The sequence below is a fragment of the Artibeus jamaicensis genome, unplaced genomic scaffold (assembly GCF_021234435.1).
Source record: "Artibeus jamaicensis isolate MK-2021 breed Jamaican fruit bat unplaced genomic scaffold, CSHL_Jam_final contig_387, whole genome shotgun sequence".
In the NCBI taxonomy this organism is placed as follows: Eukaryota; Metazoa; Chordata; class Mammalia; order Chiroptera; family Phyllostomidae; genus Artibeus; species Artibeus jamaicensis.
In genome coordinates, this window is record NW_026521812.1 from 40,853,236 (window position 1) to 40,925,324 (window position 72,089).

Here is a 72,089-nt window from a genome sequence, read left to right on the forward strand (position 1 = left end):
AGACATAAAATTTAAAAATCTCTAGCTCATTTAATAAAATGAGACTTAGAGAATTTCATAATTTAAGTTCCTCATTTGGAAATTCATTCACACTCACACATGAAGAATAAGACCAACACAATTAATAACTTCTGTTAGATTTCTTTAAAGTTGTTTAGATGGTATTTTAAGAGTCTCATAGTGTGTGAGTGTGTGTGTCATAGATCCTCAGTGAAAAACCTTTGAAAGCAAGAACCACATCTGCTACTTTTTATACCCTAAAAAGTTCTAAAATTCTGTGCTCACCAAGGGTGTTAAATAAATGTTACTGAATAATTGGCCCTAAGGATCTCTGGAAGTTTTGAATAGTTGACTTTAACAGCTTCATTAACTTTCTGTATCCACAGAGAGTTGACATCAGCTTAAAATAATACATAAATCCTTCTGTTCTACAAGACCAATAAAAGTATTGAAATTACAGTGATGGGGTCTTAAATGTGAGTCATAGAGAAAATTATTTCTGCCCTAGGTGAGTATATCTGAATGTTTCTTCTTTCTTTTCAATCGAATAAAATATTTGTTAATAGGCCAATGGCATGAATTGAAATTTCCTGGGCCCCAAACAAATTTTGCTTAAAGTGACCCAATCCTATTTTCTTGAAATTCTAGAGAACTTTGAACCTGAACAAGGTTCTCTTGGACCTGAGCAAGCATATATGCCTTGTTATCAAGCTTTATAATAACTAAACTTCTGAGTAATAACCAGAATATAGCATTTTAACCACAAAGACACAGATGTACAAGTGTATGTATATGTTTTAGGTGAAATTTTTGCTTGGTGACTCTTAAAGAACTACACAAATTTTCAGCCGAATTGAAACAGTGACTTTCCCCTATTATTGCAGAAAATAGTAAGCTTCTTCACCTGTCATCAGAAAGACATCTCACTTACCTTTCATCAAAATATCACAACCAATGAATAACATGAGTTTTAGTTCTTCAACAAGGAAAGAGTTCTCCCACATAAAAGTTTTATATAATATTAAATTTATTTTTTGATGTGCCACATTGGGAAAGGGCTCCCTGCCAAAAGCATTCAGCTTAAAAGTCACAACGTTACCTCACTATTTTTTAAGTTCTACCCAGAGGCAAATAACAACAGGAAAAAGAAATGAAACATAATATATCACAGCACAAATTACAACCCCACACAGGAAGCCACCTGTGGAAGCATCGTTATATGGACTCTTCACCATTTGTAACATGCCCCATTCTGAGTGCGTTCTACACACCAGGTCATAAACTCCTCCAAGCCAGAGCTTTATCCATATTTTATAATTTTGTGTCCTTACATTACCCTCTTCTCTGGTAATTGTTACAGAGACTCATACACTGTAGGCAGTGCTTAATAAATAGCCTTTGAAATGTCATTACATGGAATCACAATAAGCCACCAGCACAGGTATTAGTTTTGATACAGGAAGAGAAAGGGAAGAAGGTTATGCCAACATTCCCCAAACTGTGTTCTCACATATTCTGCAGAAAAGTAAAAAGAATTTGGTAGTTTACAAGATTCAGTAAAATCCATATACTATATCATCTTCTTAGAAATTCACATCCCAATGTCCATAAACTACAAAAAGTCTGGTTGAAAACACTGTTCAACATAATTTTATACAGCATTTCCCAAGTGTGGTTAATTTTATGTGTCAATTTCATTGGGTGAAGGATGTCTACAAAGCTGGTAAAAAAAATTTCTTGGTGTGTCTATAAGGTCAGTTCCAAAAGAGATTAACATTTGAATTGGTGAACTTATTGGTGAAAATAAGTAAAGCAGATTGCCCTCCCCAATGTGGGCGGACCTCATCAAATTCCTTGATGCCAAACAGAACAAAAAGATGAAGGAAGGTCAATTTGCTCTCTGTTTGAGCTGGGACAGGCATTTCCACCTGTCCTCGGACATCAGCCCTCCCAGTTCTCAGGCCTTCAGACTCAGACTGGGGGTTACACTGTCAGCTTCCCCTGCCCTCATCCCAGTTCTCAGGCTTCTGGATGTCACTAAATCACACCATCATTTTCCCAGTCCTCCAGCAGAAGGCAGATTGTGGGAATTCTCAGGCTCCATAATCAAATGAGCCAATTTTCATAATAAGTGTCAGTTTTATATGCGTATGTGCGCACATGTGAGTATAATTCCATTGGTTCTATTTCTCTGAAAAACCCTAACGCAGTAAGCATATTTGATAATAGAGACCTTTTCTGAAGATATGTACTAACATTTAGAAGAACATTAGTGTCCTGTGAAGCAAAATCTCAGAAATCTTCAGTTGTCCTGTTCAAAACAATAACCAAACTTGAGAAGGAAAGCCACAAGTTCCTGGACCCAAGCAGACCATGAATTCTCCCATTACTGGATTCACGTGACCCTGTGCAAATCACTTACCCAATATAAGCTATAGTTTCCCCAAATGCCAACTAGGCAATAAGGCATCCTTCCTAGATTGCTGTTATTGTTAAACAAGATAATGTACTACACTGCTTGTCATAATATTTTTTTGTTCTTCCTCATAGGGAGGACTACCTGTTCCCCTTTGGAGGATAGAAGAAAGAAGGAAGTAGCAATCCCATTAGGTGAGTAGTAATTGATGGATGTGAGAAAACCAGGATCAATTAGGGTCAGTTCTCATCTTCTAAAGTCAAGAAAAAAATAAATACATTAAAGAATAAGTCAGACATGTTAAAAGAAGTATAATAGTAAAAACAAAAGGGTAACGGCTGGGGAAAACAGTTTCCTACCATGAACACGGAACAGTGAACTTCAGATTATGCCTGATAGTTTTCAAACAGACAGAAGAGTATTTGTCTCTGACTTAAATTCTCTGAACATCCTGCACACTTCAGAGAAGGACAGGCTAAACATCAGGCTTTTCTGTGCAAACAGTAGAGATTTAGGCCTAATTCATCAACTGTGGAAATCTGGCCTAACCCAGATATTCAGTTTCTTTTCTGATAATATGGATGTGTGATAGTAATCTCTCAATCCCTGACAAATAACAGCCATCCTGAGAGAGAAAAAACTCAAAAACACTAACAATGGAATGATAAATTAGAGAAATTTACTTGCCAAACCTTTAACTCCTGCCATAGACTTGCCAGCATATTACATAGGGGTTTAATTTAGTAGTTTCCCAACATATGGGCAACAATATGGTCTCAGCAGTTCACTGCTACTGGCATGGCAGAGGAGGAGGGAGGACTATGATACATTGACAGGCAAGTGGCTGTTCTCACAGCTCATCCAAGGCTCTTGCAAGAGGACACTAGATATTTTTAAATCACAGTGTCATTGCAGCTAAAGAAATTGAACATTTTCCATTTTCTGGTAAATAGGCATTAGTTTGTTTCAGAGTCTGGTGATAGAAGTCATAACCCAATGCTCTAATTCTTTTATCCGATTTCTTATGGAGAAGGATGTGTGCTGCTTATGATATACACAGTGGAATATTAGAAGGCCAAAACATTAACATTATTCTCTTTTCACCTGGAGAAGGCACACATCCAAACAATTTGCTTTCGTTTTCAGAATCTTTGTTCTGCACAGTATATGAGGGGGGACCTAAGAATTCTGTATAAAGGTAGAAAAACAGACCCTAAACATGTACACGTGAGAAGGTTGGAGCATCAGATTCTTTCTCCATCCACACTGCAAATTGCTCAGGTGAATCTGTCTTGATTACCATCCAGAACACTGTCACCACCATGACTTACCTGCACAATTCTCAGTATCCAACAGTAATTCATAACTATTGACCAATGTATTGATATTTTTCCATTATGCAGACTCTGTTTGTATGGTCACTAGAAAAAAAAGTACAATAAAATCAAGCAGGACAAAAGCATGATACTTTTTCTTTGTGCTCATTGTCTTAACTACACACACTAGTGCCTCTTCACAATAAATTATGTAGAAAATACAAAAATAAATTTCAAATACTGAGTGTTCCAATTCTGACTGAGACCAAAAGACTTTAAAAATGTGCGGGCATATTGAAAGAAATATATTGCTAACAAAATCAATGGGGAAAATGTAGAAGGTGAGATATTTATAGACTAACTCATAAAAGAATAAAAAATAAATTAGTCTACCAAATTTCCAAAGAAATATCTGAAAAAGGTATAACATTTATCATATACTTTATTTTGAGAAAGACAAATATCATATGGTATCACTTATATGTGAAATCTAAAACAACTAAACAAACAAATAAAACATATATCATCCTGATGTTTGCAAGCATTTTAAATTACTGAACCTGAACTTCCAAGTTAACATGATGAGAGATTCTACCTGGTGATGGAAGTCTGAGAAGCTTCCTCTTAACTTCCTTATAAAATATCTTTGAAGACACAAAAATGTGAAAGCAAGCCTTGGGACCAAACACTAAGAAAAATTCTTAGGAAATACTGATGGAATTCCCACTAAGTGCATCATTAGTCAAGGTGGATTGAGAAATACACTATCAAATGACATATCACCTACTCCATCCTCTGAAACAGAAGAAAAAAGCCAACCAACACTCAGCAAACCAGCGCTGAAGACCAAAGTAAAAAGTCAAGAAAAAAGACCAAAAAAAGAAAATAATGAGATAATGCCTGTGGAGAGTAGAGAACAAAAATCAAGATAAGAATTACAAATATTGTAATGAAAGGAAAAATAATGAAACAGAAATGAAAAATCAAATAAAAGAAAACTCAGTTGAAAAGAAATACACGAGCTTAAGTGTTCTTGGGGTCCCAGAAAAAAAATAAGCAAATGCCAACATTAAATGTGTATGTGCAAAATATCATGATTTCAAAAATAAAAAAAAGCTCTACAAGAATCTGGGGAAAAATCTCTGGCCTCCCATTTCTCTCTGACCCTAAATATACCAGAAGATAGTAGAACAATCAATTTACTAAATGATGGGATAAAACAGCTGTGATCTAGGATTTTTATTTCCATCTGTGGCAGCAACAGACTTTCTCAAATAAGGACCAAAAAAACCACAACTGTAATATGCTCTGTGTTAAATTTAAATAAGACAAGATTCTCAAGCTCTTTGTTTAAATAAGAAATACGAAATTATTTTATTTTACATCAAGCATGTGAAATGAGGGAAATAACAATGATCACAAAGTTTTCACAAAGGTTTATGCCTTTTAGAAAAAAAGCAATGCTTACATCAAAAGTATTACCAAGGCAACACATTATTAAGTAATATAACCAATTAAAATTACTGACTTTTTGGAGATCAAAGGTTACTGTCAACAGTAGTTAACAGCCATCTCTGAAGCCCACCTATCTTATAAAAGTCCTTATCTTGAATTAATATAAGCAATAATACTTTTGTTTTTCCCTTTAAGTATAGGGAAAGAGGAAACAAACATTTCCTTCTTAATAATGTTGTCTTCTTTTATTCGTGATTAGAAAAGTCCATCATTTCAAGACTACATGTGAGAATACCACTAACAATAAGAGGAACAGACCTCTGAAGTTTAAAGAGTATAATACAGAATAGAAAGGACAAGATAATATTATAAGCATCAGAATATGGAGCATATAATGTTTTGCATCTCACTTTTCCAAGAACACTAATAAAATTTACTCCAACAATCTGAAGAATGAATCAATCTAGGGTGGACTTCTGTGTAACACTCCTGGCTTCCTTAAGTGGCTTAAGTTCTCTCGGCCTCACTTTCTTCCTCTGGATATATAATTAAACCTGTATCATTAGATTCCAATGAGAATCAAATTAGATAGTACAGGTAAACTATTTAACACAGTGTCTGCTACATAATAAGTACATAATGGTAAATGTTTTAATATAATTAATTATTGGATAATATGTTCTTCTTATAAAGAAATATATTTGCAACAGTTATCCATTGCTTCATTACAAATTATCCCCAAAATTTAGTGGCTTGAAACAAAAAGCATTTATCTCACAGGAGTTTCTGGAGGTCAGGAATCCAGAAGCAACTTACCTGGGTTTTTCTGGCTCTGTATGGGGTTGCAATCAAAATCTTGGTTGGGGATGCAGACATGTGAAGGTCGATAGGCTTGAAGGCTCTACTTTCAAGAAGACCCACTCACATGGCTGTTGGGTGGAAGCCTTGGTTTCATATTTGGCTAAGGGCAGAACACCTCAGCTTCCAGCACATGTGGGCTTCTGCTTGTGACATGTCAGCTAACTTTATCTACATTGTGCCTTCAAGAGAAAGAAAGAAGCCACAGTGCCTTTCATGACCTAGTCTCTGAAGTCCCACATCACCACTTCTGCTTTCTCTCTTCTTCAGAAGCACATCACTGTCCCTTCACGTTCAAGGGAAGGTGAACTAGACTCCACTTCTTGAAGATAAAATAATTTGTGGAAATATTCCAAACTGCCATAATTCTATTAATGTATTATATGCATGTATCTCTAAGAAAATGAAAGACAAAATATTAAAAAATCCTTTTATACTGAGATATAACTGACATCTATATAACATTGTATAAGTTTAAGGCATAACGTGTCGATTTGAAACATTTATATATTGCAATATGATTAGCATCTTAGCCTTGGCTAACACAGCTATCATGCCACATAATTATCATTTCTTTCTTGTGGTGAAAATATTTAAGATCTAATCTCTTAGCACCTTTGAAGTATGTAATACAGCATTGTTGACTACACTGTGCCTTACATCCCCAGAACTCATGGATCTTCTGACTGCAAGTTTGCATTCTTTGACCATCTCCCCAATTTCCCCAGCTCACCCTCACCCTCACTGATAACCACCATTCTGTTTCATATTTAAAAATTCTGCTTACCAGGAAAACTAATAAAATATATGGAAATAGGCAGAAAAAATGTTTTGAAATATGTTTACAATGTTTATTCTAAAATTTTCCTATAAATTATGGTAAAAATAATATAAAGCTATAAGATAATACATTAAATTTATAACCCCAAATTATTGAACATATAGAAGGTTTTAGATAAGAATTATAATGAGAAAGCACGCTGCATTTATTGCTGTATATAGGAAAAAGTTACAGTTCTAAGGTTGATTTTGACGATTAGCAAAATATAAATTCAAATGTATACCTAATAAACCAAAATTCAGCCACTAGTAAAATTTTTCTTATAATGTTTTCTGATCATAAAAAAAATACCCTTAATGTAGACATAGAAAATTTTATAAATACCAAAATGATAAAGAAAAAAATTTATAAACTTATCACCCATCAAAAGCCATTTGATTTGTTTCTTTCAGGTAATTACTTGTGTATGTGTGTGTGTGATATAAAACATATAAAGTATAATAATATGTATTTCTCCAATATGCCATATAGAATAATATTGTACACATATCATGTGTTTTCTTTAATATTTTATAAGCTTTGTCCAATGTCTTTAAATATTTTAAAAATTATTTTTAAAGACTGAAGACTGTCATATCACATGCATTGCCATAATTAACTTGAAATTCTACTATTGAATATTCTAAAAGATTTTATTTATTTATTTTTAGAAAGAGGGAGAGAAACATGGATATGAAAGATAACATCAATTAGTTATTTCTCACACATGCCCTAACCAGGGACTGAGCCCACAACCCAATGTACCCCAACTAGGGATCAAACTGGGGACCTTTCACTTTGTAGAACAATGTCCAACTGACTGAGCCACACCAGTCAAAATTTTGGTTTTCAATTTTTTTGTTAATATGAATAGAAAATATATCATTTATATGTTTCAAATAACTCATTATTTTGACTTGAATAAAATTCTAGAAGAAAAATTTCAGAAAAGTGATCAGTAAGTGAGTGGATCAAAAAACTGTGGTACATTTACACAATGGAATACTATGCAGCAGAAAGAAAGGACACCTACCCTTCATAGTGAAAGACAAACACCATATGATCTCACCTGTGATACCTAATCAATAAAACAAACAAGCAAGCAAAATATAACCAGAGACATTCAAATAAAAAACAAACTGACAGTAACCAGAGGGGGAAGGAGAGAGGAATAACAGGGTGGGGAAAAGGGGAAGGGTCATCAAGGAATTCGTAAAAAGAACCCATGGACACAGCCAAAGGTGGGTAGGATTGAGGGTGGGAGGTGGAGGTGGATGGGGTAGGGGGAAATGGTGGCAGAAAAATGGAGATAATTGCACTTGAACAACAATAAAAAAAACAAAAAATAGAATTTCAGAAGAGTGAGAACATGTTTAGAGATCTTAATTAGTATTGCAAAACTACACTTCAAAGGTTGTGTCAACTAATAAATACCCAAGCAGTGTTGGAAAGTTCTCATTTCTCCAGATCAAAACCACAATGAGACAGCACCTCACACCTGTTAGAATGGCTACTATCAAAAACAGAACGTAACAGTGTGATAAGGACGTGGGTCACAGGGAGCCCTGTGTACTGTTGTTGAGAATGTAAATTAGTGCAGTCACTATGGAAAATAGTGAAATTTTCAATAGTGAAAATTTTTTTCCTCAAAAAATTAAGAACAGAACAATCATATGACCCAGTAATTCTATTTCTGTATATTTATCTAAAGCAAATGAAAATATTAATTCAAAAGGATATATGCAACCCCATGTTCACTGTAGCATTATTTATAATTGCCAAGTTATGAAAACAACCTAAGTGGCTATCAGTGGATGAATGGATAAAGAAAATGTATATACACAAAATGGAATGTTATTCAGCCATAAAAAATAAAGTCTTACCATTTGCAACAATGGCGATAGACCTTGAGAGCATTATGCTAAGTGAAATAAGTCAGACAGAGAAAGACAAATACAGTATGTTCTCATTTATATGTGGAATCTCAAAAAAAACCCTAAGCTCATAAGTACAAAGAACAAATTGGTGGGGATATGAGGGATGGGCAAAACATGGATGGGTCCCAAACCCATGGGTGATGGATATAAAACAGAGGGCTATCTCAGGAATAAGAGATCCCAGCCCGTCACCAGACCACCCAGCCCAGGGTTCCAGTGCCAGGAAGATAAGTCCCCATAACTTCTGACAGTAAAAACCAGGGAGGTTGGATCAATGAAAGAAACTATGGGATCTCAGGTGTCTCCTCCTTGAGGGCCCTGCACATGGACTCATTCAGACTTACTTCCTCTGGGCTCTAGCATCAGAGCAGCACCTTGAAGGAGAGCAGTGGCATACTAGGAGGAATTGAAGTGTCTGGCATTAGCATGAGAGCTGGACAACAGCTTTCTCCTAGACAGAACTGCAGACAGCAATCATTGTTCCTTTTCTGAGCCCTCTCTCACACACAGCCACAATGCAGTGGCACCATCAAGCCAGTTCACAGTTGGCCATGGCTTGACAATTACTGTAGGTTCTGCCCCTTCCAAAATATGGGCCCACCCAAGCTGGTAACAGTGGCTTTTCCATATGAATGGGCGGGCTAGATGCAGGCCTCAGACATTCCTCAATCCACTAAAACAAGCAACCGCTGAACCCAGCCCCATACCTCTTGCCAAGTGACCTCAAGCTGGCACTAATAGCAGCCATCTATAGATCACTTTACCACTTATGCCAAGGGGCTCCAGATAGAACACAGGTGAAGGCTGACATTAGCCTATACCACCTGGGAAACCCCAAGGTTGTGCACCCAGGAAACAGTTACAGGCCACATCAGAGAACTACCACCCAACTACATCCAGAAGCTATGGAGGAAGGAAGTGGCCAATCCTACCAGCTATCTGGACTGGGTAAAGCCCTCCCATTGACCTGCTGACAGCAATCAAGACTCAACTACAAGGAGAGAATATTCAGTTCACATGGAGGGCATAATCAAGTACCCAGCTTGAGGGATAGGGGAGGCTGTGCCACTGGACCCTACAAACACCTATTCATTAGGCCATGCTACCAAGACAGGAAGTCATAGCAGCTCTATCTAATACATAGAAACAAACACAGGGAGTCTGCCAAAATGAGGAGACTAAGAAACATGGCCCAAATGAAAGAATGGGTCAAAATTCCAGAAAAATACTAACCAAGATGAAGATAAGCAATCTATCAAATGCAGAGTTCAAAACACTGGTTATAAGGATGCTCAAGGAATTCAGTGTCTACTTCAACAGCATAAAAATGATAGAATCAGAAATGAAGTTGACACTAATTCAAATAAAGAATAATTCACAGGGAAACAACAATAAAGTGAATGAAGCCAAGAATCAAATTAATGATTTGAAACATAAGGAAGCAAAAACAACCAATCCAAACAATAAGAAGAAAAAAATCTAAAAAATAAGGTTAGTTTAAGCAGCCTCTGGGACAACTTCAAGTGTTCCAACATTCGCTTCATAGGGATGCAAGAAGAGAAAGAGCTAGAAAATGGAAATCTATCTCAAAAAATAGTGAAATAAAAATTCCCTAATTTGGTGAAGGAAATAGACATATACAAGGTCAGGAAGCACAGAGAGTCACAATGCAAAGAGGCCCACTCCAAGATACATCATAATCAAAATGCCAATGGTTAAAGATAAAGAGAGAATCTTAAAAGCAGCAAGAGAAAAGCAGATAATTTCTCAAAAGAAACTTTGCTGGCTACAAAGGATTGGCAAGAAATACTCAAAATCATAAAAATCACGGACCTACTTTCAAGATTGCCCTACCCAGCAAAGACATTATTTAGAATCAAAGGGCAGATAAAGAGCCTCCCAGACAAGAAAAAACTAAAGGAGTTCATCATCACCAAAACCACTATTATATGAAATGATAAAGAGACTTATTTGAGAAAAAGAAGATCAAAACTGTGAACAATAAAATGTCAGTAAATGCATATCTATCAGCAACAAACTAAACAAATGAAAAGAACAGAGATACAATCATGGATACAGAGAGTGTTTTGATGGTTGACAGATAGAGGGCGTAGGGGAATGGGTGAAAAGGTGAGGGGATTAAGTAGTATAAATAGGTAGTTATAGAATAGTTGTGGGGATATAAAGTACAGTATTGAAAATGGAGTTGCCAAAGAACTTACCATATTTTGCTGTGTATAATGTGGACTTTTTTGCCCAAATTTTTGAGAGAAAAATACAGATATGCATTATACATGGGTATAATACTACATACCATGGGTATAATAATTTCATGTATAAAGCACACAAAAATGTGGGTGCCCATTATACATAGCAAAATATGATTCAGACATGACCCATGGACATGAGCAAAGGAGGGGGGATCACCATAAGGATTGGGGATACTGGGTGGATGGGTGCCAAGGGGGAAAAATTTGGACAACTGTAATAGCATAAGCGATAAAATACAATTTAATAATTTTATTGTAAAATGCTCAACATATAAATAGATAAATAAATAAATAAATAAATAACCAACCACATAGTGAAGGGAACTCTGGAAAATGTCATTCTAGCTTAGCTAAATTGACAAATACTAAGTTACCACTGTGCCCACCTCTCTTACATTGTACTGGACTTCAATCACAATGTGTTTCTGCTCTTTGAATATATAACAATTTGTTTCTACCTCAGGGACTTTGTATTTGGTGCTCTTTCTGCCTGAAGTGTTCTTTCTCCAGTTACTACCTGGCTTCTTCTAATCATTCAATTCTGTACTCATACATCACTCTTTCCCCATAGAAAGTATCTCTTGTTACTGGTTACTCTCTATAGTGAACATTTTTTGTTGTTTGGCCAACATCAATTTCCCCTCTCCCCTTACTAACAGTAGATAGATCTTTTTCCAGGTATCTACCCTCTCCCATGCAGTACCTCACTCCCAGCTCCAAGAATCATCCCTGACTCGTTTAAACTAATCAGAAGATTGTATTCCCAACCTCAGTCACTACTACAGAAGTGAAAAAGAAACCTAACTAATCATAGTACCTTTTATCAGAATGCCATGATGGAAGTCCTGCTGTATATGAACAAGGACTCATGGGACCCTGCCTTTAGCTAGCAGGCATCCTCCAAACCTGAGGGCACCAAGCCTGAAGGTGAAGGCTACTGCTTGGATGACAGAGCAGAAGAGTGAGACAACTGGGTTGATGTTGGCACTGTTAATCTCCTGGAAAGACCAACCCCCAAACCTTCCTTACTTTTATTTTTCAGTTACATGAACCAATAAATACATATGCTGTTTAAGCCACTTTGATGGGACTTTTGTTTCTTATTGAGGTAAAATTGACATATAACATTGTTTATTGTTAAACAAAAATCATCATAAATGATGCAACCCTATCATATTACATTGTTTTATTTTTGTCAAAGAAAGTCTCACTATCTGTAATTGTCTTGTTTTTCCTACTTTACAACTTTTTCTTTTTTTAGTCCACTTCCTCCATTAGATTAGAGCAATGCCCAGCACACCTCAAAAACACCTAAAGAATTAATGAGTAAAATGTATCTAGATATAGTCTTTTCTTTCTATGGAATGTAAAATACAGACAGGTACCAATGGTGCTGTCAAACAAAAGCATGTTTTAATTCAGTTGGGCCACCAATCCCCAACTTGCCTTGCTTCTGTTCTGCCTTGATGGCTTTGAGAGCTGAGCTCTATGTGGAATCATTGTGAGTGTAACATAATTGCTAAATGACTAGCCTGTCTGTTGTTGTAAAGCATTATGGGTGTTTGACTGAAATTTTATAGCTGATGCTGGAGATTGCTATGTAATGAAACAGCTAACCTTTGAATGTTTCTCAATTCCCGAGGCAGGAGGTATTGATTTGCCACTTAAGCATCTTACAAGCACAGCCATTGTTTCTCCACGAAGGCTTTTAAAGGCCCTCTATGAATATCATCTGCTGGCTGTGAGTTTTATAGTTTTAAAAAGGACAGCAACAACAGGGGCTCTAGCTAATCCACAGGGAAATAAAAAAATAAACCTGCTCATCCACCCTCAAGATTTATATTCTAATTTTCCTTTTGCCTTTCATCATTTGACTTTCACATAGCTTAGGAAAGTGTACAGTACAGGGGTCATAGTTTCTGAAGCACATGCAATCTTTAATGTGTCAGAAGATATGGCAACTGTACGTAGAAACTCCAGAAACCTGGCAGTTCCCCACTGGGTGCCTCTGCTGCAGGTCCTCTGCTCAGGACAGTATTGTGAATCTATTTTCTACTGTTTGCGGAGCCCTGAAGCACTATGAGATTGTTATGGAGAGCCCAAGCAGTATGTGGCATTTGATAAAAACATAAACTGTGCTAATCACACATACCTAAAGTGTCAGCTAGCCCAGGAAGAATGACAATTTTCAGGTAGCTACATTCCAACAAATTTTCTCTTGAAACTATATGCCCCCAGGGTTTCCTCTTAAAGCTATCTCTTAAAGGAGGTAAAATACCACTCCCAAAATCTTAGCTATACTAAGGAAAAGTTAAGATAAAACTGAAAGTTACTTGAAATAATCAATCCTTCTGATTGCAGACAAGGCTACATTAAACCATTCCATACTCAGGAGTTTCAATACTGTGTCTAAAGATCTCCAAGGACAGTCTGATTTTAATATCTATGTCCCTCCCTAAGTAGAAAACTTCTTAAATTGCTTATAATTCTGCCTGGGAAGGTAATTTTTAGAATTAAATTAGATAAAGTACATAGAAAGAACTTAACAGTGCCTATACCTGGATGATCCTTTAAAAACGTGAGTTCCCTTGTCTGTTTTCTGCAGTTGGCCATATCCTCTCCTTCTGTACTTATAGAGAAGACCTACTGTTTGTGCTTTAAAATGTTTTCCTAAGTCACTGTTATGGACTGAATGTGTTCTCCAAAATTCATATGCCCAGAGCGGCTGTATTTGGAGATAGGGCTTCCAATGGTGTAATTAGGGTTAAATGAGGTGATAAGACTTCGGGCTGGTCCAACAGGATTAATATCCGTATGAGAAGAGACACCAGAGGGCTGGCTGTCTTCCTGAGCCAGCATGAGATCTGCGGACAAAGTATTTGTGAGGCTTTTAAAAAACTATTTTTAGCACTTGCTGAAATGTTTCATACTAAAGAGAAAATTCTCTCACTCAACAAGACACTGATTAGATCTTTAGGTTACTGTTTCCATAGCAACACTCTATTCTTCAATATTGTATTATTATTTCAAGCCTACCTCCTCAGCCAAAAACTACAGTTCATTACATGTAGCCGTCCTTTCCAACTCAGTCATTCAGTGACCTAAAATGGGAAAAATGCTTCCCATTTTTTCAGTTTATTTCCACAATGATCTCTCACCTCTTTTCATTTTTATTTCATTAGTGCAGTCAATAAATTGAAAACATTTCACTAAAGCTATACTATATATTTTGTGTACTGATATAAGATGTTTAACAATATCAGAATAACAACAGCAGCAATTCTTTATTAACCAAATATTTAAGAACTTCTGTAAATGTCTTCTAAGCTCAGTAAGAATGTGACATGTCACAGACCGAAGGCCAGGATGATACTTTCATTCATTCATTTATTCAGTAAATATTTAATTATTGCACCAACTATATTTCAGAGGCTGTGTTTAGTATCAGTGACACAACATTGAAAGAGACAGACATGATCCTGAAACAAGTAGAATAAAATGTTCCCCAAAACTGCTCCATCAAGTCTAGCTCTTCCAGAACAAATTGCCTTGCCAGGACTGTGGCAGTTTACCAACAGGCAGCTATAAGGGTCCAGGAAATAACCTGACCTCTTTTAAGTTTGTTTTTCAGATCTAAAGCTAAGCCACAGACCTCAGAGACAAACTCAATACCTGGTTGGGAAAGTCCCTTCCTGCATCCCATAATAAGTTTTGCACAACCCCAGAATGCTTTGCTTTACTGATACATACCAGGACTTCAGTGGGACCTTGGAGTTCTGAAAACAGAAAATGCCAGCCAACCTACACCCTGATTGGTTAACCCTGGCAACTTCCATGTTCCCAAGGAATATAAACCCTAAGCCCTATATTCCATACACAGAACTTGGGACCCTAGCTCAGTGTTCTTACCTTCTGTAGACCCTCAATAAATTTGCCTTTGCTTTTATCAGTGTCCCTGGCCTAAATTCTTATATATCAGGAGACAAGAACCCAAAGTTGTAGGTAACAATCCCTGCCCTCAAAAAGCTTATGGTCTGGGGGAGGCAGACAAACAAGCCATGAAGCATAGATGTGATGAATGTTCTGGAAAGGAAAGCACAGAGAGTTGTGGAAGAGGATACTACCATCATCAAGGAACAAGGAAGGCCTTTCAGACGACTCTAAAGATGAGTGTAATTTAGTCATGGGAATAGCGTGCTAGGCAGGAGGAACCATGAGGTAGAAGGCTTAGAGGTGGAAATCATGAAAGAAATTAGGTATAATTGCAGTGAAGAGTGCGAGGAGGAGTAAGGAAAGATGAAGTGTCAAAGACTAGATTGCATACAGCCTTGTAAGCCATATGTATTAGTTAGGATAACTCCAGGACCATAATATAAAAACCCCAAATTTTAGTGACTTAGCACAATAAAAGTTAATTTTTTTGCTTTCTGAACAGTCCCATGCAAGTGTTTCTTGGTAGTGGGGGAATCTCTCACCATATTCCAAGAAATCAGGCTTCTTCCACTTTTTGTCTTAACCATCCCTTGGACTTAAGTGTCTTAGGCATCAAGCCAAAGATCAGGGGAAGGTTGTAGAGCCACATGAGAAGATTCTTATAGGCCAGGGCTGGAAGAGGAACACATGAGTCTCACATTTCATGGCCATGATTCACTATAAGGGAGCCAGGAAATGCAATCTCATCAACAACTCTATACTAGGAAAGAGTACCATAACTTTTTAGTGGATAGCTCTTTACCTTTGCCACACTACGTTAATGAGTTTGGATTTTTTTTAAGAGAAAAGAAAAGCCATTAAATAGTTTCAAGTAGGTCATAGCATTATCAGATTTGTATTTGTAAAGATCACTCTGGATGTTGGATGGAAAATGAACTAGACCAGAAGTAATTGAATAGTCCAAGAAAGAAATAATTGTGTCATGGACTAGGATGATTCAATGAAGATAAAGATTTTCAATAGTCAGAATTTAAGGAAATTAGTGACTGGAAGGAGTGTCAGAGCAAAATCAAGAATGACTTCCAAGTTTTCATCCTAAAACAGTAAGTTTAAAATGGAGGATGAGCAGCTTAGCAAAATAAGACTATGAATTTAAGAGTGGTTATGTCGAGTTTGAGGTGGCCTTGAGACTTCTAAATGCTGATGTGTAATAGGAAGCTAGAGATATAGGTCTGAAGCCAAGAGGAGAAATCCAGGCTAAAGGTGCAGATTAGGAAGGTGAGGGCATGTAGATGCTAACTAAAGCCCTGAGAAGAGGTGGTATGCTCAGCGATGTGCAAAACATGAGACAAGACAGAGCCCACAGAAAAGTATTTACAACACAAGAATGCTGCTCAACTCCTAGTTTCCCCACCTACAAAACAGGGAAAATAATAGTGTCTAGCTTACAGTTTTCTAAGGATTAAATTGGATGATAAATATTAATTTAAATATTCATGTAAATATTTAGCACATTGTCTTCACAAAGAAAGAAATAAGCAAATGTTACCTGATGTTATTATTAACTTTAGAGAATAAAAACAGAATGTGGCATTGTGAAAATTAAGGAAAGAGAACATTTCAAGAACATATGTTATTAACAGTGTCAAGTATTGCCAAGAATTAATTTACGGGTCTTTACGAGAGCTGTAGAAACCTAAGGGATGGAATTTACTCTCCCTGAAATTCCTCCTTTGGTCCTGTTAGTGCTGGACACTCCTGACACCACGGCTGGAGTGGGATCACCGGTCCTTGCTGGCAAGTGCAACACTTTGACTGCAAATGGGGAGGTGGAGGGTAAATAGCCTCAGAATATTCACGTGGCTGATCTGACTGCCCAGTTTACAGTGATTTCTCCTCCTCTTATTAAAAGCCTTCATTTCAATCCATAGTTGTAGAGGTCCAGAATCTATTCTGAGTAATGCATTTCTCCCTTAGCCTTGTTGACTGGTCCATAAACAGATCCCAAGTCTGACCAATGTGGGTCCTACCCCCCAAAATTCAAAATTGTAGGGAAAAATAGGAGCAGTTGTTCTTTCTGGAACCAGGAGGCTTGAACTGTAATATATAATTGGGTGCTGTCAGCAGCCATATTTTCACTTTCATTTGGACCAGAGAAGCAGAGAGAAGTCAAACAGCAACAAGAGAGGTGAATGAGGTACTCAGGCAGAGAGGAGCAGAGAAAGAAGGCTCTAAAGTTCGATTTTGGGTTCCAGTTCTGTCCTAAGATCTGAGTACAGCCTTGCAGTTGTGATCCATGAGGCACTTTGTGTCTTTTCTTAAGATAGTTGAAAGAGTTTATTATTAAAACCAAAAGAGTCCTAACCTAGCACAGGAGATTCTGGGGAATAATTAAATCCACAGTGTAGAAAGGGATTCCTTTGGGAATTTACTTTGATAAATCCTAGCTCTAATACCAGGTAGTATCTTAGCCCACAGAACAAAAGCGTTAGGCACTATTTTTCAAGATTTGGGGCTTGCAGGCTCCCAGGGCTTTTTAGTTTGTCATGAATTGTGATGTTTTGATTGCTGGTTTGTTGGAGAGGAAGAAAATTTAAAGGGAGGCAAGGAGTTTAGATAAAGATATCATTAAAAAGCTGAGGGGAATATTGTCCCAATTTCTTTCCTCCCAGCTTTCCCTTTGGCAAAAATTCCAAAATATTAATCTCAAATATGATTATTCTGAGGTAATTTCTTGAGACTGCACTAGACCACTTCTTGGAAAATCAGTTATTTTGTTCTCTGAAAAATAACTGATTATTTTTCAGAGAAACATCCTTTAATTAAGTAAAGGGTTTTTGCTCAATCTCCTCTGTTATGAATTTTCAAAACAAATAAATTAAGTCCTATTAACCTGTTGACAACACAAATACAGCTGAATGCGGGGAAATTTACAAAAGGCAGTTGGAACTCCCATAATTTGCCACCTGCTAAACTTATTTAGTAGGTGTTCTTTTATACCAATAATCTAAATTCTCCAAAACTTATTTCTTCATATTTAAAATGAAAGAGTTGGGTTAGAAGACTTTTCATGCATCTTCCAACAATACAAATCACATTCCACCTAAATTCATTGGCCAAACACCAGTTGCAGACCCAGTGTTCCTGGAGTGGTCAGTATTAGAGTACTGAGTTCAGGAGTGCACTTCGGCAGGAGAACCACACTACCCTGGTCCTACCATCCCCAGTTAGCACCCAGCCTGCTTGGCAGCTAATATTTCAATCTACAGCTAAAATTATGTTCTAGCAACTACATCTGCATCCTAAAATAGAGCATTGATTAGTGTGAACTACCCAGGTCTAGAATCAAGACTGAAAATCTATTGGCTTAACAGTGATTCCTAACTATGTTCTCTAAATAGTGTTGGGTACTGGGAAATGAGAAGACTATAATCTCTAACCATCTAAGGAACAACATTCCTTGAAAAAGAAAAAATTGCTGCACAATAAGTTTATATTCTGTTTTGTTTCCACACAACTATATCAGACATCTCAGTAAATTTGTAAGATCAATTGCTTAACTGCACTATTTGTATCTGTCAGTTCGTGTTATAAAACCAACACACATCATTTACTATGTTAAGTGACAAGACTTGCATGCTATGTTAGGTGATGAGACTTGCATGCAAAACAACCATAAATATTAAAAATAAAAGTACATTCTTAGTATAGTTCAATTCAGATAACTTCAAATTATAAACAACATATATTAATACAAGCATAATTAGTAGGAACAAAATAGGCAGGGAGAGGTTAAGAATAGTATGAGAAATGGAGAAATCAAAGAACTTACACGTATGCTGCATTGACATGAGCTAAGGGAGGTTGGTGGTGGGAGGGACATACAGGGTGGAGGGAAATAAAGGGGAGAAAAATGGAACAACTGTAATAGCATAATTAATAAAATATATTTAAAAAGAATATATATTAATACAACTTTGTGTATTTTTTTTAGAAATTCTAGATGTAGCTCATATTAGAATTTAATAGCTGGCAAAAGTTTCCAGGCCTCACATTTTATCTGAGACCATGTTTAGCAGCATTGTTTTTCTGAAACAATGTGAATTGTTTAAGTGGTACCTTGAAAGCCCACCCCAACTCAAAGCTCCTTTCCAACTTTCTGCCATAATCTCTGCAAACTCCCTATAAAGAAGTTGCCGCTTGGAGTTCACGAAGGGTGTTAGTTTTTCATTCATGCAGATGTGGGCTGCAGTTTGACCAGGTGCTCAGCTCCTTATTTTTTCATATCTGACTCAGGCTGATGGAGGGAGGAGTCTCCATTTCAAACATTTCCAGTCACTGTGGTGGAAGGGGGAAAGCTCTGTAGGGTCCTACATTACCTATTAAATGTCCTGACCTCAGAGTGATACACATTTTACTTCTGTTCAGAAGTTGTACCCTAGCCCTAGCCAACTACAAGGGAACCAGGAGCAGCAATCCCATCCAGAGGGAAGAAATGAGAATGTTTGAGGAATAGCATTTATTACTCCTAAAAAAGAATTAACAGCTTTTGTTTTTTCTATTATAAACAATGCTGCAAAGAATTGCCATGTGCATCTATTATTTTGCAAGTATACTTGTAAAATAAATTCCCAGAAAAGTGATTGCTAGACCAAAGGTTATACCCAGTTCTAATTTTGATAGATATTGTTAAAGTTACTTTAAATAGTAATTTCTACATACATTTAAAATTGGACTTGCAAAACTTATAATCATGCATAACATTTTTTAAATACCTCAACTGAGAAAGTCTCAATGCTTTTATGAGCTTTGCACACAAACGGCTGTACAGTGTGGCTATTTATGATATGTGTTACAGGAGTACTGGACTTGACCCTGTGAGTTAGAGTTGTGCAGAGCAGGGGGCATTACCTTCAGCTAAAGTAATTCAGCAAGGTTTCACAGAGGAAGTGAGTTTTAAGCTGGGCCTTAATGGATAAATCATTCTCTCCCTTATTTCCCCTGTTATTTCTTTCTTCAAATGCCTAAAGCTACACTAGCAAACACTTTGGAGCCAAGGTGCCTGAGTTTAAATCTGAGCCCCACCACTTACTAAATTCACCTTTGGCAAGGTACTTAAACTCTTGGTTGCCACTACGCTCTCCCATAAAATCCTCCAACAATTTCTTTAGCAATCTTAAATCTTTGCTTTCTGTCTTGTAATGGTAATCTGTGTTCGAAATGACAGCAGCCAATCGCTCACTCTCTCAGCTACCTGAAGTTAAACCAGTAGCTGACTTCATGGCCACTCCCCCTACTTGCTTGGGTTTGCAAGAGCAATTATTTCACAGCCATAGGCTGACAAATGAATTAAATGGCCAGGAATCATTTCAAGTGAAGGACTTCCAGCTCTGTAGAAACTGTAAAACTGACTTTCCATTCACTGCCCCCCAAAATAAACAATTGAAGTTGTTAGGTCCAGAACTTCAGCCTCTGAAAGCCATTATTGGCTTTCAGGGATCAGTTATTAGAGCCGTCAATAACTTCATAGCTTATATTAAAAAATGGCTAAAGCCTAAAAGCTGATACATGTACTATATTTATTACTCAGGTAATTTATTTTCTTCAAGAGCAATAAATGTTCTTTGATTTAGATGACTGATAGTTGAATTTGATACCTCTTTTATTTTATTTATATACTAATTTTATATATTACCTCTTAAAATACATATATTATATACATATTACTTTGTCCAGCTTTACTGAAGTAAAATGTATATAGTTAGGTTGCACAATGTTTTGATAGATATTTTGAAATGATTACCACAATCAACCTAATTGACATATCCATCATCTCACATAATTACCCTTTCTTTTGTGATGAGAACACTTGAGATCTATTGTGTTAGCAAATTTCAAGCAGGTCTCCAGAACCTATGAGTCTTTTTAATTTAAAGATGTTATTTATTTATTTTTATTTTTAAGTATATTTTATTGCTTATGCTATTACAGTTGTCCCAATTTTTCTTCCCTTACCCCCCTCCACACTGCACCCCACTCAACTCCCACCCTCCAGCATTCCCCTTCCCTTAGTTTATGTCCATGGGTTGTACATATAAGTTCTTTGGCTTCTCTGTTTTCTACAATATTCTTAATGCCCCCATTTGTTTTATGCCTACCAATTATGCTTCTTATTCCTGGTACCTCCCCCCATTCTTCCCTTCCTCCACCCACTGAAAACCCTACAGGTGATTTCCATTTCCCTGGTTCTGTTCTTGATCTAGTTGTTTGCTTAGTTTTTGGTTTTGTTTTTTAGGTTCAATTGTTGATAATTATGAGTTTGTTGTCATTTTATTGCTCCTAGTTCTTTACCTTCTTCTATTTCTTAGATAACACTCTAACTTTTCATATAATAAGGGCTTCGTGATGATGAACTCCTTTAACTTACCCTTGTCTAGGAAGCACTTTATACATCCTTCCATTCTAAATGACAGCTTTGCTGGAAAGAGTAATCTCAGATGTAGGTCCTTGCCTTTCATTCCTTTGAATACTTCTTTCTAGCCCCTTCTTGCCTGCTACGTTTCTTTTGAAAAATCAGCTGATAGTCTTATGGGCACTCCTTTGTAGGTAACTCTCTCTTTTCCTCTTGTTGCTTTCTCTTTTTATCGTTAATCTGGGGTAACTTAATGATGATGTGCTTTGGTGTGTTCCTCCTTGGGTCCAGGTTTTTGGGACTCTCTGAGCTTCCTGGACTTCCTGGGAGTTTATTTCCTTCACCAGATTGAGGAAGTTTTCTTTCATTATTTGTTCAAATAAGTTCTCAACTTCTTGCTCTTCCTCTTCTCCTTCTTGCACTCCTATGATTCAGATGTAAGAATGTTTAAAGTTGTCCCAGAGGTTCCTAAGCCTCTCCTCATTTTTTTTGAATTCTTGTTTCTCATTCTGTTCTGGTTGGATGTTTATTTCTTCTTTTCATTCCAGATCATTAATGCGAGTCCTGGTTTCCTTCCCTTCACTGTTTGTACCCTGTATATTTTGCTTTATCTGACTTTGGGTAGTCTTCATTTCTTTCTTCACTTTGTGATTGAGCTCAATTAATTCTGTGAGCATGCTGAATACCAGTATTCTGACCTCTGCATCTGATAGGTTGTCTATCTCCTCATCACTTAGCTCTTTTTCTGGTGTTTTGATCTTTTCTTTCATTTGGGCCATATTTCTTTGTCTTGGTGCACCTGTCCTGTTGTAAGGGGTCAGATCCTTAGATATTCCCCAGGGCATAGCAACCCTCTTTGCTGTGTTGTGGTGCTGTCTGCAGGGGAGAGGTCAGAGAAGGAACAATGATGCTCACTTGCTCCACTCTTGCCCCACTTTCCAATGAACTCTCCTGGGAGACTGGTTGTTTCTCATGTCATTGCAACCTGTGCAGTATTTTATGGCTATTTTTGAGTCTTTAGTTTCCCGTTCAGCCCATCTTTCCTCACCAGCATGGTCTACCACCCTGCCCCCCTTCTTGTCCGCTTGGTTCCCATCTCTGCCCCTCTTACTGGTCTGGATGAATGTTTCTTTAACTCCTTGATTGTCAGAATTCCATGAAGTTTGATTTTTCTGGCACTTCTGGTTGTTTGTTTTTAAATTGGTTGTTATTCCTCCTTTGGTTGTGTGAGGAAGTAAAGCATTTCCTCCTATACCTCCATCTTGGCCAGACCCTATTTATTTATTTTTAGGAAGGGGGAGGAAGGGAGAAAGAGAGGGAGAGAAACATTGATGTGTGAGAGATACAGTGTTCAGCCTGCAGCCCAGGTGTGTCCCCTGACTGAGAATTGAACTGGTGACCTTTTGGTTCACAGGCCAGCACTCAATCCACTGAGCCACACCAGCCAGGGATATAAATCTTATAACTGAAAGTTCATACCCTTTGACCAATAACTCTCCTTTTTCTCTACTGACAACAACCATTTTATTTTCTATTTCTGTGAGCTTGACTTTTTTTTACATTTCACATGTGAGATTATGCAGTATTTGTCTTTTTCTGTCTGACTTAGTTCACACAGCATGATGTTCTCCAGGTCATCTATGTTGTTGCAGATGGCAGAATTATGCTCTTTTAAAGGCTGAATAATACTTTATCTTATACATGCATACAATTTTTTAATCCAGTTATCCATCCATTCAGGTTGTTTCTATATCTTGGCTATTATAAATAATGCTGAGCAGAAAGAAAGAAGGAGCTTCTACCCTTTGCAACAGCATGGATGGAACTGGAAAGTATTATGCCAAGTGAAATAAGCCAGGTGTTGAAAGAAAAATACCATATGATCTCACCTTTAACAGGAAGCTAAACAACAAAACAAACAAGCAAGCAAAACAAAAACAAAGACACTGAAATAGAGAACAGGGGGACAGTGACCAGAGGGGAGGGGGGAGGGAATTTCAGGGGGAAAAGGGGAAGGATTTGCAGGAACAAGTATAAAAGACACAAGGACAACAACTAAGGGGGGTGGAAATGGGAGGGAGGTGGGGAGCACGGGGGGGGGGGGCTGGGATGGGAGTAAAAAACAGAAAATTATACTTGAACAATAATTAAATAAATTTTTTAAAATAAATTAAAAATTACATTGTAAAAATAATAACAATAATGCTGCAGTGAACCTGGGAGGCAGATATCTCTTGAAGGTAGTGATTTAATTTCTTTGGATATATAACCAGAAGTGGGATTGCTAGATCATATGATAGTTTTATTTTAAATTTGTTGAGGAACCTCTATTTTGTCCTACATTAGGACTGTAATTTACATATATATATAAATTAAATTCTTATTTCTTCATTCTAATTTGGATGTTATTTTTTTCTTTTGTTCCAAATCATTGATTTGAGTATAATATATATGTGTGTGTGTATATACATACATATATATACACACACACACATGTGCCTCTTTACAAATATACTTTTCTTTTTGAGTTTTTAAAAGTTCAATAAGGTGACTTAATTAAAATATTTTAGTGTATTACATAAAAATATCTATTTGTAAAATTTCATAGATATAAAAGACATAGGATTATCCTTAAACCTTGAAGCCTAGATCAAAAATTGCCCTTAAACCTAGATCAATACCTATAAATAACCACTGTAGTTTGGCATAATAAATTAATATCTACACCCATCAATAATATCAATACTCCAACTTAAGGTAATTAAAGATTTTTTTAACCTCAGTAAACACTAGTATTAGTCTTCTAGATTTTCTTTTTGTTAATTTCTGTTTATATCAGTCAAGAAACAGAAAGCACACCAGCAATTTAAACAGGGAAATTTAATACATGGTATTGTACACTGATATGTATTAGTTATCTATTGCTATGTTACAAGTTTTTCCAAAACTTAGCAGCCTAAAACAGCAGGCATTTATTATTGTCTTAGTTGGTTCAGGCTTTTATAACAAAATACCAGAGACAGGGTAGCTTATAAACAATAGAAATTTGTATTCCATTGTTCTGAAAGCTAGAAGTCCTAGATCAGGGTGCCCTTGTATAGTGTAAAGGACTAGGGTCTCCCTGTAGCACCCTCTACATGAGCACTAATCCCATTCTTGAGATTTACCCTCATGATCTAAGTAGTTCCCAAAGGCCTCACCTTCTAATACCATCACCTTGGGCATTAGGATTTTAGCATGTGAATTTGGGGTGAACATAAACATTCAGATTATAGCAATTATCTCACAACTTCTGTGGGTCAAGAATCTGGGAGTGGCTTAGTTAGGTGGTTCAGGCTCAGAATCTTTCATGTAGCTGGACTCTTTTAATGGTAATCTCATTTAAGGAAAAACAAACCACGTAGTCTAAAGAGAAAGCAAATAGTCAATGGCTAACTACCTAGTTCCTTAACAGCTGGGTCATCCACAGAACCAACTATCTTAGGCCATAGATCACCATCTTAAACCTTCCTGCCACAGACAACCATGGCAAAAGTGAAGTTTAATCCAGTCCTCACCTCCATCACTTTGTCATCAAAGTGATCTGACTTTCGGGTGCCATGACTTCATCAGTCCCCTCATCCTAATGAGCAAACTTCTAGCCAAAAAATAAAATAAGATTTCTGTGAAAGAGGAAATGTCAGTTGAAATTAGTAATATCTTTTCACCCTGAAGTGACTACCATGAATCAAGATAAACATTTAGGAGCAATGTGGAGAACTCAGAACATGAGTGATCAATCCTGACAGCCAGACATTAAGACCCTATTGATTTGCTACTTGGGTTGAAAAATATATTATTTAAAAAGAGTGCTAGTATAGTTTGTATGGCCTATGAAGAGTGCTAGAAGTCTTGATAAATGTCTAAAGAAAACAAAGGAAAAGTTCTCATACTGGATTTTCAGGCAAAATTACTTAGTTTTTAAAGCTGGGGCCAATTTACATAATATTAGAGGCTCCAGACTAAGTGGCAGGACTAAAGAGAAGGCCACATTGGTTAAATCACAAGTCAAGTCCACTGAAAGGGGTGAATTACATTCAGTGAGTCATTACTATAGACAAAAATTTTTGAAAGAAAGAAAAATGCCCACGGGGAAGAACTTGGCCAAAGAAGAAAAAGCCACTCCAGAAAGAGTCATTCACAATTTTCACTCTTTTCTTTGGTCTCAATGTTACAGGTGATTTAGAATGAAACTTCTTTCACTAATTATATGAAAGTTCAGCCCTAACTATGCAAATGACCATCAGGGCATTCAGAAATCATACAAACATAAGACAATTCTTCATTGTGTGAAACATTTATTGAATTTCAGGATGCCAGTATACTGGCCACCCTCACACAAAATTTCAGTAATACCTCATTATGACAACTGAAAAAGTTTCCATTAAATTCAAACTATTCCCCAGAGGGCAGTACTGCCCCTATTGAGAACCACCATGCCAAAATTTAGTAAGAAGGGCATCCAACACAGCCTTAGGGCCTTAGGAAAGACTAATGGAGAAAATTACATCTTAACTGAGCCAATAGGAAATAGGGTTGAGGGCACAGTGTTGAAAAAGGTTGAAGACGAAAAAGAGCACAGAACATCAAGGACACTGCATATATTTCAAAATGTCTGGGACATCAAATTGTGTTAATGTCTACTCTGCTGCTAAAAACATAAAGAAAAATAATGGTCTAAAAATCAAATTTGAATAGTACATAAAAAAGAGGTTTCTAACTGCCTTCCAAAAGTTCACAGACACTATTAAGCAGGCATTGATATACAATTTACAACTTAAAAATTTTACCAGAGGACATCAACAGGAAACTGACCTTTTCAGTGACATCTGGTCAAGATGGAGGCATATGCAGACATGCTTCACCTTCTTGCGCAATCACAAAAAGAATTACAACTAAATCTCAAAACAAATAATGCCCAGATCTTTCCGAAAATCGAACTGTATGGAAGTCTCACAACCAAGGATTTAAAGAAGCCACATTCATCCAGATGGGTAGGAGGGGTGGAGAGGTGAGGAGATGAAGTACAGCACAGAGAGGTGGCGGCAGTGGCAGACTCATCATGGGTGGTCCCACATTCACATGCGGTAGATAAAAATTGGGAGAGATACCTTGAGAGTGAGTGATCCCAGCCCCAGGCCAGAACACACAGCCCAGGGTTCCGTGACTGGAAGATAAATCGGATTACATCTGGCTGTAAAAACCACTGGGGGTTGGGGTGGCAGAATAAACTGCCAGATATTCAGAAAACTCTACTTGAAGGGCTCGCATGGTCTTAAAACATACACAAACCCATCCACTCCAGGATTCAACACCAGGGCAACAGCTGGAAGGGTGCCAGTAGCATACAGGGAGTGAGTGAAGTGACTAGAAATTGGGAAAGTGCCAGGCAAACCCCCAGAAGACAGGCAGCAGCAGTCACCTCTCTGACCCTCCGCCCATACAGAGCCACAAAGCAGTGAAGTGGGTTGCCCAGCCCTCGTGATTACCTAAGGCTCCGCCCCACACAATTTACAGGTGCCTTTTACAGGTAGTCAAAGCAGCTTTACCTAATACACAGAAACAAAAACAGGGAGTCTGCCAAATTGAGGAGACAACAAAATATGACCCAAATGAAAGAACAGAACAAGACTCCAGAAAAAGAACTAAACAAAATGGAGATAGCCAACCTAGCAGATGCAGAGTTCAAAACACTGGTGATCAGGATTCTCAAAGAATTCATTGAGTAAGGCAACAACATAAAGGAAGGAATGAAGGTTGTATTAAGTGAAATAAAGAAAGTCTACAGGGAGCCAACAGTGAAGAGAAGGAAGCCAGGATTCACATCAATGATTTGGAACATGAGGGAGAGAGAAATAAACATTCAACCAGAACTGAAAGAAGAAAATAAAAATTCAAAAAGGTGAGGATAGTATAGGAAGCCTGTAGAATACCTACAAACACACTAACATCTGATCACAGGGGTGCCAGAAGGAGAAGAAGAAGAGCAAAAAATTGAAAACTTATTGGAAAAAATAATGAATGAAAAATTTCACTAATTTGGCAAAGGAAGTAGACATACAAATCCAGGAAGCACAGAAAGTCCAAAACAAGGTGGACCCAAGGAGGATCACACTAAGACACATCATAACTAAAATGCCAGAGGTTAAAGATAAAGAGAGAATCTTAAAAGCAGCAAGAGAAAATCAGAGAGTTAAAGAAACTTTGCAGGCAAGGAGGGGCTGGCAAGAAGTATTCAAAGTCATGAAAAGCAAGGCCCTACAACCTAGATTACTCTATCTATCAAAGCTATCATTTAGAATGGAAGGACAGATAAAGTGCTTCCCAGACAAGGGAAAGCTAAAGAAGTTCATCATCACCAAGCCATTATTACAGGAAATGTTAAAGGGTCTCATTCAAGAAAAAGATGTTCAGCTCTGCCGCTGCCTGTCCCTACCTCAGTCCCTATGCTGTCTCCACACCTCCATGTCCTCCAGTTTCCTGCTCACCCAGCTGTGCCATGGAGGGCTACCATAAGTCTTACCAGCAGAAGCTGCAGGCCCTGAAGGACATGGCCAATCACCTGCACATCAGTTCTATCCAGGCCACCATGGTAGCCAGCTCCAGCCACCCCACATCATGCCGCAGCACCAAGGAGATCACGGCTGTCCTCTTTTTTCACACCATGTACTAAAAGTCCCAGGACCCCTGGAATCCTCACAACAACTGCTTTGTGCTCTCCAAGGGTCACCCAGCTCCCATCCTATATGCCATCTGGGCTGCCATTCCTACCTGAGGCAGAGCTGCTAAACCTGAGAAAGATCAACTCTGACTTAGATGGGCAATCTGTCCCGAAACAAAGTTTCACTGATGTGGCCACTGGCTCCCTGGGCCAGGGCCTCGGTGCCACTTGCAGGAGTGCCTACACAGACAAGTACTTTGACAAAGCCAGCTACTATGCCTATTGCCTGCTGGGAGATGGGGAGCTGTGGGAGGGCTTCGTGTGGGAGGCTATGGCTTTTGCCAGCATTTACAAGCTGGACAACCTCATTGCCATTTTGGACATCAACCACCTGAGCCAGAGTGAGCCCACTCCCCTGCAGCACCAGCTAAACATCTAACAGGAGTGCTGTAAGGCCTTTGGCTGACATACCATCACTGTGGACAGACACAGTGTGGAGGAGCTCTGCAAGCTCAAGCCAACAGCCATCACTGCCAAGACCTTCAAGGGTGGAGGGATCACGGGGATAGAAGGTAAGGAGTCTTGGCATGGGGAGCCCCTCCCCCAAAACATGGCTGATCAGATCATCCAGGAAATCCACAGCCAGATCCAGAGCAAAAAGAAGAGCCTGGCGACTCCCCCACAGGAGGACACCCCCTCAGTAGACATCACCAATATCCTCATGCCCACTCTACCCAGCTAGAAGGATGGGGCCAAGATAGCTACCTGCAAAGACCTACGGGCAGGCCCTGGCCAAGCTGGGTCAGGCCAACAACTGCATCATCTCTCAGGGGGACACAAAGAATTCCACCTTCTCAGACCTCTTCAGGAAGGAGCACTCATATCGCTTCACTGAACACATTGCCGAACCGAACATGGTGAGCATCACCATGGGCTGTGCCGCTTGAGGCAGGACTTTACTCTTCTGCAGCACTTTTGCAGCCTTCTTCATGCAGGCCTTCAACCAGATTCGCACGGCAGCCATCTCCGACAGCAACGTCAACCTCTGCTGCTCCCACTGCAGCATGTCTATTGGGGAAGAGGGGCCCTCTCAGATGGCCCTGAAAGATCTGGCCATGTTTCAATCAGTCCCCATGTCAACTGTCTTCTTTTATCCAAGTGACCGTCTACAGAGAAGGCGGTGGAATTAACAGCCAGTACAAAGGACATCTCTTTTATCCCCACCAGTGGCCCAGAAAATGCCATCATCTATTACAACAACTAGAATTTCCAGATTGGACAAGCCAAGGTAGTTTTAAAAAGCGATGATCAAGTGACTGTGATTGGAACTGGGATGACCCTGCAGGAGGCCTTGGCTGCTTCAGACCTGCTGAAGAAAGAAAAGATCAATATTCATGTGTTATACCCTTTTACCATCAAGCCCCTGGACGGGAAACTCATCCTTGACAGTGCCCGTGCTACCAAGGGCAGGATCCTCACTGTGGAGAGCCACTACTATGAAGGTGGCATAGGTGAGGTTGTGTCTTCAGCAGTAGTGGGCAAGCCTGGCTTCACTGTCACTCACCTGGCCGTTGGCCAGGTAGTGAGAAGTAGGAAGCTGGCTGAAGATGTTTGGCATTGAGAAGGACACCATTGCACAAACTGTGAGAAGCCTTGTCACCAAGGCCCAAGGAGGGCAGCTACACACATTCCTAAGAGATTCTGGCAGAGGTGCTCAAAGATATACTGAGAGGAGTGGTAAATATATGTTTTGAAGAGAAAAAAAAGAAAAAGATGTTCAAAACTATTAACATTGAAAAGGCAACAAATTCACAACTATCAACAACTGAATCTAAAACACAAACTAAGCAAGCAACCAGAACAGGAACAGAACCGTAGGTATGTAGACCACTTAGAGGGTTATCATAAGGGGAAGAATGGGAGAAAAGGTGCAGGAATTAAAAGCATAATTGGTAGGCAAAATATAGACAGGGGGATGTTAAGAATGGTATAGAAAATGGAAAAGCCAAAGAACTTATATGCATGACCCATGGACAAGAACTAAGGGAGTAATTGCTGCAGGGAAAGGGGTAACAGATGGAGGGGGGAAGGGGAGAAAAACTGGGACAACTATAATAACATAATCAATAAAATATACTTAAAAAAAACAAACTGACCTTTTCAGGTTTAGAAATTATTTGTTTCTCATTGAATTAAAACAGCAAGAAATGGCGAATCAAAGGTAATATTAGCATCTTTCTTTCTTTCTCAGCTGTCATTAAATTTACCAACTCTCACCTCCAGAGTGAAGGTTCTCTGCCCTTTCATCAAAGCTGTTCTCTGAACATCAGACTGTGGACAAGAGGTCATAAACTGGCAGCTTGCCACATCTGACCCATTGACAGGTTTATTTTCCCACAGCATTACCTACTAAGCAGATTTTTTAGATTTTAATTAGTTGCCTGCACATAAAAATCTGGAATTCCAGATTCTCTGGGGATATCAGAAGGACTGGCAATAGTGGGTCTGCACATTCCCATGTCAGCACTCGGCTACAGTTGAGGAGGACCTGGCCACTTTAGACAAAACATGTGTGCTCTGGTTTTTCACTCTCCTTTCCCCTCACTAATACTCAACAGGTAGGTCTGGTATCAGCTGTCCTTTGCCATTTGATTATATAGTGTTTTCTTATACCTGGTGTGGTGGGTTGAATGATAACCCCCAGATGCATATGCGCATAACCTAATTCCCAGAATCTGTGAATTACCATCTTTGGGAAAAGTGTCTTTGCAGATGTCATTAAATTAAGGATCTTGAGTTGAAAAGATATCTTGGATTATCCAGGGGGGGTCTAAATTCAATGATGAGTGTCCTTTCAAAAGAGACACACAGAGGAGATCAACAGAAGGGGAGACAGTCATGCAAGGGAGGTGGCATTATGAAAACAGAGGCAAAGATTGGAATTATGTGGCCAGAACCCAAAGAAGCCAAGGAATGCCAAGAGCCACATGGAATCTAGAAGAAGCAAGGAAGGATTCTCCTCTGGAGGCTTCAGAGGGAGTGAAGCTCTGCTGACATCATGTTTTCAAACCCGTGGCCTTCAGAACTGTGAGAGGGTACATTTCTCTTAGTTTAAGCCATAATTTGTGCTTTCTGTAATGATGACCCTGAAATTTCACACAGGCAATGTAGAAGTCAGAGCTAATGATAAAGAATGTAAATTACAACCACATAATTCGAGTAAAAAATATAGATAGTGTCACCAAAATAATTAATTTAGTAAAAGAAAAAAAGGAAGCGGTGAGACCTAAGTGCTACAATAAGGATTACCCATTACTAGGAAGAATACAAAGAGAATGAGGATGTGGCCAAGGATATGTAAAGTAAGAGAATATGATTGTTTTTGTTCAATGATGACACGGTAAAAAAAAATGAGGATGAAAGTACGATGTAAATGAGTTTAAATGTGTTCAAGGTGTCCACAGTGCACAAACCACTCATCTGAGGACTCTGCCACCCAGAGAAGGAAACAGCTAAAGCTACCGGAAATAGAAGTAGTTTAACAGAGATGACTGCTATGCTTGCTTTGGCTTCTCGTTTCGGTTTGGGGTTTCCTTTCTTTTTTAAAAAATAGAGAAAACATGATTGAAAGAAGAAAAGCTTCCTTTTTTCTATTCTATTTTTTTATTCTTAGAGTTTGACACAAATACTAGTAAATATATGACTAATAATTGAATTATGATCACTAAAACAATAGTTTTTATTACATTTTTCAAATTATTGGAATGTAGTTGGTAAACTGCTTATAGTAGTTAACAACTAAGTAAATATTACAAACAAAAATTGAATGTGTGTCATTATTTACAAATCCAGCATTAGATATTATTTGTTTATTATATTTACGATAGATATTCAGAGGCAGTTAAGGACCTGCATAATTTTTACTAGTTATAATTAGTGGGATACTTACATAGTACAAATAAAGACATAATGTCCTTTGTTCCTCAAGACAGAAAATACTATGGAAGTATTTCAGAAGGAACTGTCACTTCTACCAAGTACTATAGTTATATAAGTACATGAATTGCTGAATCATAATTTAGTATTACATATATTAATGTAACCAATAGCAATGCATAATATATACTTGAGATGTACAATAATAGCTGACATCTACTGTGTTTACTATGTGTCAGGCCTTACATGAATTTATTTAATCCTCATAATAATGCTGATAGGTAAATAGAGTTACACTTCTTTTTTAACAGATGAAATTAAAGCGAGAACTTCTGGTCAAAATGGCAGCACAGGTAAACACAGCTCACCTCCTCCCACAACCACATCAAAATTACAACCAAATTATAGAAGAACCACCACTCAGAACTATCAGAAATTGAGTGGAATGGAAGACTGACAAGTATGGAATTAAAGAAGCCACGTCCATTGGACTGGTAGGAGGGACAGAGATGTGGAATGGGTTGGTCCTACACCCACATGTGCTAGATAAAAGTTCCAGAAGGATATCTTTGGAGCAAAGAATCTCAGCCCCACACCAGGCTTCCCAGTCTAGGGTTCCAGTGCCAGGCAAGACAAATCCCCATAACTTCTGGCTGCCAAAATCAGCAAGAATTGAGTCAGTGGAAAAAATTGATGGAGTCCCAAGCAGACCCTCTTAAAGAACCCATGTTACAGAACAGCAAGTGGGGTCCTGCCGCCTGCCACCACCCTCTGAGCAAAATTCCAGAGGCAAAGGTTTGGTGATAAAGGAAAGGAGTCTTTATCCAAAAGCTACACAATTTTGGAATAAGAGTTTTCTACATACATTAGTCACTTAAGCCTAGCACTTAAGGCTGAACTCTTTAACTCTTTAGTTACAGCTTTGATCACTTAAACCTATCAATTAAGGCTAAACTCTTTTATACCTGGGTTTTCCTATTATTCCCGCTGTTACTTTTTAATTATTTTATTTCTATAGGGTTAGTTTACAAACTAAAACAACATAAAATACAAAAACAACACAACTTTGGAAGAATGGCAGGCTTTTGCCTCAGAGACAATACCCTCTAGAATACCCAAAAAAGGATAACTCTGCTACCCTCTGCCTCAGGCAAACCCTAGGCTATTCCCATAGCTCCTTTCCATACAAAATCCATCTGCTGGGAAACACAGGCAGATGCAGCACAATCACCCAGGCATCTCTGAAGAAGACAGACAGAGAGCCAGTCTCTACCCTCTTTTCATTTTAAATCTTCTTATCCATAATGCCATGTGCTCTGGAGGCATTCAGTTGCTCAGCCAGTCCCATCCTAGACTGTATACCATTGCCTTGGGCTATGTCCTGCTGTGGCCTCTCCCTACCCTCCCTAGCAATCTGATCAGATTGACAGGCAAAATCAGCAGAAAAGTAGTCTTAGGATCTGGACAAATGGGGTGAGGAAGGGAGACAGGAATAGGAGGAGAGTGGAAGTACTATAGTTCTGGGACTACACATTTCTTTAATGAATATATGAGGTCTGTCCAGAAAGTATCCAGCCACACAATGTGGAAAAAATAGAGACATTTATTGAAGAAGATACAAGATACAAGAAACTGTACATAGGACCATGATGTTTTGGTTCCCTTCAAAGTAGGCACCTTGGGACCTCACACAGTTCTCCCAATCACCATCAGTTGTCCCTTCACATTTTTCTGAATCTCATCGACAGTCTGAAATCTCTTCCCTTTCAAAGGTGATTTTAGTTTTGGAAAAAGCCAGAAGTCACAGGGCACCATCTGGGCTATAGGGGAGCTGAATCACCTGGGAGATCTGATGTTTCACCAAAAACCTCTGCATGAGATGTAATGCATGAGATGGTGCATTGTCCTGATAAAGGTGCCAGTCACCAGTTGCTCATAGCTGTGGCCTTCTAAATCATCTGAACAGTTTCCTATGGAAGAATGTTCAAGCTTAATGCAAAATTTGATACAGATTTGTTGCTCTACTCAGTCATTTTGAATGTGATGGCCACAAGTACACATGCTCACTCAACAGTGTCTACCATTCCCACTGACTAGTACAATGAAGTCATCATCATTGTTCATGCATGCACAATCACGTCCTTTCTCCTTGGCTGCCAGGTTACAATGATGTCAAGCAAATCATTCTTGTTATGTTAACAATGACCGGACTTTTTCTGGACAGACCTATATTAAATACATCCTTCTGTGGTTAGGGTAAAGAACTAAATAAGATACAAGTCTTGCCACCAAGGAAATTGCAGTCATTCAGGGCTTCACCTCCAGTCCCAGGGCCGTGATGAAAGACATATGACTTTTGGGCTTTCCAGAGTTTGGTCATCTCAAATGCAAATGCTCATGTCCTTATAACACAATTTTTCTTCATTGGGAAAACAATTCCCTCACCTTGTTTATAGCCTGTCTTAGTGGTAGAATGAAAGACTTCATAAATGAGAAAGGAGGAACAATCCTGCACCATTTAAAAGGAGCACTGTGTGAAACTCCACATGTTGCAGTACTTCTCCCTCCATCCCCACCCTCTCTCTCTCTCTCAGAAAGTGTTCCTACCATATATTGATAGTAGATTTATCTAATATTTAAAATATTGCATAAGGAAAAAGAATACACTGACAGAATTAAGCTCACTGTGTCTACCATTCCCACTGACTAGTACAGTGAAGTCATCATTGTTCATACAGGCACAGTCAAGTCCTTGTAAGTCAAGTCCTATGTATTCGTACATAGCCCGGGTTCACTATTTAGTAGGTAGTTTTCATTTACAAATCATCTCTATATGAAGAATGTTTCTTTATTGGTAAAAAAAAATATGTCTCTTATGTCCTTGTGCTGATCCTTGAAAGCAGAGTGCATCTTATTCTAATGACTAGATTCAAACTCTTAATCAAAGAGGTCTGTAATCCCCTGAAAATATGGGTGAATCTTTGAGTAAAAGTTTATTTTTTCATCAAGAGGGTCTGTAATTTTCATCATATTTTCAAAGATTTTAAACCAAAACACTCAAGCAGTTTGGAACCACATACTACAAGCTTAATTAAAGTTTGCTGAACAAACTAATTACTTAATTTATTTAGATATTCTGTCAATGCTTTCAGCCAAAGAACCACCAGAAACACATCCATAGCTAAACAAGTTGTGTTCGTTCCTTGGTGCAGACAGAATATACAACATGGAGAACTGTGAGTTGTCTCAGCCAGAGAATGGCAGAATGAACCAATTACAGAGATTTGGACTTTGATTAGGTGGTTTGGGGGAGAGGCTATGATTGAATAGCTCAATAAATCTTATTCATGAAAGAAGAGACTAGCACAAGAATAAAAACTGTAATTGGTAAAGAAATAGCAGTCACTCATTTTGGCTGATAGGGGTGTTCTGTGAATATTTTGGGGTGCCATAGTAACCTCGTTTATGTCTGTGCTTAGATAAAATTAAGAAGTGGCCTTATTCTGTCTCATTTTATCATGGCCTCAGAGTAACCTTGTCTGAAATTGGTATTTGGTGAGATTATTTGTTTCTCATAGGAGAAAAATATGGCCTCGCTGTGAATGCCAGGCCAGCTTCTCAATGTCAGGTACTGTTCTGTTTCCTTTCTCAAATCCTAATAGTGGAAAGGTTTTCTGCATTGTAAAGTAACTCAGTAACGTGTTGGTAAATCTTAAGAATTTACTGGCTTAAACATTGCTGTTGGAATCTAAGGTAGGAAATTATATCTATGATAAAATATACATTAGAGTTTTGTACACATAAATAAATATACATTCACACAATAAGGTTTCTTTATACTTCTTTTTGCATGTTTTGCAAATAGTTTTTTGTGGAGGGTATATGAAGAAGGGGTTTTACTTAAAGCTAAGGTAAAGAGCTTTAAGTAAAACCTTATACATACCATAAAAGGAGCTTTTTTTAACAAAAAAAAAAGGGTAATGACGAATTGTATCCTGGGAAGTCCATATTTTTATATTTTTATTTTGTGATAATCTAAAGAACAATAGTATAAACACATTTGGATAACTATCTCATCACCAAGTACAACCAGGAGATAGCTATTCCTTTGTACATTTCTAAAAGTAGAAGTTCTTCATTCCAAGTAAAACCAGGTGGCACTGTTATATCAGACCAGTACTTGTCAAACCAGAGTAAATGGTTGGGAGGAGTGAGTTCATCACATCGCAAACAGGCACACAATAATACAGGTACGAGAAACTCAAAAGAACCTGTATCTAGCACAGAGAATAATAAATTGTAGGCACTTTACAAAACATGAAGAAGCAGAGGAAGGAAGGGACAAAGGAGGAGGTAGGAGAGAGCAAGATACTATAATGTGAACAGTCATGCTGTTGAGTGATAGGACCAATTACCGACTGCTTTTTCAATTACTTTATTCTTATTTTAAACAGAACTAAAATTTCCCTTAATAATCACCTAATATAAAATTTGCTAAAATAAATGTTATAGTTTTAAGAATCCTTACATTGTTCAAGATAATGCTATTATCAGTTACTTTTATAGTACCTGAGGTGTCTGGTACTTTAGAAAATACTGTAAGACTTCCAGTTTCCAGTATAACATGTAAAGGGCTTGGAAATTCTAACTCCCATCCTCACATCTAGAAAAGAGCTGAAAAAATTAAAAATCAACATTTCTGCTTAGATCCACCATAAAACTGAGGTCACAGGGTAAATCATCACCCTGAAAACTGGTGAGACGGGCAAATTACACAGAATCACAGCTCCCTGAACCAGAAGTTGCTGCAAGAAACACTTAAAATATAATTTACTAATTTTCAGAGATTGAATGTGGACTAGCTTAAAACACAAAAACTCCTGGGGGTCCAGGTGCAAGGCGGCCCTAGAACTAATATGAGTTTTATCTCCAGGAGCCCCACCAGGTTCTCAAGGTGAAGAATATCAGAGAAAAACTCCCATGATGTCTCTGGCATACAGAGTACAAAAGCAACCATTTCTACGTAGGCCCAGAGCACTTTATTTTCCTTAACAATTGCCTGTCCCCAAGGGAAACTAACATATGTCGGTTGCTTTGCTACATGCCAGCAATGAAAAATTAGAATTCAAAGTTTAAAAGCTAACATTATTAACATTAGCAACCCCCCATAAATAAACACTTGAGTATAACTCTTTAAAATATATATGAGATTCACATGAGGAAAACTATATACTCTGCTGAATTAAATCAGAGAATATCTAAGTAAATGGAAAGATAGTCCACATTCATGAATAGAAAGACTCAATATTGTTAAGATCTTTGTCCTTCCAATTTAGATCTATAGATTCAATGCAATCCCAATCAAAACGACAGCTAGTTATTTTATTTATATTGACAAACTGATTCTAAAATTTACGTGGAAAGGCAAAAAACTCAGCATAGCCAGAACGTTATTGAAGAAGAACAACAAGGTTGGAGGACTGACGCTACCTGACTCTAAGACTCACTTTACAGCTGCAGTAATCAAGACAGTTTGGTATTGGTGGAAGGAAGCAGACAAATACATCATTGGAACGGAACAGAGAGTTCAGCAATAGACCTACACAAATATAGACAAGTGATCTTTGAAAAAGGAGCAAAGGTAATTCAATGGAGAAAGGACAGTATCTGTTTGCTAGAACTGTCATAACAAAATATTATGAACTCAGTAGCTTCAACAACATAAATTTTGTCACCATTCTGGAGGCTAGAAGTCCCAGATCAAGATATTAGCGAGTTGGGTTTATTTTGAGGCCTTTCTCCTTTGCTTATAGATGTCCCCTTTATCACTGTGTCTTCATAGGTTCACCTCTAGGTCTTTGTATGGTCCTTGTGTCTCTAATCTCTTCTTTAATTAGGACATCAGTCAGTTGAATTGTGGCCCATCCAAACAACCCATCTTAGTTAAATTATCTCTTAAAAGGCTCTATCTCTAAATATAGTCACATTCTAAAGAACTAGGGGTTAGGGATTCAACATATGCAGAGGAACACAATTTGGCCCATAACAATAGTCTTTTCAACAAATGGTACTGTAACAACTGGATATCCACACGTAAAATAAATAAATAAATAACCTCAACAGATCCTACAACTTTTATAAAAACAAATAAGTGTTGGTGAGGATGTGATGAAAAAGGAACCCTGTGCACTGTTGATGGGAATGCAGACTGGTGCAGCCACTGTGGCAAGCAATATGTAGGTACCTCAAGAAATTAAAAATAGAACTCTCAGCCCTGGCTGGTGTAGCTCAGTGGATTGAACATGGGCTTGCAAATCAAAGCATCACTGGTTCAATTCCCAGTCAGGGCATATGCCTAGGTTGCAGGCCATGTCCCCAGTAGGGGGTGGGCTAAAGGCAACTACACACTGATATTTCACTCCCCCTCTTCCTCCCTTCCCTTCTCTTTAAAAATAAATAAAATCTTTAAAAAATGGAACTCTTTTGAATTCTACTTCTGGGAATTCCTCCAAAGAAACTCAAAATACTAGTTCTAAAGAATATATGCAACCCTATGTTCATTGCAGTGCTATTTACAATAGCCATTACCTGGAAGGAGCCCAAGTTCTCACCTACCTATGGGTGGATAAAAAAATCTGTGGTACATTTATATAACGGAATACTACTCAGCCATTAAAAATAAGGAAATCTTACCCTTTGAGACAGTATGGGTGGATCTGGAAAGCATTATGCTAAGTCAAATAAACCAGTCAGAGAAAGACAAGTATCATACGACTTAATTCATATTTGGAATCTAGTGAACAAAATTAATTAACAAGCAAAATAGAGACAGACTCATAGAGAGCAAGCTGGCCACTCTGGGTAGGGGGCAGTCCTGGGGAGGTGAAGAAATTGAGCAAAAAAAAAAAAAAATAGAAAAGACTCATGAACAACTGTGCTGATTACCAACTGTGCTGATTACCAGGGGTAGGGGTGATGGGAAGAGCTGGAGGAGGAAGGGTATGGGGGCATAAATGGTGATAGATGGATACTTGACTTAGAGTGGTAAACATACAATACAGTGTACATCTGATCTGTTGTAGAACTGTGCACCTGAAACCTGTATAATTTTGTTAACCAGTGTCACCCTAATAAATTAAATTTAAAAATTAAAAATAGGTCATAGACCTGAATGTAAAACACAAAATTATAAGCTTCTAAAAGACAACATCAGAGAAAAGCTAGGTGATACTGAAGTTGGCGATGAGTTTTCAGATATAACACCATAAGCAGGATTCATGAAAGAAATAATTGATAAATTGGAGTTCACTAAAACTTATGCTCTGTGAAAGACACTGTTAAGAGAATGAAAAGACAAGCCATAGACTGGGAGAAAAATGTTTGTGAAAATAATTATCTACTAAAGTATTTATATCCAAAATACATATTTTAAAAAAACTTTTAAAACTCAACAGTAAGAAAACATACAACTCAATTTAAAAGCAGACAAAAGAGATCTGATACCTAACCAAAGAAGATACACGAATAGCAAATAAGCATAGGAAGAGACCTTTAACATCACATATCATTGAGGGACTGCAAATAAAACAATAAAATACCACCATACAACAATAAAAATTGCTAAAATCCAAAACATAGACAACACCAAATGCTTACAAGAATTTGGAACAACAGTAACTTTTACTCATCACTGGTGGGGATGCAGTATCTTACATCAACTTTGGAAGACATTTGACAGTTCCCTACAAAGATAAACGCAATCTTTTTTTTATAATTTAAATATTTAATTGTTTATGCTGTTACAATTGTCTCAATTTTTCTCCCTTTGTGCCCCTCCACCCAGTGCATTCCTAACTCCCACAGTCAATCCCCACACTATTATCCATGTCCATGGGTCATTCATATACGTTCTTTGACTAATCCTCTCACCTTCTTTCAACCAGTCCCCTTCACCCCCTCTTTCCCTCTTACACTTGTCAGTCTGCTCTGTGTTTCTATGCATCTGGTTCTATTTTGTTCGTTAGTTTATTTTGTTCATTAGATTCCACTTGTGAGATCATGTGGTATTTGTCTTTAACTGGCTGAGTCATTTCATTTAGCATTATAGTCACCAGTTCCATCCATGGTGTTTCAAAAGGTAGGGATTCTTTCTTTTTTCTGCTGTGTTCCATTGTGTAGATGTACCCCAGGTTTTTAATCTAGTCATTTACTGATGGGCACTTGGATTGTTTCCAAATCTTGGCAATTGTAAAGATTGCTACCACAAATATGGGGTGCATATATTCTTCTGGTGCTTCAGGATTCTTAAGATGTATTCCCAACAGTGGCATCACTGGGTCAAAAGGCAATTCCATTTTTAGATTTTTTTTATTAAAAAACATTTTATTATGCTAAAATATATATATAACATAAAATGTATCATCCCCTAAGCATTTTTACTAATATACATATATATTTTATTTTTTATAATGTATTTTATTGATTATGCTATTACAGTTGTCCTTTTTCCCCCCTTCATTCCCCTCCACCCTGCACACCCTCTCCCACCCACATTCCCCCCCTTTATGTCCATGTGTCATAAGTTCTTTAGCTTCTATATTTCCCACACTACTCTTGCCCTACCCCTGTCTATTTTCTACCCATCACCTATGCTACTTATTCTCTGTACCTTTTCCGTCCTTCTCCTCCTCTCACTCCCCTGTTGCTAACCCTCCATGTGACCTCCATTTCTGTGGCTCCACTCCTATTTCAGCTATCCACTTACTTTGTTTTTGTTTTAGGTGTGGTTGTTAATAACTGTGAGTTTGCTGTCCTTTCACTGTTCATATTTTTATCTTCTTTTTCTCAGATAACTACCTTTAACATTTCATATAAAGGCTTCTTGATGATGAACTGCTTGAACTTGACCTTATCCGAGAAGCACTTTATCTGCCCTTCCATTCTAAATGATAGCTTTGCTGGATAGAGCAATCTTGGATACAGGTCCTTGAGAGAGAAAACATCAGCAAAATGAAAAGGGAACCAACCGTACGGGAAAATATATTTGCCAATGATACCTTGGACAAGGGTTTGATCTCCAAAATATGTAATGAGCTCACACAAGTGTACTCCAGGAAGACAAACAATCCAATTAAAAATGGTCAAAAGACCTGAACAGACACTTCTCCAAGGAGGACATACAGAGGGCCCAGAAACATATGAAAGGATGCTCAGCATCACTAGCCATCAGAGAGATGCGAATTAAAACAACAGTCAGATACCACTTTGCACCAGTGAGAATGGCCATCATAAACAAATCAACAAACAACAAATGCTAAGGAGTTTGTGGAGAAGAGAGAACCCTAGTACACTGTTGGTGGGAATGCAAACTGGCGCACCCACAGTGGAAAACAGTATAGAATTTCATCAGAAAACTAAAAATGAAACTTCCTTTTGAACTGGCAATTCCACTGCTGGAATCCTGAAACACCAATTCAAAAGAACCTATGCACCCCAATGTTCATAGCAGCACAATTTATAATAGCCAAGTGTTGGAAACAACCCAAGTACTCAACAATAAATTAATGGATTAAAAAACTGTGGAATATTTACACAGTGGAATACTATACAACAGAAAGAAGGAGCTCCTACCCTTCACAATGGCATGGATGGAATTGGAGAGCATTATGCCAAATGAAATAAGCCTGGAAGTGAAAAACAAATGCCATATGATCTCACCTATAAGTGGAACCTAATCAACAAAACAAACAAGCAAGCAAAATATAACCAGAAACATTGAAATTAAGAACAAACTGACAGTTACCAGAGGGAAGGGGGAAGGGAATAATGGAGGGGGAGGGGAAGGGTCGTCAAGGAACATTGTGTGGGAGGTGGGGATGGGTGGGGCTGGGGGCAGTGATGGGGGAAAATGGAGACCACTGTACTTGAACAACAATACGTAAGTAAATAAATAAATAAATAAATAAATATCCAGTCGAAAACAATACACTAATGAAAATAAAGCACAATTACAGGAAATCAACAGCAAAGTGGATATAGCCAAAAATGAAATCAGTGATTTAGAATATAAGGAAGCAAAACCAACTAATCAGAACAGCAAGAAGAAAAAAACAATCCAAGAAAATGAGGATTGTGTAAGGAGCCTCTGGGACAACTTCAAACATACCAACATTTGCATCATGGGGGTGCTAGAAGGAAAATATAGAGAAGTAGACATTGGAAATCCATTTGAAAAAATGACAGAAAACTTCCTTAACTCGGAGAAGGATATAGACATAAAAGTCAAGGAAGTGCAGAGATGCACCCAAATGAGATGAACCCAAAGAGACCCATTCCAAAACACATAATTAAAATGTCAAAGGTTGAAGACAAAGAGAGACTCTTAAAAGCAGCCAGAGAAAAGTAGTTAATTACCTGTAAGGGAATCTCATAAGACTGTCAGCTAATTTGTCAAAAGAAATCTTGCAGGCTAAAAGGTAGGACAACAAATATACAAAGTGATGAAAAGCAAGGACCTCCAACCAAGATTACTCTATACAGCAAAGCTATCGTTTAGAATCAAAGGACAGATAATGAGCTTCCCAGACAAGAAAGAGCTAAAGGAGTTCATCACCACAAACCAGTCTTTTTAAGAAAAAGATAAAAAATATGAATAATAAAATGGCAATAAATTATTCCCAGAGTTGTCCTAGAGTTGTCCCTTAGATTCAGCAATTGAATCTAAGAAACAAAATAAATAAACAAGCAGAACAGAAGCAGAAACATAGATACAGAGAGTGTTCTGATGGTTGCCAGAGGGATGGTAGTCAGGGAGATGGGCAAAAAAGGTGAAGGGACTATAAATACAAATTGGTTGTTATAGAATAGTCATGGAGATATAATTTATAGCATAGGGAATAGAGTAGTCAAAGGACAGATATGTATGACCTGTGGACGTGGACAATGTTGTGGGAATTGCCTGTGACAGTGGGTGGAACACTGGCTAGAGGGGTACAAAGAGGGAAAAACTATAATAGCATAACCTATAAAATAAAATTTAAAAATAGAAAATAATTTAAAATATTTTTTCAAAGGTAAAAAAATAATTTAAAAAAATAAAGATTTAAAAATAAACATTAAAATAAGAGGTGAGCATCATATTTTAATTTATACTTAGGAAAGGTATAAAGTTAATATGAAAGTAATGCCCAAATGATCACCTCTCAGAGTACCACAAAACTAGCAAAACCCCTCCATTGTTTTTTTGCCATGTAAAGGTGGACAAGTGACAATTATGTCACTCTATAAGGAAAGCCCAGGCTGAAGTCCAAAGGTCCCAGTGAAGTAATAAAGCCACTGAAATACTTGTCCATTCTTTGAGGATACAAGAAGTTCTTCATGTGAGGTTTTCCTTGAGGAGCACAGGAAACTCCTGCAATTGGTGATCTGACCTTCACACTTTCTGTGTTATACCATAGCCCAGGTTTGCCTCTGCCTTGGGCTCAAAAAGCAGCTCCAGCACCACCTAGTCCTTTCCATGTTGTCAACCCCAAATCTAACATTTTAGATTCTGTTTTCTTTCAAATCTTAGCAATTTTTCATTCATTCTTTCAATTTACGTATTTATTTATGCCACACACAATTTTTGATTAACAAAAAAATTAAAACAACTTGAGTTTAAATTCAAATATTTTAATACTATTCTGGTTAAAATTTCAAGTACTATAACTCTGTCATGTTCATATTTATCTGCCGACAAAGTAATAATCCTTGATCCTAACTACCTGGGGAGATTTCTCCCTTTATTTGGTTCCATCTTTATCCAGCTATGTAGCAGCAGCTTCTATGTTGGTACTCAAAGCCCCCTATCTCTTGGTATTCACACCCTTGCGTAATGCTCACCCCAAGAGTGTGGCTAGATTTACTGACTCCTACTAACTAAATATAGTAGGAGTAGTAGGATGTCATTTCAGAGATTAGGTTATTAAAAAGACTGTGGCCTCCATCTTGGGCACTCACTCTTTTTCCCACTTACATCACTTGGCCAGGAAGAAGCCAGCTGTCATGTTGTAAGCCTGCCCTGTGGAGAGGCCCGTGGGAGTGAGCTTGGAAGCAAATTCTTCAGTCCCAATTGAGCCTTGAAATGACAGCAGCCTTGGCCAAGAGCTTGACTGCCACCTTGTGAGAATCCCTAAGCATGAGGCACTCTGCAAAGATGCTCGCAGATTCCTGAGCCTCTGAAACTGTAAGATGATGATTGTTATTTTAAGTCACTAAGTTTGGGAGTAATTTGTTAGTCAGAAATAGATAACTAATACAAGCTACAATTATTAAAGCCACAACTTAAATTAATTGATGCAATACCTGATACATTCTTTAAAATTCTATTGTCCAAAGAAAAGAAACAACAAAGAGTAGATGATTAATAATGTTGATTGTTTTTGTGATAGATAATTAAAATCTCATTGCAGTCATTCAGTAATCAATACAATGATTATTGCATTTAAAAATACTGAAGCCCTTGCCAGTATGGCTCAGTTGGCTGGGTATCATCCAGCAAAGCAAAAGGTCACAAGTTCAATTCTTCGTCAGGGCACATGCCTGGGTTGCAGGTTTGGTCCCCAGCTGGGGCATTTGTGAGAGGCAACCAGTCAATGTCTCTCTCTCACATCAATGTTTCTCTCCCTCTCTATTTCCCTCCCTTCCCTTCTTTCTAAATAAATACATAAATTTTTTAAAAAATAAGTAATAAATAAAGATAGTGAAAAATTTCGAATGACTCATCAAAAAAATTAAATATTGTTTAACATAGCAGGTCTTACATACATACTTTTATATTCTATGTTTGAAAATCCTTTTATGATATTAATATATCAAGAATCTCTGTATTTTCATAAACAGAATCACTAATCCTCCTTTCTGCCAATTTACTGAACTTGAAATTTAATTTATAGGTCTAAATTTTATTTCAGTGGTAATTCCTCTCACATCAATGCCTGAAACATTTGCTTAAAAGAATGGGGCATGAGTGCCCTCTTGTGATAGAATAGGCATTTAAATACTTTTCAGTTCATGTGAAATAATTTGAATTGAATTATTTCAGAAATGCAAAATGACCTCTATTGCTAGGACAAATTTTATCAGTACTTTTAAGTCCACGAAGGACCAGTCATGAAGAAGTCAGTTAATGTTAATAGACAATATAAATGGCACACTAAAATGCTTTTTTTGAAAATTGTTCTCATAGGTCTAACAAAAGTCGAGTATGATAGAAGCTCTTTAAACTAATCATCACTTAATTGTCTCACAAATGCTCTTCATTCCTGCTTAGTTACATACACAGGCTCCCAGAACAAGAAAAAGACTCAAGGCCAAGCAGGTAGGCTTGGGTATGCTTCTACTCTTTTTATTGTTGTTGTTGTTATATTTTATTGATTATGCTATTATAGTTGTCCAATTTTTCTCCCTTCGACACCCTAACTTCTACTTTTTAGTGGTCACTGGGTGAGGTGTCTACTTTTTGAGGATCATTGTTTGATTCTAAACCTACTTATGTCAATTGTACTTGTATTCAGTTATCTAATTAAATAAATAATATACAAAAATAATAATTTGTTAAAAGAAAGTTTTATTGGGTTAAAAAACTAAGTTGGATGTTTTGGAATGACTTCAAAAAAGATATCTGAGAAAAAAATTAAATTGTATATGGGCAAAAAATTTATGAAAAATCAAAAATAGAAGTCATAAAATCCAGAATAGTTCTAAATTAAATAGCACCAAAACATCAGCAGACTACTCAAAAATAATATTAATGCCCTGGCTGGTGTGACTTAGTGTATTGAGCACTGGTCTGTGAACTAAAAGGTTACCAGTTCAATTCCCAGCCAGGGCACATGTGTGGGTGTGGGTCAGGTTCCCAGTTAGGGGCATGCAAGAGACAACCAATCTATGTTTCTCTCTCACATCGATATTTCTCTCTCTCTTTCTCCCTTCCTTCCTCTTGCTTTAAAAATAATAACAATGCTAATAAAAGCCTTGGCCCCAAATCAAAATGCTGGTAAAATATTCATTTTTTAATTTTATACTAAAATAAAATACTTTAGATAAATAATACCTTTTTGAATAGCTCCACTTTAACTGACTTCTTTGATTCACAGTCTAATGTGTGTTTTTTCACCAACTGCTCATATTTTATTTGTATTTAAATAAAAACTTGTTTGGAATGTGGATGTGGCCAGATTCTAAAATGAATTTGGATCTATGTGTCCTGAAATATAGAAAATCTGTCCCTGGTTAAAAATTAAACCATAATGCCATGGCTTTGGTGGTATAATGGTTAGCATAGGTGCCTACCAAAAACTAAATCATAACGTTTGGCATTAACATCTGGAAATATTTATATGAACTTTTGACCCCTAAAATAACACTGTTTCTACATTGCTGACATCAATATTTCGCATAAAAGATTTAGGCAGATGATAATTGTGTAAAATCATCACCGCAGGAGGACAGTCCATACTTACTTTTTAAAAACCTAAATGAGGACTACCAATCAAGATGGAGGCGTAAATAGACACACTTCAGTTTCTTGCAGAACCATAAGAAGATCATAACTAACATCAAAACAAAAAACCCAGAACTTCCAGAAAATCAAACTGTATGAAAGTCTGACAACCAAGGATTTAAGAAGCCATATTCATCTAGACAGGTAGGAGAAGCAGAGACAAGGGAGGATGCAGTGTGGCAGTGACAAGGTTGGCAGCAAGGTGGCTGCAGCAGCCAATGAAACAGATGAACCCACTTTCATATGTGGTGGACAAAAATCAGGAGGCATGCCTAGGGAATCTCTATAGATATGGAGATCATTTAGAGGGTTATCAGCTGGGAGGAGAATGGGGAGAATGCGTGAAAAGTTGCAGGGATTGAGAAGCATAATTGGTAGGTACAAAATAGATAGGGGGATGTTAAGAACAGTATAGGAAATGGAGAAGCCAAAGAACTTACATACATGGCCCATTAACATGAACTAAGAAGGGAAACTACTGGAGGGAATCAGAGTACCAGGCTGAGGGAGGCAAAGGCGAAAAAATTGGGATAACTGTAATGGCATAATCAACAACATATATATTAAAAATATGTTATAAATAATATATGCCTTACCCACAGCACAATATTAATATTAAATGACATGTTAAAAAGCTTTGACTAATATAAAGTGTTATCATCATTAAGCATTTATTGATCATTTGCTATAATTAAAGCTATAAGATGAATGTTTATTTGAGACTGAGGGCAAGAATACAAGAAGAAGAAGGAGATGGGGAGGGGGAGAGGAGGAGGAGAGGAGGGGGAGGAAGAGTGAAAGCAGGAGGAAGAACAGGAGGAGGAGGAAAAGAAAAAGAAGAAGAAAACCTGGATAATATCTGCCCCACCCTTGGAATAAGATTAGATTGAAAGAATAACATGTGTGCTTTAAAGATCTATATGCAAATACTAAAATTGTATTAAATAAAACCAAGTTTTTAGTGAAGATTGCAGTTGAAATAAATTATTAGATTGTGCTGCATTTTTGGAGATTACCTAATGTTGCAAAAATTTGCTGAGAACATTAACTGAAAGGAAATGAGAGTCTTATGAGAAAAAGATGAGGTAGTAAGTAATGGAATAAAAGAAATAAGAAGAAAAAATAAGAAAAGTTTTTTTACAGATCAAACTAGAGATAAAACCAAAACAAGACTTGAAATAATGAGCATTTCACCATTTTCAGGGAAGAAATTTAGTCTTGGCCACATTTAATTAAGCTCAGCAATGTAGCCATGACTGTAGTCAGGGTCCCAGATTGTATTAGATCACTGAATTGAAAGAGAAAGATCAAGCAGAGTCATTCAAGAGAATGTAAAAGTTAATCTATTAAAAATTTCTCCTGTTGTACTGGGTATAATGAAGTGAGAAAATAATTTCTTAGCTGTAACCTTCTAATAAGGTATAATAAACTCAATAAGTAAATGATTACAGAGACTTATCCTTCCTTACATTCATTTTATAAATACCAAGCCTCTACCCTATTCCTGGGGCTGGAAGAGTTTAGTCAGGTGTAGCTCCGCATTGCCCCTTCTGTTCATTATCTACACTGTTCCTTCTGGACTTTGTTGCATCTGGCCATGCTCTTTCCTTCCAGATGTCTGTTTCAGCTTTTGGCTCATCACTTCCCCTGGACTGCATATCTTATCCATTGCTTTTCTAAATTAGCTGCCAGCTGTAAAAGGAAAATGGTTTCAAATCTGGTCTGGAAAAGATCATTTTACTTGATGTAATCAACAACCTCTTTCTGTGAAGGAAGGGGCATTTCTGATAAAATACTTAGGCAATTTTCAGATAAACATTACTAGAACTAAGACTTGTTCTAGGAAAGTCAGTCTAGGTAAGAGCTAATATAAATCCAACCAGGAAGTTATTACTGAAGAGCACAGTTTCTACAGAGGCGTAAAGCAGAAGCTGAATTAGAGTAGGCCGAGGAGTAAGGAGAAGTAAGGAACGACAGACCATGAACTCCAGTGGCTCTTCAACTGGAAAGGCAAAAGAAAGATTAGGTGGCAGCTTGTTTTCAAAGGTGGACCCAATCATGTTGATATGTTGAAGGAAAGGGGGCTTAGAACTAGAAATTGGCTTTTTGTTTCTGAATGAAAACTTTTGCCTCTCATTACAAATCAGATAATGTGCTGGTTTGGTTTAACTTCTTTAGAATACATAAATACTGGGAATTTAGAGATGGAGAAAAGCTTATTTTTATTACCTAGCATTAGAGAGGAAGGGTTCTCTAAATCTGTCTGCCCAGTAGACTCCCCTAAAGATCTTGATAAAAATAGATTCCATGGCTCTGTGCCGGACCCACTGAACCAGAATGTATAAGAGAAGCCTGGAAATCTGCAGTTTTAACAAGTGTCTTATGAGCAAGGGAGGTTGAGGAGGGGGAATAGTGGAAAGCACAGGCTCTAGAGTCAGAAATAGCTGAGTTCAAAGCCTTCTTTACCACCACGTGGTCCTGTATGAATTACTCTACCCCACCCCTCAGTGATTGTTGTATTGATAGGGGAACTCATTAAAGATTTTAGCTGTAGTACTTAGGCTTAAGTGATGCTTGTGGAAAGCTGTTATTCCGGGAACTGGAATGCATGACCTACGTGACTCCAGAAGGTCAACAAGCAATTCATCCTTTGTGTCTTAGGGGGTCTGAAAGTGATGGAAATGATACCTGAGCCATTGTGTTGTAGGGAGGGAATGTCTGTGACACAGATAAAGAATTGTTGATCAGCCCTGGCTGGTGTAGCTCAGTGGATTGAGCATGGGCCTGTGAATCAAAGGATCATGGTTCAATTCCCAGTCAGGGCATGTGCCTGTGTTGCAGGCCAGTTCCCAGCAGGGGATGCGCTAGAGGCAACCATACATCGATATTTCTCTCCCTCTCTCCTTTCCTTCCCCTCTAAAGATAAATAAGTGAAATCTTTTTAAAAAAAAAAAAGAATTGTGGATCAGCAGATAAAGAAATACTAGAAAAATTGCTTCTGGGTTGCAACTCTTATCTGATTAACCTTTTTTTCCAAACCCCTTACCTACTAGCTTTTCTTCTTCCTATAAAAAGGTCTGCTTGAGATAAGATGTTAAGATGGTCTTTAGGGTACATAACCCACTGTCTTCTCAGGTCACAGGTATCTGAATAAAGGGTCTATAAAGATCAAATTCTTATCTCTAGTTATTGGTTCTGGTAGTGACAGGCAGCAGGAATGCTGACTTTTCCCACTTCAGAATAGATGAAATAACATATGTAAATGTCAGGTACACATAAATGCTCATCCATAATTATTATATTTATTTTTGATATGATTTTTTCTAGGAAAGTCCATTCCCCAAACCCAAATGACTGCCATTGAAAAGTCTAGTGACCTCTACTAAACTAGATTTTTAAAAACATACCCAGACAAAGGATTACATAATCATTCTCTTTCCTATCAAATTGTCCTAAGGAGAGTAAACCTTTGTTTGACATATAAGGAACCTTTTGCTTTTGCAGCAAGATTGTAAGGAAACTTTGGCCTTGCTTCTAACTAAATATTTTAATAAGATTTCTTTATCACAACACTTAGTTGAATTTTTCCAACCCCTGGACCGTGTTTACCCCCTAGTGCTAATGTTTTCACTTTAGCGCTACTCCATATATTCTGATATGGCCATAAAATGCCCTCTAAACAGCTAACAGTTGAAAAGACAGATCTGCAAAGGCATTTGTTAGAGGAAAGTGTTAGAAGTGAGGAGTGCTACACTGACCTGTGAGGAATAGCAATTCAAGACCAGGGACTTTGGCTACCAAGGGTGTTATAGCAAAACAAAGGGAGGGCTGCAGGGGAAAAAAAAACAAAACAATACAGATGCTAAAAACCAGTGTAAACTAGAGAGAGAGAAGAAATGGAAATAGGATCTTTCTAAAAAGCTAAAATAGCATATCAAACAGACATCAAGGATTAAGTTAAGGCCTAAACAGAAAACAAAGTGCAGTACACAATAGTTGAAATAAAAGATAAGAGCTGAGCAAGTAGAGTTAATTGGATGAATGGGATATCTTTGGCCTGAAGCCACCCTGTTGAATTTAAAGAGGACTCATCCTAGCGAGTAGTTTTGGGAATGACAGAGATGCTTAAAGCATGAGGGTGTTTTTGGTTTTGGGTTTTACAACTGAAACCTACATAATTGTATTAACCAATGTCACCCCAAGAAACTCAACTACAACAACAAAAAGATGAGGATAGAGTCAGGCCAGCCCCACCTCTGCAGAAATCGGAAAGCCAATTGTAGAAGAGAACAGAGAACACAGGTCAGTGGGAGAAGGAGATTGTGGTGGTCAGGGAGTGGGACAGTCTCCACACCTCATCACGTTATACTAATTAGAACACAGACACGTCCAGATGCTAGGTGCAGAAAGGGAAGTCAGGGGATTCTGAAGTTACAATGTGGGGGCATAAGCAAATCTTTCATCACTCAATCCAAAACACGGTAGCCCTTGCACACTTTAGAAGTCCTAGGAGACACATCAGAGCCCTGGGCACTGTCACTACTTGAAGTCTCAGAATAGCTCTTCTTTTCTGCCTGAGCACTTCCTCCTCTACATCACAGCTCTAATCACCACAGCTCTAAGGAGAACCGGGCCAACAACAATGCCCACAGGAGCGAAGATGGCCTGTGGAAGCAGCTCCCATCTCAGGGTCAGAGCCACCTTGAAGAGCCCATCTAAAGCCATGTTACAGCCAGGCAGCCACTGGAGAGTGTGAGACCTGTTCTCACTCTGGTTGTAGTAGCCAGGCGAGTTGTTGAGCTGCACTTGGGTAGTCTGTGCCTTGTTCTTAACACATCCGCATGTTCGGGTCCCAACAGTCTTGCTCCAACTGCTCCACCCATGGCCCCCATGGCGCCATCATCAGACCTGCAGGACAGTGGTGGAACAGCATGAACTATGAACTGCATGTCGTCCAGGTAGCTGACTTTGAAGTACCAGGGCCCTGCAAAGCCAGGGAGGACACAGTGGTACTGAAATTATCTCAGGGATGGAAGACTGGGTGCAGGTACCAAGTTGATGAGACAGGAGGGGCAAAGGGGCCCAGGAGATGGAAAAGAGGTAGTGAGGCTCAGAAGGGAAGGGGCGGGAGAAGAGGAAGGAGTCTGGACAGGGCTCAGTCCAGGTGAGAGTGGGAGGTCTGGGATCTGGGGTGAGGGGGTGTTGGAAATGCTCTTTTCCTGGGATCCTGCTCCTCACCTGGTCCCCTTACTCCTCCCTTGCAGAGGCCTTTCCTCTTGACCGTCGCTCGCTCGCCCAGGCCTTGGTGAGGACTAGAGCCCCCAGGTAGAGGTTTGGGGCCCCATGACCCGCATCCTCAGGGGTCTGGGGAGAGGTTCTGAACTGCAACAGTGATGATGCTGATTGGCTTCTCTAGAAACCAGATCCCCAATTGGAGTGAGAACCACGGATGCTCATGAGTACCGATGAGGAAGAGCTTCACACACTATTGAACGAAAGAACAGTGAAGGAAAAGTTGAGGGAAAAGTGAAACCCAAAAGACATGGGGACTCCCCAGCACTAATCTTCCTTGCCACAGGCTCCGCCCTCCCCCTGGGACCCTGAGAGCCAAGCCTGGGAACCTGGGACCTTGTTCTTACTCCTCCTACTGCACCGAGGCCACTTTGTCACCCGATTTCCCTGAGTCTTATTCCAAGGGCTGTTTGTAACAGTGATTTTCTTTCCCCTGACACATAAGTCAGAGTGCTGTTTATTAGTACCTTCTGATGTAATTAACATTAGCTTAAGACCAGTAGAAATTTCTATACTAAGTTTGCTAACTTCAACATTAAAGTACCTTTTTCTTTTTCTAAGTATATTTTATTGATTATACTATTATAGTTTTCCCAATTTTCTCCTCTTAATCCCCCCTCCACCCTACATCCCCAACCCTCCAGCATCACCCCCCTTAGTTCATGTCCATGGGATGTATATGTAAGTTCTTTGAATTCTCTGTATCCTATACCATTTTTGAAATCTCACTGTCTATTTTATACCTACCATTTATGCTTATTCCCTGTACCTTTTCCCCTATTCCTCCCCACACACACTGAAAACCCTGCATGTGTATGTGTCATCCATTTCTCTGATTTTGTCCCTGTTTTAGCTGTTTACTTAGTTTTTGTTGTTTTTCTTTTTTAGGTTCAGTTGTTGATAGTTGTGAATTTGTTGTCATTTTACCATTCATAGTGTTTGATCTTCTTCTATTTCTTAGATAAATCCCTTTAACATTTCATATAATAAGGGCTTGGTGATGAGGAACTCCTTTAACTTGACCTTATCTGGGAAGCACTTGATCTGCCCTTCCATTCTAAATGATAGCTTTGCTGGATAGAGTAATCTTGGATGTAGGTCCTTGCCTTTCATGATTTCAAATATTTCTTTCCAGTCCCTTCTTGTATGCTAGGCTTCTTTTGAGAAATCATCTGATAGTCTAATGAGAACTTTTTTGTAGGTAACTCTCTGCTTTTCTCTTGCTGCTTTTAAGATTCTCTATCTTTAATCTTGGGTAACTTAATGATGATGTTCCTTGGTGTGTTCCTATTTGGGTCCAACTTCTTTGGGACTCTCTGGGCTCCCTGGACTTTCTGGAAGTATATTTACTTTGTCAGAATAAGGAGGTTTTCCTTCATCATTTGTTTAGCTAAGTTTTCAATTTCTTGCTCTTGTTCTTCTCCTTCTGGCACCCCTGTGATTCAGAAGTTAGAGTGCGTAAAGTTGTTCCAGAGGTTCCTACACCTCTGTTCATTTTTTTGAATTCTTGTCTCTTCATTCTGTTCCAATTGTATGATTATTTCTTCCTTTTGTTCCAAATTGTTATTTGAGCCCTAGTTTCCTTCCTGTCACTGTTGGTTCCCTGAATATTTTGCTTTATTTCACTTTGCAAATCTTTATTCGTTCTTTCATTTTTGCGACCAAGATCAATTAATTGTGTGAACATCCTGATTACCAGTGTTTTGAACTCTGTGTCTGATAGATTGTCTATCTCCTCATTGCTTAGCTTTTTTTTCTTTTAGAGTTTTGATCTTTTCTTTCATTCGAGTCATATTTCTTTGTCAAGGCACACCTGTTATGTGGTAAGGGGAAGAGCCTTAGGTATTCTCATGGGTGGGGCTACCCACATCACTGCATTGTGGTGCTGTCTGGGGAGGATGGGCTAGAGAGGGAACAATGCCATTCACTGGTTCTGTTCTAGCCCCACTTTCCAATGAACTCTCCTGTGAGACTGGGAGTTTCTCACACCTTCACAACTCCTGCAGTATTTTACAGGTAGGCATTTGAATCTTTAGTTTCCTGGTCAGCCAGCCTCACCTTACCTGCCCAGTCTGCTGTCTTGCCACAGGTCCTCTCCACCAGGCTGCCCATCTCCACCCCTTCTACCAGTCTGGATGAATGTTTCTTTCACTCCTTGGCTGTTGGAGTTCTATGAAGTTTGATTTTCTGGCACTCCTGGCTGTTTATTGTTTTTGAATTGGTTGTTACCCTTCTTTTGGTTACCTGAGGAAGTGAAGCATTTCTACCTATGCCTCCATCTTGGCCAGAACTCCCCTCACAGGGATCCTAAAATATCTTTTAAATTTATTATCTTTTACCCACTTTCTTGCCAGCAGTACTCTTTTGTACTTTTACAGTATATTGGTGGATCAAGTGAAGTAGGGCACAAATTGCAGTATTATTTTTTGTCATGGCTGGTATTAGTCATATTTGGAAAGTTTATTTTGCATGGGTCAGTTAAACATATAGATTATAAAGAAATATGTTATACTTATATGTGAGATATTATCAATAAGTTTAAAACTAAACTGTGGGTACTTTGACTTTTTGAAACTAAATGCTATGAGAAGGGAACTTTTTTATTAATTGAATTTATTGTAATGACACCCAAAATGCATCCATTGTGCCATGCAAAGTCTCTGTCTTGATTTTCCCACCTTTTGCCCACCTCCACCTACCTTCTTGCTCCTTTCCCTCTGGCTACTTCTTGCCCCTTTCCCTCACGTCACCATGCTGTGTCTGTGACAATGTGTCATGTACATAAATTGATTTGGCTAATCCCTTCACCTTCTTTCATCCAGTCTCCAAACTTCCCTCCTCTCTGACAGCTGTCAGTCTACTCTATGTATCCATTTTGTTCATTAGATTTGACATATAAGCGAAATCATATGGTATGTCTCTTTTTCTGATTGGCTGATTTCACTTAACATAATGATCTCCAGGTCCATTCATGCTGCTGCAAAAGGTACAATTTTTTTTTACTACTGTGTAGTATTCCATTATAAAAGGTACCACAGCTTTACTTATCCAATCATCTATTGGATAAGAGAGTGAGTATTGGTGAGTATTTGGGCAATTTCCAGATCTTGGCTATTCTAAATAACACTATTAACATAGGAGTGCATATGTTCTTTCAAATTAGCATTTGGGGTTACTTAGAATATATTCCCAGAAGTGGGATCACTGGGTCAAAAGGCAGTTCCATTATTATTTTTTAAAGGAACTCCATACTGTTTTTGCAGTGGCTGCACAAATTTACATTCCCACCAACAGTGTACTAGGGTTCCTTTTTCTCCATATCCTTGCCTACACTTGTTTGTTGATTTATTGATGATAGCCAGTCTGACCAATGTGAAATGATATCTCACTGTGGTTTAATTTTTAATTCTCTGATGATTAATGATGTTGAGCATTTTTCACATGTCTATTGGCCATCTGTGTGTCTCCTTTGGAGAAGTGTCTATTCAGTCCCTTTGCCCATTTTCTAATTACATTGTTTGTATTCCTGGTGCTGAGTTATATAAGTTCTCTATGTTTTGTGGAAATTAATTCCTTATCAGAAGTATCACTGGCAAAAATCTTCTCCTATACAGTGGGTTTCCTTTTCATTTTGTTGATAATTTCTTTTGCTGTGCAAAAAATTTTTAGTTTGATGTGGTCCCATTTGTTCATTTTTTCCTTTGTTTCCCTTGCCAAAGAGATATTGGCAAAATATTGCTAAAAGAGATGTGTGAGATTTTACTGCCTATGTTTTCTTCTTGGATTTTCATGGTTTTACAACTTACACTTAGTCTTTTATCCATTTTGAGTTTATTATTGTATATCATGCTAATTGATTATTGTGTTTCTTTTTTTATGTACTTATTTTCTTAACACCACTTATTGAAGACACTGTCTTTACTCCATTGTATGCTTTTGCCTCCCTTGTAAAATACTAATTATCCATAAACATGGTGATTGATTTCTGGATTCTGTATACTCCATTGATCTATATGCCTTTTTTATGCCAGTATCAGGTTCTTTTGATTACGTGGCCCTGGAGTATATTTTATATCAAGTATTTTGATACCTTCAACTTATTTTTGCTTTCTCAAGATTGCTGATGCTGGTAGACTTCCAGTCAAGATGGCAGAGTAGTAAGCACGGCTCATGTCCTTGCACAACCACATCAAACTTACAACTATAGAACAACTACCATTCAGAACTGTCAGAAATCAAGCTGAATGTAAGTCCCAAAACTGTGGAATTGAATAAGAGACCAACTACAGGATTAAATAAGAAACCACATCAAAAATGGTAAGAAAGGCAGAAACACAAAATAGGCTGTACCACACCCATGTGTGGTGGATAAAAATCAGGAAGGATATCTAAGGAGTGAGGGGTCCCAGCCTCACATAGGCTCCTAGGCTAGGTTTCAAGTGTCAGAGAGATGAATTCCCATAATTTCTGGCTATAAAAATCAGGGGCAGTTGAGGCTGTAAAAGATACAATCTACTGGGCTCCCTGGAAGTTTCTCCTAAAGGGTCCATGAACAGACCTAATTGGACTAGCTCCCTCTAAACTCCAGTGTGGGGGCAGCAAATTGAAAACTATTTAAAACATATGGGGAAGAACCGAATTGTCCAGCATCAGGGTGAGAGCCTAGGGGCAGCTTTCTCTCAGAGAGAAGTGCTAGCACAGGCCATCGTTTCCTGTCTGAGCCCCCCTGCCACAGAGACACAGAGACACAGAGCCAGCAGCCAGGCATCATATCTGAGACTCCATCAACCTGGCTCACCCTGTTTGCCCTGCCCTGGTGATTTCCTGAGGCTCTGCCCCACCCAACTTTGGAGCCCACCCAAGATGGTTCCATTGGCTTTTCCACACAAATGGCTTGTCTTGGCCTATGCTTCAGATTTTACTAAATTCTCTCACATAAGCCACATCTGACTTCAGCAAGCCCCATACCTCTCACTAAGTTGCCCCAGGCCCAGACTAGCAGCTGCTAGCCGTGGTTTACAGCTTGGCCTCACCTGGGCACCCCTAAACCCAGTACAAATGGCAGTCATCTACAGATTGCTTTGTAGCTCATGTGGTTTGACACCAGACAGAAGAGAGGCAGTGGCTGACATTGGATATACCAACAGTAATCAAGGCTCAACTACAACAGGAGAGTATACACAGCCCATATGGTAGGCACACCTTGATTACCCAGCTCGGGTATTAGGGGAGGCTAAGCCACTGAAATATACAGGACACCTACTACATTAGGCCATGGTACTAAGACAGGGACTCAAAGCAGTTCTACCTAATACATAGAAACAAACACAGGGACGTTACCAAAATAAAGAGACAAAGAAACATGACCAAAAGGAAAGAACAGAACAAACCTCCAGAAAAATAACTAAACAAAATGGAGGAAAGCAATCTACTGATGCAACATTCAAAACAATTGTTTTAAGAATGCTCAGAGAATAAAGGAAATAAACACATGGGACTGCATCAAATGAAAAAGTGTCTGCACTGTTAAACAAACCATCATCAAAATTAAAAGGAAACCAACTGCATGGGAGAACATATTTGCCAATGACTTATCGGACAAAGTATAACCTCCTAAATATATCAAGAACTCATATGACTCAACACCAGGAAGACAAACAACCCAAATGAAAAATGGGCAAAAGACCTGATTAGACAATTCTCCAAGAAGGACATACAGATGACCCATAGGCAAATGAAAAAATGTTCAACATCACTAGCCATCAGAGAAATGCAAATTAAAACTACAAAGAGCACCATACCTCACACCTGTCAGAATGGCTATAATGAATAAATCAATGAACAACAAGTGCTGTCATAGATGTGCAGAAAAGGAAACCTAGTGCACTGTTGGCGGGAATGCAGACTGGTGCAGCCACTGTGGGAAACAGTATAGAATTTCCTCAAAAAGTTAAAAATAGAACTGCCTTATGACCTAGCAATTCCACTGCTGGAAATATACCTGAAGAATCCTGAAACACCAATTCAAAAGAACTTATGCACCACTATGTTCATAGAAGCACTATTTACAATAGCTAAGCATTGGAAACAGGTCAAGTGCCCATCAATAGATGAATGGATTAAAAAACTAGTACATTTACACAGTGGAATACTATGCAGCAGAAAGAAAAGAGAAAGTACTATGTTTTGTGACAGTATGGATGGAACTGGAGGCTATTAAGTTATGTGAAATAAGCCAGTCAGCAAAAGACATATACCATATGACCTCACTTATAATTGGAATCTAATGAACAAAATAAACTAGTGAGAAAAATAGAACCAGAGATGTGGAAACATGGAACAGACAAATAGCTGTAGGAGGGGAGAAGTGTGGGAGGAATGGTGGAAGAAAGGGGTAGGGACTAGTCAAAGAACATGAGTGAATGATGCATAGACATGGACAAAAGAGAGGGGACTGACTGTAGGCTAGAAGGACAGGCTGGGGGCAAAAGGGAAAAATTGGTACAACTATAACAGAATAAATAATTAGAAAAGAAAAACAAAAAACAACCAATGCTCAAAGAACTTAGTGAGGACCACGACACCATTTAAAAAAAAACCAGAAACAAAGGATACATTAATTGAAATAAAAAACAATTTATAGGAAATCAGTAGTAGAGTGGGTGAAGCTGAGAATCAAATCAGCAATTTGGAGTATAAGGAAGCATAAAACAACCAGTCAGAACAGCAAGAAGAAGAAACAATTCAAAAAATTAGGATAATATTAGGAGCCTGTGGAACAACTTTGAGAATACCAACATTCACATCATGGGGGTGATAGAAGGAGATGCATGAGAGAGAAATTGGAAACTTATTTGAAAAAATAAGGACAGAAAACTTTCCTAACTTGGTGAAGGAAATAGCCATGTAAGTCCAGGGAGCACAGAAAGGCCCAATCAAGTGAACCCAAGGAGGCCCACACAAAAACACATCATAATTAATCATTAAAATGCCAAAGATTAAAGATAAAGAGTCTTAAAAGCAAAAAGATAAAAGCAGTTAGTTACCTACAAGAGAGCTCTCATAAGATCGTCAGCTGATTTTTCAAAATAAACTTTGCAGGCAAGAGGGGACTGGCAAGAAGCATTCAAATTGATGAAATCAAAGACCTACAGCCAAGATTATTCTATCCAGCAAAGCTACCATTTAGAATTGAAGAACAGATAAAGAGCTTCCCAGACAAGAAAAAAAAAACAGAAAAGTTCATCACCATCAAACTAGTAGTATATAAAAAGTTAAAGAGTCTTCTTTAGGAAGGAGTGGAAGATCAACATGAACAATAATCTGGCAATAAATGTGTATTTATCAAAAATTGAATCTAAAAACAAAATAAACAAGCAGAACAGAAACAGAATCATAAATACAGAGGTTTTGATGGTTGCTGGATGGGAGGGGGTTGGAAGATGGGCAAAAAAGGGCAAAGGGATTAAGAAGTACAAATTGGTAGTTACAGAACAGTAATGGGTATATAAATCACACCATAAGGAATAGAGTATCCAAAAAATATATATGCATGACCCATGGTCATGTACTATGGTGTGGGTATTGACTGAGGGAGTTGGTGGGGGAGTGCTGGGTAGAGGGAGACAAATGGGAAAAACTAGGACAACCATAATAACATAAACAATAAAATATAATTTTTTAAAAGATTAGTGAGGCAATTTTGGGTATTTTTTGATCTCTTATAAAATTTTTGGGATATTTGTTATAATCTGCAAAATATGCCATTGGTATTTCAATAGAAATCACATTGAATCTATAGATTGCTTTGGATAGTACCAAAATTTTAATGAGGTTAATTCTCCTAATCCATGAACATGTTATATACTTGCACTTTTTTGTATCTTCCTCAAGTTCTTTCTTCAATGTCCTATAATTTTCTGAGTACATGTCTTTTACCTCCTTGATTGAATTTATTCTTAGGTACCTTAGTTTTTGTTATTGCTGTAGTAAACAGGATTGTTTTATTAATTTCTGTATCTGAGAATTGATGTCTAGAAACTGCCACCAATTTTTTAATATTAATTTTGTATCTTGCTACTTTGATGAATTCATCTATTAGATTTACTGGTTCTTTTGGTGGAGTCTTTAGGGATTTTTATATACAATACCATGTCATCTATAAATAATGACGGTTTTACTATCTCCTTTCCAATTTGAGTGCCTTTTATTCTTCTTGTGTGACTGATGTGGCTAGGACTTCCAGTGCCATGTTGAATAAGAGTGGTGAAAGAGAATATCCCTGTCTTGTTCCTTATCTTGTGGAAAATGCTTTTAGTTTTTGCCCACTGAATATGATGTTGACTGAGGTTTTGTCACATATGACCTTTGATGTATGATCTCTTCCTTCCCACTTTGCTGAAAGTTTTTATCTGAAATGGGTGCTGGATTTTATCAAATGCTTTTTCTGCATCTATTGATATCATGTAATTTTTATCCTTCATTTTGCTTATGTAATGCATCACATTTATCAACTTGCAGTTATTTGTACCAACCTTGCATTTCTGAAATAAATCCCACTTGATATGATGTATGATCTTTTTAATGTATTCCTAGATCCAGTTTGCCAATATTTTGTTGAGGACTTTAACATCTATGTTCATCAGGGATATTGACCTACTTTTCTTGCCTTGTAGTGTCTTCATCTGGTTTTGGAATGAGAATAATTCTGGCATCATAAAAAGAGCTTGGAATTCTTCCCTCCTCTGTAATTTTCTTTTTGGTATAGTTTGAGAAGTATAGGTGTTAGTTCTTCTTTGAATGTTTGGTAAAATAGTCCTGTGAAGCCATGTGTCAGGAATTACATTTGTTGGGAGTTTTTTATTACTACTTCAATTTCATTAGTTGTTATAGGTCTTCTGAATCTGTCTAATTCAGTTTTGAAAGATTGTACATTTCTAGGAATTTGTCCATTTTTCTTAGGTTGTCCAATTGTGGGCATATAATTGTTCGTAGAATCTTCTAAAAATCCTTTGTATTCCTGTGGTGTCAGTTGTTACTTTTCTTTCATTTCTGATTATATTTGTTTGAGTCTACTCTCCTTTTCTTTCATGAGTCTGGTTAAGGTTCATCAAACTTGTTTATTTATTCATAGAAGCAGCTCTTGGTTTCACTGATGTTTTGTATTGCTTTTTTAGCCTCTGTGTCTTTTATATCTGCTCTGATTGTTACTATTTCCTTCCTTCTAATTACTCTGGGCTTTGCTTGTTGTTGTTTTTAGTTGTAAGGTTAGATTGTTCATTTTTGAGTTCCCTTGCTTTTTCGTGGTAGTCCTATAGTGATATAAACTTCTCACTCAGGACTGTTTTCACTGTGTCCCTTAAATTTTGGATGGTTTGTGTTCATTTTCATTTGTTTTCAAGTAATTTTTTATTTCTTTCTTGATCTCATTGTCAACCCATGAAATGTTTAATAACATGCTATTTAGCCTCCATTTGTTTGAATGTTTTTCAGTTCTTTTATTATAGATCATTTCTAGTTCATATCAATGTGGTCAGAGATATGCTTGGTATAATTTCAGTCTCCTTGAATGTGTTAAGACTTATTTTGTGTCCTAATATGTGGTCTGTCCTTGAGAATGGCCCACGTGCCCTTGAGAGAAATGTTTATTCTGCTGCTTTGAGACAAATTGATCTGTAAATATCAATTAAACCCATTCAATCTAGTGTGTCATTTAAGGTCACCGCTGCCTTTTTTGACTTTTGCCCCAAAGATCTACCCATTGATGACAGTGGAGTGTTAAAATCCCCTACAAGATTGTCTTGCTATCGGTCTCTCCCTTCATGCCTACCAAGATTTTCCTTACATATTTAGGTCCTCTTATGTTGGGTGCATATATGATTACAAGGGTTATATCCTCTTGTTGGACTGATTCTTCAAATATTGTGTAGTGACCTTCTTTGTCTCTTGTTTTGGCCTTTGTTTTGAAGTCTATTAAACAGGTACCCCAGATTTTTTTCATCTCCATTGCATGAAATATTTTTTTCCATCCCTTCACTTTCAGTCTGTTTGTATATTTTGTCCTGAGGTGGGTCTCTTATAGACAGCATATACATGGGTCATATTTTCTTATTCATTCAGCTATCCTATGTCTTTTGATTGGACACTTAATTTGTTTACATGTAAGTTTATTATTGATAGGTACTTAGTATTGCCATTTTATTCTTTATATCTACATTCCTCTCTATGTATTTATTGTTTTATTTCTTCTTAAAGTAAGCCCTTTGACATCTCTTCCAATACTAGTTTGATGGCAATAAACTACTTTAGGTTTTTACTTTTTTCAGGGGGAGAGGTGGCTGGGGAGCTCTTTGTTGCACCTTCAATTTTAAATGGTAGCATTTCTGGATAGAGTAGTGTTGGCTTTAGGTCTTGTTTTTCATAACTTTGAATATTTCACGCCAATCCCTTCTGGCCTGAAGTGTTTCTGTTGAGAAATCGGGTGACAGTCTTATGGGAACTACCTTTTTGGTAAATAACTACCTCTCTTTTGCTGCCTTTATGACTCTTTCTTTTGTCTTTAACTTTTGCCATTTTAATTATGATGTATCTTGATGTGCGCCTCTTTGGGTTCATCTTAATTGAGACTCTGTGCTTCCTGAACTTGCATGACTCTTTCCTCTACCAAGTTAGATAAATTTTCAGCCATTATTTCTTCAAACAGCTTCTCTACCCCTTGCTCACTCTTTTCTCCTTCTGGTACTCCCATCATGTGGATGTTGTTACCCTTTATGTTGTCCTAAAGGTCCCTTAGACTTTCCTCATTTTTTAAAAATAATATCTTTTTTTAAATTTTATTTATTTATCTTCAGAAGGGAAGGGAAGGAGAGAGGAAGAGAAATATCAATGTATGGTTGCTTCTCGTGTGTCCCCTGCTAGGAACTGGCCTGCAACCCAGGCATGTGCCCTGACTGGGAATCGAACCTCAATCTTTTGGTTTGCAGGCCCGTGCTCAATCCACTGAGCTACACCAGCCAGGGCTTCATTTAATTCTTTTCCTGGGTATTTTTCTCTCTTTTTTTTTGTTTGAGTCATTTTTCTGTCCTTCTATTTTGTCTCTGTGTATTAGGTAGATCGGCCATGACTCCCTAATTTGTCATGATGGCTTTATGATGAAGGTGTCTTGCTGGGCTATGACACAATCTTCCAGATCACCTATGCTTCGTGTTCCAGAAGTTTCTTTTCAGTTATGTGCACCCTTTTGTTGTAGCTGAGTCTTGAAAGCTATTTCCCCTTTTGTGGGTAGTGTTAACCCTTTAGACTGGCTGACTGTAAGGGTAAAACCTACATCACCATGTATCAGACATTGTGCAGGGGCTGCCTGCCCCCCCAACAAGACAGACTTGTTCCCAGCAGCATCGGGTGCCTGCCAGAATGCTCCTTTGGGTGTGCCATTTGTATGGCTGGATGGGTCAAGCTCTGTTCTGGTCTGAAGCCCACCACTGATTGTGTTACTTCTGGGTCCATTTGGATGGGGTCCAGGTACATGTTGTATCAGGTATTTGTGTAACAGGCCTTGGGCTACCAGTCTGTGGCTGCCACTCTTTCTCCTGTTTGTGGCTACATTTACTGGGCCTGAGTGTTTATGCAAGGGGCCAACTTGTATATTAGGATCAGCTTCCTTCAGCATAGAGCTAGGGGCAGATCTGTAAAAAAAAACAATGCTCCCTGAGGTGCACCTCCACTTGTCAGCTACCCCTCGTTCCTCTGTGGTTGCCTGGTCTTCCTCCAGAACCTTCCAAAGAAAGACTGTAGAGCAGGCTCAGATGGACCACAACCCACAGACCCTTCTATGTGTTGCTAGCTTGGTAGGGGCAAGCAGGGTCGGAAAGACAGGGCTAGTTGTTCCCCTACTTTGGGGTCATATGGTCAAGCAGTCAATCAGGGGAAAGTGACCCTTACTCCAGCACCAAACCACTCAGTCTCTGCCAGTCTCCAACTCTAGTTCCCTTAGGAGAAATGCACCACAGGTTCAAGTTGGGTGCAACCAGCCATCCCCTATTCAGGACCAAGCTCTGTCAGGTACTACCACTGTGCTCGGGAGGACGGATCAAAAGAGTCTCCCATTTGGGGTGATGCTGACCCAGCCTGCAGGAGGGCGCTAAATACTTTGTCCCAGTCTCAGCCGATAGCCTCTGAGGCACTCACACTCTGAATGTCCCAGCTCCCAGCAGCTCTCCCTTCTCCCCATAGAACTGAGCTCAGAAGCCTAGGGTGTCCAAGACTTGGCAGGACTGATCCAAACAGTCTCCTGTTAGAGAGGGTGCCCATAAGCCTATGGGTTGGGGTGGAACACTTCTTCCCTTTCCCTGGGGTAGTGGAGACTGAGCTCACAGGGGAGATAGGAGCGCCCCACACTCCCCATGATGTGGCCATACACCACAGCATCCGATGTTGCAGACCGCTCTGCCTGGTTTTAGGAATTGTATCTCTACCCCTTGTGGCTAAGGGTGAGGGATGACCTCTGGAGTGCCAGGCACAGGAGACAAAGCTTTTCTCTGGTAGCAAACACTGCCTCAGTTTCCTCTCCCTGTCCCCAAAGCTTGGTCAGAAGTCAATGATGGGGTAAGACCCCTCACAGTGGGGGGCAACCTAAGCCAGACTTGATCACCTGGGAGGCCTTTATGGAAGGACTTGGGGGCCGCAACAAAGAGGGAGCAATAGTCTCTTGCTCCCCGGCTTTGACAAAGCCCGAGTCCCCATGTTCTCTGGGAGAAGAGCTTCCTGGCTCTAATCCCCTTAAGCCTGAATACCTGTTGGGGAGAGGTGCAGCTCCTTGCCTTGCTAGAGCATGTCCTGGGGAAAAATCTGGCACCACAGAGACTTCCTGATAAACCTGTGAAATCTGCTCTGCTAAGAGTCCTTTCATTCATATGTTAAGGATTCAAGCAGGAAACCCTAAAACTCTGTTCCTGACAGACTCTGAAGCCCTCAGATTTCTTTGAAATGTTATCTACTCTTTGATCCTTGCCACCCTGTATTCCTGTGAATTAGAACCCAATAAAAGACTATGCAGGAGGGGGGCTTGAGGCCTTTTTCTCCTTGGAGAAACTGGCTGCTGCTGGCCTTTGTCTCCCCTGAGAAACTGGCCACAGCTTACTTCTCCTCCCTAAGTAGATCACATCATGTCTCGGTCGTATTGACTTTCATCTGTGGTACCCGGGGGGGACTCACAAGGAAGTCGCCCCCACAATCCCCCCAACTGATTCCCAGACAAAACTGCCCTGGGAGACATGCTCTGAAATCCCAACTCGGTGTAGCACTCTCATCCCCCTTCCCTGAACTTAGCAGGATAGGACCAGCCAAGTGATTCAACAGTTGGTGGGGAGGGGCACCAGCTATGCACTTGAGGTAGGAAAGACCAGTGACCTTTTCAAAACTCCACAGTTTAGTTACTATCTGAGTCTCTACCAGGAGCCTCCCCAGAAATTAAGGGCCCCAAAGGTCACCACTGGGTGCAGCCAGCAGACCCCTCTGCAGGACCCCAGCACAGCCTAATCCCTTGCCAGCAGTCAGGGACCAAACAGTGCACTCCCTGGACTGTAACAGTAAGAGTGGTTGTTCGTGGGAAGCTGGCATCTGGGTCTCCCAGGAGGACTGAATTCCCACTAATTTTCACCACCAGGTGGCAGACTCCTCTTCCCATCTCTGTTGCTCTGGGTTAGGAACCCTGCATGGGGCTAAGACCCACTACGCCCCTGGGGGGAGGGAATTTTGCTGCTGCAATATCCCTCCAGCGTCTCAGCCTGCCACCCTTGGGTGCAGGGGCTAGCCCCTTCCATGTCTCTGTCTTTCTTACCAATCTTTATGTGGCTTCTTCTGTAAATCCCTGGTTATAATGTTTCAGTCAACATAGGCTTCAGTTGGTTCAGGTTGATTGCTCTATAATTTACCTGTAAATCTGGTTTGGGGCTGGGAGCAGGTGAATGAAGCTTCCACCTACTCTGCAGCAATCTTGGAATCTTTGAGGGTTTTTGAATATCAGTCATTTACCTGGATTTTAGCTTTGATATCTGCATTTTTTACACTTAATAAAGAGGGATTAATTTGGTCACTTTTCCAGATTCAACTTCATTTTGAACAGGCTTTGCTCTAGTGGGCTGTCTTAAATTAAAGTTCTTACAGAGGAGGGGTAGGACATGTCACAGCAGCAACTAGGGACCAAGATGGCAGAGTGGCAGAGGAGATAGCCAGACAACCAGAAAAAAATAGATGTGAAGCAGTCTGGAAAAGAGATGGAAAAAATGGCTCAAAGACTAAGGTACTCCACTGTAGCCATCCCAGAATCCTAGATGAGGAAGACGGTGGATCAGTGAGATGTAGTAGAAGACAGATCCAAACAAATAGATACTCAGAGAGGTCCCCAATAACCCAAATGCTGGAATCACTGGAGAACACTTTAAACACAATGAAGCCTTCCCTCCCTACAGGATGCTCTTCTCTGAGCTATCTAAAGAACTCACTCTCTCCTTCCTTCAGCTGTTGATCAAATATGTTCTTCACAGCAAAGCCACCCTCCCTAAAATGCCAACATGTTTACACACACACACGATCCCTTATCCCTCCCCAGATATTTTCTTTGTCCTCTTAGTTCTTATCAGTGCCTAACATATCATATATTTTACTTATTTATTCTGTTTAGTCTTGCTCACTAAAATATAAACTCAATGACAGAGAACTTTGTCTGTTCACTGCTATATCCCCTACATGCAGATTTCAGATTTATAGACTCGAAAACTGTGAGAAGAGAAATTTCTTTTGTTTAAGCCATCCACTTTGTGATACTTTCTTATGGCACTTTTAGCAAACCAATACATTGTACATTGATTAACATCTCCCCTGACTTGATTCGAGTAGTCCATCCTGATTTGTCTTTCTCTCTGAAATTGTATATGTTTTGTCTTTCTTTTCTGTATATGGTTTTATAACCACCTCAAATTCTTTTGGGAATCCATCAGTCCCCTGAAGTATGAGTCTGAAAATCCTTTCCCTAAAATGTGGGATTAAGATTAATATGTCATCACTAGTTCTTAATGGGTCTTCCTGGATCCTGATCAACATTGCTTCCTTGTCCAAGTGGCTGTGTGGCAAATGATTAATGATCCATTCAAGAATGTTGCCAAGGATCAACATCAGGTTGGGGGCAGTGTGGAGTAGGGAGTGATGAGAAGCATCTAAAGAGTCTGGAAGAAGGAATCTAGAGTTAGTATTTGTACCAAGGACTTAAGGGGTTATTTTTGGATTCTGGGCACTGCTTTTAACAAAACCAATCAAAGAAATGGTTTGATATAGCCACTTGTATGTTTAAATGTGTACATGCTATATACTAAACACATTGCTAAATATATGGTTATTTCATGTATAGGCAAGACCAATAGCTATGCACATAAATAAATTACAATATTGTGTGAGAAAACAATAAAAAAAGTTCACGTTTCAGAAATATTAAAGTGGAGGAAATGATTCTTCCGTTTTAGAGACAGTTTTCCAGGGAAGTGAACCTCTGATCTACGTTTTGATGAGAGAGCTGGCATTCAACATGCAGCTAAAATACAAAAGGAAGTTCCAAGTAGAAAGCATAAAATGTACAGTCAGTATGGTTAGTCTGAGAAACAACTGCATACTGTAGTCTGGTATTGTTAGACATAAAGTGAGAGGTACAAGACAGGAAATGAAGCTAGACAAATAGGCATTATGCATTCCCTGGTATTCTTCACATTTCATGTTTACCCAATTTTCATCATCTCTTGATTTTTTTTATCATTTCATTTGGGTAGATAGTATGCTTTACCCTACCTGGGGCTACAGCTAATTTCCTTCACTAGTTGATTGAATTCAACAAATTTCCTCATTGCCTGACTGGATTCTACATTGTTCTTATATTTTCTGGGTGTGGAATCAATTCTATAGCTATTTAGTTGACAGGCTAGGTGAGACAGATATCAACAGGTAATTACTATTCAGTGACATAGGGCAATCTCAGAGATAGGTGCCTGGTGCTGTGGTAGCAAGAATGTACCTTCTCCTCCATTTGAGTAAGAAACAACTAAACCGAGTCTTGGAGAATAAGCAGGTATTTCAAGCAGAGGAAACAGTATATATTGTACAGAGAGGAATAAAATACAGCTTGTATGAGATTCATGAACTAGGTTAACCAGAGTATAAAATGTAAAACCAGAGTAAAAAAATGGTAAGATGGGAGCCTGGCCAAAAAAAGAGTTATGTATTTCACTGATGATTTTTAGAAATCAGAGTAATATGATTAGAGTTGCATTTTAGAAATTGCCTCTGGCAACATCTTAAGGATGAAATCAAAGCAGAGAGATTAGTCAAAAAGACTACTGAAAAAGCTAAATTGAAGGGCAATTTAGCAATATCTGTCAACATGAAAGATCTTTATACCTCTTGACTCAGGAGTGCCACTTGCAGGAATTTATACCATGGGTACACTTGTATGTGTATAGAAGGTTATATGCAAGGTGATTCATAGCACCCAAATGTTCAATAGTTATCTATAAAATGAGATATTTTAAAGCTGTAAAAAAACATTTTATGTATTGATACAAAATAATCTCCAAAAGTTATTAAACTATAAAAATTGCAGAACAACATGTATTATGTGCCAATATTCAAGTAAAATGGTAAAAAAAAGTATTTATGCTTTTAATATGCATGTAGTATATTAAAGAACAACACATATAAAATATTTCTGGAAGGAAATACACTAGAAACTATTAATATTAATTGTTTCCAGAAAGGAACCAGGTTATGTTGTATCATTAATTTCTAAATCAATAAATCCAATTTTAATTCAAGAAAGGAGGAAAAATTCTAGCAAGAGATGAAAAGAATCTCTGAATTAAGAAAGTAGCAGTAACAGGTGGCTAAAAAGGGACAGATAAAAAAAATGTTAAGGAAATAAAACAAAAGAATTTCATGACTTTTAGAGATAGCATGTAAGAGAAGAGCTTATAATAACACCACATTTCTGACCTAGAAAACTGAGTGACTATATAGGTGCCACTCACTAACATAATAAATATAAAGAGTAACAAGTTTAAGGCAAAAAAATGAGTTCAGTGAATGGAGCACCAGCCTGTAAACCAAAAGGTTACTCATTCAATTCCCAATCAGGGCACATACCTGGGTTGTGGGCCAGGTCCCCAGTTGGGGAGCATGCAATGCCCCCTCTCTTTCTCCCTCCCTTGCACTCTCTCTAAATATGAATAAAATCTTTTAAAAACTGCTATCAGAAAAAAGAAAAATTAGGAGACCACATATCGAACTACCCACTGGATGACTCATCCATCCAACCAGATATGCTAAGCACTGAGAGCATGCACAGTGCAACTGCACTGTACACCTATTTGTTTACTGGTGGGGAAGAGGAGAGCATACACAAATAATTGTTCTCATAATTAATAATTATGAGAGACAATATAATTACATATTGAGAGTTCACAAATAATTACATAAGTGATGGTAGTATTGCATTGTTTGTCTGAGACTGTTGTGTGTATAATGTGGAATAAAACAAGGAATTGTGTGACATTATAATTATGTCATCCCCAATATTCTTGACAACTAAGATTATTTTTAATGTGAAAAGAGATAGAGATCACAATTTTATAATTCTTAAAGAATTAATAGATTTATGCATTAATTTTCAATATCAGATAGCATCATGAGAGACAACCAGATATTATGTACCTTTTAAATCTGACTAAGTTTCTAAATTCAATGTGCTGAAAATACAGAAGACTGAGGAATGTGTTAAAATATACTGAGGTTACAATCTGCAAAATCAAAGAAACCATAGAAGCAAAATTATTCATTTCTTTCCAACAAATGAAATATGAGAGAAAAGATAAAAAGTGACAGAGCAGGGACACATTGATTAAAAGAGATTTAAAAGAACTAAACAATGTTGTTTAGGAATGCATACATGGGTAATAAAATTATAAAGAAAAGTGTGAAACTGACTATCATAAAATTCATGATCATTGTTACCGTAAGGATGCAAGGGGGCTTGTGATGAAGAGACACATATAGGGCATTCGGAGTGGCTGAAAAAATTCTACATTTCCCCCTAAGTGGAAGTTATAAGGGTGTTCAACTTTTAATGATTCTTTATTGTGTACACTAGTTTTATACAGTTTTCTGTCTGTAATATATTAGATATAAAAAGATACAAAATGTAGAAAAATAAAATTTTTAAAGATTGTATTCATTTGTTTTAAACAGGGGAAGGAAGGGAGAAAGAGAAGGAGATAAACATCAATGTGTGGTTGCCTCTTGTGAGCCCCCTAATGGGGACCTGATCTGGCATGCCACCCAGGCACGTTCCCTGACTGGGAATCGAACCAGCAATCCTTTGTTTCATAGGCCGGCACACAATCCACGGAGCCACACAAGCCAGGGCCTGACAAATACAAAATTTTAAATGTAAGCCATATGTTTCCTGCATAAAACCTTTCAACGATGTTCTTTCACACACAAAAAATAAAAATTCTTTCTTTCCAATGTCTGACTTTTTAGAAAGATTCTTATTTATTTTTAGATAGAAGGGAAGGGAGGGAAGAGGAGAAGGAGAGGAACATACATAGGTTGCCTCTCACAACCCCCAGCTAAGGACCTGCCCTGAACAAGGGACCTTTCAGTTCACAGGTCAGCACTCAATCCACTAAGCTACACCAGCCGGGCCATTCTCTGCCTTTTAAAAAACACTCTAGTCACATTATCCTTCTGTTTCTTAGTTATGCCAACTTTATTTTACACTAGATCTTCCCTCTATCTGGGAACTTCACACCAACTGTTTCCTTTGTTTGGAGCAAATTTCATCCCATATTTTGCATGAAGAGCCTCTCTGCTCTGTAGAATCCACTCCATATTAATTACATCGTCTTGTGTTATATTCTTCCTAGTACTTATCATTATCTGAAATTCCCTTACTTAAGTAATATATACTTTTTCTGTGTCTTCCATTGGAACTAAAGCTCTATCAGAGCAAGAATTTGTCTGACCAATTCACTGCTGTAACCCCTGCTCTGGAATAGTGCCAGCACATAGCAGATACTCAATGAATTTAATCGCTCACAGGGAGTGACTAGTATGAGAGGATAACCAAGGACAGAACCATGCAGAATGTCTCTTACATTTAAGAGACAGGTAGAGAAAAAGAAGGCAGCAAAGAAACCATTTGATCTAGGGAAAAGAAATGTTCCAGGAGCCAGAGAGAGAATAAAGTGTCTTGATCTATTTGGTTCTTGAATTCTTTTTTTTTTCTTTTAAGATTTTATTTATTTTTAGAGAGGGAAAGGGAAAAAAGAGGGAGAGAAACATCAATGTGTGGTTGCCTCTCACGTACCCCCTACTGGGGACCTGGCCCACAACCCAGGCATGTGCCCTGATCTGGGAATTGAACCAGTGACCCTTTGGAATGAGTGCCTTACAGGGGCACTCATTCCACTGAGCCACACCAGCCAGGTCTGGTTCTTGAATTCTTATATCAATTACTGTTCATAGCTTAGTACTTGCTCCTTGGATCTGATGTTTTACATTGTTCTGGTGGTATCTACTTCTGAACTGCCCTGCTTCAATTACTTTTTAAACTGGAAAGTTAACAGCTGCTCCAGGAAAAGTTGATATAGCCCGTTCCCCTGAGGTTCCACACTTGGGACAGCCCTTGTGGTTGGAATTCCTGCCCGATTCACCAGACTAAGGCCTAGATAGAACCAGGCCAACTGTATGCTAAATGACATTAAAATGGTTTCTCAAATGTCTTGTGGACAAAAAAAGGGACCACACACTAACACTTGACAAGTTCAGGGGAGGCAGCAAGGTGGGCCCTACAAACTAGGAGACTGAAAGTTACCTTGTAGGAAAGAACACAAAAATTCCTAACTAGAAACAAATCATGGAAGGTCATGTCCTAAACCTGTGGCTTCTTTGACAAAGGGCAATCTTTACCTTCAGTGAGCCTGTCTGTTGTCTGTTTTCATGTAAGATAACACACCTCTGAAATGTCAGAGTAATCTTCCTGTCCAGACCCCTCAAGGCACAACTGTGGACATGAGAGCAAGGAGACTACAGAGACCCTCATTGTTATCTTGTTAACAATGTTAACAATACCATCTCTATGTGCTGTAAATGTTCATTATTAAC

General features: G+C 38.4%; 1 pseudogene; it reads left to right on the plus strand.

The window, feature by feature from the left end:
- Window positions 1–27,955: 27,955 nt before the first annotated feature.
- LOC119048370 (transketolase-like) lies at window positions 27,956–29,871 on the plus strand (annotated as a pseudogene).
- Window positions 29,872–72,089: the final 42,218 nt, after the last annotated feature.